We start from the raw sequence: 59,170 nt of genomic DNA on the forward strand, positions 1-59,170 counted from the left end.
ATGAGCTTTGGTACATCAAGCAGTACAGTCAGTTTCGCATGTCCTCGCTGTGTAGCCATGTTGTGTTCCGATAGATAATGACAAGAAAGAACTAAAATAACTAAATACTCTCCTTGAAGTTTAAGAGGGGTAAAACCTGGAATCTTAACATTTATCTTTGGTGGCGATTTGTAAAATTCCCCCGACTTTATCTCATAAGACAGAGAATTTGAAACTTCATTTGACTGTAGAATTTCCTCAATTTCAGACAAAGATTGTTCGACATGAAAAGTCAATTTTTCATTTATATTTAAATGTTTCAACAGAGTATCTCTGTGTTTGTTTCTCATTTCCCGAATTTCGTCCGTTGTTTTTCTGATGAAAACGTTAATTGCTCTGTACCATTTTTCTCCATGAGTTGTAACATCTTTTATGAGTTTTTCGTAATTTTTATCTATGCTCATTAACTGCTCATTAACTGGGATTTAAAATCAAAAACAGTTGCTTCTTCACATGTTGAGATAACTGTTTCTTGTAATTGTATTTTCTCCTTCTCCAAACTTTTTTTTCTTAGAGTTTTAGTCTTACTTTAGAGTAAAGTCTTCTAAACTTGTAAAGAAGGTGCCTCATGTTTCTCAGAAGTAACACATTTTAGACATACTGGAATGTTACAGTCTTCACATTGTATTTCACACGGCTCTTTAAAATGGTTTTTACATTGATGGTACACAAGCTTGGATTTCCTCAGATTAAGGGGTACCACATCATGCTTTCTAGAGATATCAGAAATGTGTTCTCCTACACGAACTTTACAAAGATTCACTGGACAAAAACTACAGTTTATCTGCCACATTATCTTCACAAAGATTACATAAGAGGATGTCCTGGCAACTTATTCGGGGATTCATTTTGTAGTCTTGTTATATTTTTTGCAATACAGTATAAGTTGTTTAACATATGTTAATTAAATAAGTCATTGTCTTTCTTTACTCCTCACTAAAATATCATATTTGGATATTTTCCTAGAAAAATATGGTAATCTAACAACCAAGCTTTATGATAAACGTGATGACTTTAACTTTTCAATCGTCGACTTCCCTTACTTATGCAGCAATATACCTTCATCACCTGCATATGGGGTGTATATATCTCAGTTGATTCGATACGCAAGAGCATGCTCTACGTATGAACAATTTCTAAAACGAGGTAAGTTAGTGTTGGTCAAAGTTCAAATTTAAAGGTCAAGAGGTCTTTATTTCTGCGATTTATTAAAGCTTTTTTTTTTCAATACATGTTCATGCAATTGCGTACCGAATCAACTCCAAATGCATGTGTTAATAGTTTACTGGTACATAAATAAGGGAAGTTGACAATATAAAATTTCGAGTCATCACATTTATTATAAACGTTAATAGTTATTTGCAATTAATGTCCTTCTCTAGTTAAATACATGTATCTAAATATATCCAAAGATGACTATGAAGAAGATACATATATTCAACAGTTGAATATTCTTTATTTGAAACATTAATTTACAATTTAAATCCGGAAAAGGATGACCAGTTTTCGTAAGCAAACTTTCCATTGTCACCATATGTTCTTATCCAGACTTCATCTTTCTTCTTCATTTTAATTATAGCTGATGAAGATCCGGAAGAATGGTGAGAACTGCCTGTGGCGCCGTCCACAAAATTATAACCAATTATGTTACCATTGAGGACAATTTCTGTGTTAAAATATTTTCCAGGTGCTGTAAGCATGGTCCACGTGAATGAGTAGATACCATCCTCAGGTGCTGTGAATTTACCAGTCATGCCGTCATAGGCATTTCCAGTGTTCAGTATAATTTTTCCAAATACAACAACAACACTCTTTCCAAGATTTTCTTGTCGTTTAGACAAACGTGTATGAAAAGCAATGATGTCTGTTCAAAACAAATGCAATATGTTACGCTTTATATTCAACAGCAGAAAAAATAACACACTTTTATCAAATTCCGTACACAGAGTAGATGATTTGGAAATATTAATTTAAAAAAATAATCTTACCTACATTCAATTTTACATTTGTTAGTATAATGTTACGTTTCAAAAAAGCATGATATAAAATTTCTGATATGAACAAAAGCATTCAATGTATATTTAATATAATATTTTAACATTTTGATATGCTAAACATTCTAGAAAGAGAGCAGTTAAATTTCTAAGTAATTGAGTACTTTTATCTCCTTCAGAACAATTCATTGTTTTATATCCCATTCCTTGACATACGTTGTTGTACTTGTTGAATTTACTGATGAAGTCTTGAGGAGTTTCTTTTGTACACACTTCAAGCAGTATGCATAAAAAGGGGAGAGTCGTCTTTAGCAGATTTAACCTATTTGAAGATATTTGCATAAAATATTTTCTTATTTAAAAATTGTTAATAATATTGTGATAAAAGATTTCTAAAAATTCTACAAAATACTTACATTTTTGGAATATGATTTAAATATTTTTTTATCGTTATTCACTGTACAGTCTTTCTCATCAAATGCTCCTCTATATATATACTATTAACACAGTAATTAGAATGTAATATGAGAAGATTGATATGTTAACTGTTTCCTTTGCAAATTAAGGCATCGAACATAAAGTGAACGTCCTCAGAAGCAAACTGAATATTTTGGTAGCAGGCAGCGATGCTCTAAATCTTTTTATGTTCTAATTCTGATTAATAAAGGGTTTGGTCTCAGTGAAATGCAGAACTCTCCGCTGAGAACCTAACAATTTCGTGGAACATTGCTAATTTCTATTCAGGTGACACAATTCCTTTTCATATCTCTTTATCTGAAGTGAATCCTTAAAAGTTATGAATTTATTTTGGAAATATGAATCCTTCATGTAAAATTAAATCAATTTATGATTAAGCATTTATTTGACGGAAATAAAAAAAAAAGAAAGTGGGTACAGTTCACTAATACATTTCCCATAGGTGACAATGTTAACGTTTTCTCACACAGCTCCTCTCCTAATTTTCGTCAAATTCTCTCTCACTGGTAAAAAATGTCGAGGTGGCATGTCAGATTTGTTTCCGGCAAAATGCACATGCTTGCAAAACATCTGAAAATGAAAGTAAAAGTAGGGTAATTCCCAAAGTCAGAGTATGCACATATCAAACAATTCAATTCCTTTCCTTTCAAAGGTGACACAAAAATGAAAATGGTTGTGAATGCGGAATTTTCTTTCATATATATCAAGCATCTTTAGTTCAGATGACCTACTTATTTTATATACTGCTTGAAAGTTAAGGAACTATTTCGTTTTAGTGAACTACTTTCTTCCTCTACCGATTCTAAAAATAATTAGAGGTATGCATCCAAGTAAATTCAAATAAGTTTAATAGTCCAAGGACTCTAAAATGTTTGCTCATCATAGAAAAAATATTCATTGAGCCTTTCTGGTTTATTGTATAAAAATAGACTATTTACTGAACAGCTGTTCGTGACTGAAGGTCAATGGGTCATTATTAAAAATAACATATGTAAAGTACATATAGATTTCTCAAATATCACAATATTTGTCGTAAGAGAACACCGTCTTTATGACAGATTAGTATTCAGATACATTTGAAATAGAAAATATTTAACAACAAAAAAATGCTTTCTTTGATTATTAGTACGGGAAAAAATGTTTCAGAAAAAATGCATAATCCGCGTTTATATTTATATCTGTAAACATAAACATATAAAGTAGAATTAAGTATGTTAAAAATTATATTATTAAAATGTACATCATTGTATGTTTCATCGATGGAACAGCCGCTACTCAAGGAATCTATACAGGTCATTTCCTTAGCGGAGTTTACTGATTGATTGACAACCGAAGTTTTCATATTAAGAAATAAATGGAATATTGAATTTGTTGTAAAAAGTTAACGATACAAGATTTGTGAGTAATTTTTTTTTCAAGTGCACTTATAAGTCCCTTAGTGATTTACATTGTTCAGCTGGCTATCTGAAACAACTGTTGTTTTTTTTTCATGTTATGTACCCTGAATTGGCCCTTTTATCAAAGAATGAATGCATTAACAAAATTACTTTGTAAAAATGCATATTGATTTAACACATAAATACTCATATAAAAAGGATGATAGTTATTAATTAAAAACATCTATGTGCATGTAGTCCTTGGTGACCGGGTCCTCCAATAAACTGCAATTGTTCAAATTCAATGGGGCGCTAATTAATTTTTTTTTTATATTAGCTGGTCTATTTCTTTATTCCAATGAAACAGATGTTATTTAAGAAATTCTATATCAGAAGTATAAAAAGCTTGCTGTGGACTTCAGCTAGACGTTCAGATATCGAAGATGTTTTATCAATTAACAATTGGTATTTACATTCATATGACGACTCGATATAATCCAGTGAACTCAAAAATTTTGCTAAATAAAAACACCACCGAGTTTGTCATATATGCTTCATATTTGTATATTTTACTGACTATAGAAGATAAGGCCAAAAAAATAATAGTCTTGTTTCCTGCTACCCTACCTACCCTATTTTTTTGCACCCGACCCTAAAGTTTTTTTTTTTTAAGTTTTGGAAAAAAAAATCGAGAATTTCCGGATTTTCATCGTTCTGTCACTGTAATCGGTTTCTGTGTTAGCACAAAACAAGCATTTCATGAAATTCTTGTTTTAAATATGGACTTTCATAAAATACCACTTGAGTTGTGCATAAAAAGACATGAAATTCAATTTTAAAAGACAATATTGACCTGTGACATGTTTAATTTTATCTTGTATTAGTTCATATCCAAAAAATGCTGTCAGAAAAAAAAATAAAATAAAAATATAAAATAAAATATTTTTCCTACCTACCTACCCTATTTTTTTTTTCAGGCTGGTAGCAGGAAACAAGACTATTATTTTTTTTTGGCCTAAGGGCCAACTAACAAAGAAATTGTTTGACAAACTAGATGCATTCAGCTTTTCCAGCGTCAACGTTCCTCATCTATGAGATGATATTTCGTTTTCTGTCTCCCAACTTATTCGATACTGAAGAGTATGTTTTAGGTACTCTCAATTTTTAAAACGAAACAGCCTACTACAAAATTTGATGTTGTAGGGCTTCAAAAAACTTAGTTTAAACTCAGTATTTCGTAAGTTCTATGGTCGTTGTAAAGTTCTTGTTAGCAAAGTCAATGTGTCATTGGTTCGTATTTTGAATTCTTGAGCTGTAAAATAAACATAATATAAAGTGATATGTCTGGTGTTTGTCTGAAGTAGTAGAATTTGGACATAATGGACAGTTAAAGTATTACAATATTTTCACAATACTCTTGGAATGAATTTCAAACCTGGGATACACAAACGCGGATTTCCTTAAATTAAGAGTTGCAACATCATGCTCTTTGGAAGCTTCAGAAATGTTTTCCCATTATAAAGCTAACACAGATTAATTGAACATAAACAACAGTCCACGTGAGTCAAGTTATCTGTACAGGGATCACATCGTATCTTAGAAACTGTACCATTCCATTTTTGTCTCGCCTGAAGAGCTGTCTGTCTGTCCTGTCATATCTTATATTTCGAGAACCGAAAGAGATATGGATGAATAGATGAAGACAACGGACACTGATCGAGCTCGGAAAAAAACTGCAAAAAATATATATCTATGAACAAGCATATAACACCGACCCCGGAAAGTCCAGAGTGGGAATCTCTCATGCCTAGGAAGTCCTCAAAGACCGTGAGTCATTTGTATTGATTTTCAAACAAATCGCAGCACAGTTAAGGCTGCAATAAGGAGGCCGGGTCTAATTTTTAAGGGACATGCTTACTATGACATCACACAAAATTAGATGTTCTTCAAATTACCACAAAATGAAATGATTTCCTATTTTAAACTGTTGGATAGCTTTAAACTACATCAATACTTACTATTGCATGTATTTTTGTCATTGGTGAAATCCCAAACAGTAATATATAAACAGTTCATTGATCGCAATGCACTTGTCAATGTGACGTCATATCGTAGAGTTTGACGCAGTTTGTGTGCAGTGTGAGGCGGATCACGTTATATTTTATACAATAAAAAATGTATTTTGTAACTAAATAAAATATATTTGCAGATATATAAAAGGCCATTAACTTGGATGCGATGTCTATTTTATGATTTTATTCATATAATTCCCGTAAATTTCCTAGACAAGCGATACTGATGAAAATTTGTATGCAGATACATTGAAGGGTAATAGAACGGTCGTAATAAATCGATATATTGCAAGGGCATACCCTCAGTGAACTATGACAAGCTTTTACACATAAACTCAAGAGGTTTGAAGATATTTGAAAAGTGCTGCGAACCTGAAATCTTGCAAATGAATTAATTATATCTATAATATTTATTGTACTTGACCAGCAAAATATTCAACATAGTCTAACAAACATAATTTTAGCAATTATATAGTAGAATCTATATAGGTTCGCAGCACTTTTCACAAACTACAAAGAGTGTGTGTTGAAAATAATTATAAAACAAACTTAGATTTTTAACTTGGTTATGCCCTTGCAATATTGGAATTTATAGATGACCTCAATACTGCAGGTATATTTGCTAAAAACATGTGACTGCCACATTACGTCACAAGTCTAGCTAAGAAATCTAATCGTCCCCAATATGTACACATTACATTACATTTGTCCAATAATAGTAAAGTCCTAAAAAGAATCGCCCATCCTTGTAAAGAATGTATTTTCTATATAAGAAATTCGCCGATATTTCCATTTGTCACCTTAACTGTACTGCGATATGCAAGGCACAATGGCTTTTTGAAAATATCATGGCGATTGACCTTGTGAGCCTTGATATTGGCCTTTCACCTATTTTCAAAATTGTTCCTAGTGCCGATATACAGCATACTTCTGAACATTATTAGGTTAATTTATGCTATTTTGCATGCTTGTCATAAAACAATGTAAAAAGTACTATCGTTGAAGTTTTTTTGACCTTGGCCTTTTATTTACTTCGCATAAATACTCAGGATGATTAATTTAAAATATTTAGAATTTTGTGAGGCGGGGTTTTGATTATTTATTAGTTGTATGACTTTTCTTTTTTTTTTTTTTTTTTTAGAGCTGATGGCACTGTACATTGAAACAGCATGATATATTTCATCTCAAAAACTGAAATTTAAAATCTTATAAAATACATCGGGATCGGTACAGTTATCCCTCTGTCTGGAAGTCATCATATGTTCAATAAAAGTGAAACGTGTTACAGTACCCTTTTGTAAGCGAGCTAGAAACTCAAGTAAGTTTTTCTTATTAATTTTTCCTATTTCTTTAATGCCTTTCAATTCTGTGCATTTTCAACATCTTCAAAAGCAATGAACCAAACTTAACCAAACATTGCAAAAAAATATTGCACAAAGATTAATTACTTTGCTCAATTCTAGGGAAAATCCTTGTTTCATAGAAAATAAATTCAAATACAATAAATTGTGGGCTCGTTCATTTGAAAATACATTTATTTGAACATATGTATTAGAACTTTATATAATCATTAAGACACAAGTATTACTTAATTATGTTGAAATGATTGATTTATTTTATGTTGGTCAATGTCCCATTCGAGAATTTTTTTACTCATGTTGAGATTTCACCTGCTTTAGATAAAGTGCCACAAATTTTGACATGCATATCGCATGACCCTTTAGTGAGGGATCTTTATCGTATAAGGATTTTAAGGACTTTATTATCATTACTATGATATTTCACATGTTTTGAACCTTGCAAATGGGAGGCAATATACTCACATAAGAAATATCCTCTTTAGAATGAACCCTTCAGATCTTTATTTCAAGATTTGCCTATAACAATTAAGAGAAGCGTTGTGTAATTTATTCATCATAGTGGTACCATATATATAGTTATAAAAACAATGCACTTATTATGTACCATGAACATGATTGATATATATACAACTCAATCCATTTCTTACTACATATGTTTAATTTTGATCACATATCCTCCTAATTCAGCCACAAAAAGGTTGTCATTCGTGTCCAAACATAAACCCTAGGGAAGGATAAAATCACAGTTATTAATATAAACGGAGAAACTGGACATCCTGGATACAGTTGTTATTTTTGGTTGCTTTCATATTGTTTATTCTGTCCATCTTTTAGATAAAACTTTAAAAGATCTGTTTTCTTACAGTATCTGTTAGATAAGGATTTTCATCCTCATACACTTATTTTGTCAACGTGTTTTATTTCCCATTTTATCTTTATTTAAACAAGATGAGAGGTGGCTAAGTTTCCATAAACGATATACTTGTAAGATGTTTGACCTTGATTAATTTCATTGGATCTATAAATGGACTATTTGTTTGTTAATCCTTTCGTATAAGTGTAATACTTTGATTAAATTGATACCCTTTTATTTAATCTACAGCCAAATGCACAACAACCCCATACCTTTCTATTAATTATATATTTTTTATATAATAATATAATAATATATATATATAAGTGTGGTCCAGGTAAGGTAGTATACAACAGGAAGGCTGATGTGTTAATTGTACTGTGCAAGATAATTACGTTCCTACCACTTATCATTCAAAGTACTCTTTCAACAAATATGTTTGTTGTTTAACGTCTCTCTCGAGAATTTTTCACTCATATGGAGACCCCACTACTTGCCGGTGGAGGGCTGCAAATTTTTATCTATACTCGGCACTCAGAGCCATTGAGCAGTGAGGGATCTTTTTCGTGCCAATACCTAATGCGACACAGGACCTCGGTCTATACTGTCTCATCCGAAGGACCGGTCTCCACGTCCCACAGTGAGTTCGAACCCGCGACGTAAGGATCAGCCCCTTACTCTGCAACTCTCGACCAGATGCTCTAACCACTTAGCCACACCAAAGGTAATATTGCCTGTTAACCTTCCCTTAAAAATTATCTATGTGTCTTTTTCTGGTGTTTATATTTTCGAAAAATGATTTGGTAATGTGTATTCTATTGATTTTGTGTTCAATGGATTAGAGGAAATTCTGAATGAAGGAATTTCCTCTGACCTGGAATTTACAAGCAGCCATATTAGGTTGACCTTGAAAACCATTCCAGTTAGTCTATTCTAATCAATAAAATTATGATGCTTCCCTGTCCAAATTCTTAACGGTGTATATGTAACTTCATGTAAATATTTTAAATATTTCTTTCATACATTTTTGTTTATGTATAATTTTGAATTATAAGAGTAAAAGTTATACTGTTTTTTTCAGGGTACATGATGTTATCTTTTTATCATGCCGATTTTAATCATCTGCTCAAATCATTTGAAAAGTATTTCATATGATTAAAATCAACTTACAGTTTCAATATTCACATTAAGTTGTAAAAAAAAATATAATATATCATATATTGATAATAACAATGATATGATGAATACATTATATGACAACAAAAGGGTCGTTTATTTATAAAGGTATTCAATGTATAATGAAGGGATATTGAACAATTTTGAATCATTTAAAACTAGTTAAATATCTATTGCTAGATAACGATGAAAGTGAAATGAACCAAATTTACATGACTGATTACATATAAGAAGCTGGCCATTTTGCAACTTAAACGTTTTTGAAGAGTTATCTGCCCTTGATGAAAAAAAGAATTTTTTTATTTTGTCAAAATATATGTGGTAAATGATTCTTTTTATTTCATATTTTAATAAAAAGAAAGTTTGTGCATATTTTCACCAAGAGATTTGTATGAATTTCAAATTACTTTTTACAATATCTTAATGTCATATGCGCTGCCCATAGACTTCAATGTAAAATTGAAGGTGCAATTAATTGGACAATAATCAAAATTTTATAATTTCCTTTGGTGGAGTATTTTTATTTGATAACACCTTCAATATGCTACCATGATTAAAAATATCAGACCAGTCATTTATTAGGTACAAAATATGGTCGTTATACATTGAATACAGACCCTGAAACGTGCTATTACCCCACACGCTCGCTGCACGAACGGTACACGCTCGCTACACGGTTTGCACGAAACGCTGCACGGTTTACACGAAACGCTACACGGTTTGCACGAAACGCTACACGGTTTACACGAAACGCTTTACACGAAAGGCTGCACGGTTTACACGAAAGGCTGCACGGTTTACACGAAAGCCTGCACGAAACGCTTTGTACACGTTTCTCACACGCTTTGTACAAGATTCTCGCACGCTTTGGCCTCGATCTGGATTTTCTATTCGGAATCTCTCGGACTTTATTTAAATTATTACGGATTAATCAAAGATTAGTTAAGAATTGCAATCATTCTGATTAAATTAAGATTAAACCTCGCTTCACCAGTACTATATTAACAGATAAAATACTCAATGTTCAGTTGTAATTAATTAATAGTTGTCATTGAGTATGTGACCCGCCCGGTGAAATGCCTATCATCGTCTATGTACAAACCTTTTTCATTAGACTCTAAATTACGCACTGAAAAAAGAAAAATATTTGTAATTCATAATCTTTTATAGCATTCAATGTTTTGATAGTAAAAAGTCGTTTTTATTACTGACAAATAAACTCAGTTATTGATTTGAAAAACAAATGAATAAATTGCGTATGATTTCTGTAAACGGATTGATTTTCTTTTCCTTTCTTTTTAATTATTGATTAATTCATTTTTTAATTTAGTAAATAAATAATTTCATTTGATTAAATTAGGTTCTGCTTATAATTTGCAAAGGTAATAAGTACATGTACACTGCATCAAACAAGAATATTTTGCGTGAAAAGGGGGGGGGGTTAGATTACCGAGATCTTACTTCTATACCTGGATAAATATAACGGGCACTTGTTTCAGTAAGCATACCATTGGAAAAAAAATTATTATAGAAACAAATGCTCGTTCTAAGAAAAAAAAAGATATCCATATCTCCAGCGGGACCCGATACATGTACATTTAACTCGTTAAATGCATTTTATTCAGAATGGTAAATATATCGTTTCATAACAGAGTTGAACTTTAATTTATCATAAAATTTTATATGGTAGAGAAGCCGGGGGATAGGTATTGTAATTCTTTAGTTCTCTTTTGAGGCATTGTGTTTATCAAATAAAAACAATATATCCATCACCTTGTAAAATTCTTGATTTCAAACCCCGTCTAGCCAAAATAAAAAAATGTAATCAATAGTCGCGGCTCTTAACAATACATTCAGTATACATGTATACATGTCCAATGACCAAAAACTAAAAAAAAAAAAAATATGCTCTAGAACTGCGTGATTAATAAATCAACTAATACATAATTATTCAGGATTTATTTCTTTATAATTTTTTGTTCACGAATACACTGGCAAATTAATTCACTGTTTACAGACAATCGGTTAAATTTAAGAAATAAAATCCATGGGTATTTATTTCTACCCATTAAATACTAATAAAACAATTTAATTCATGAATTATTGTCGGTTGTCATCTTAGCCATGATTGACAAGAGGTAATATATGTAGCAGAACACGTTTTCAGTTCCCGGCACGCGGAGTCCGTGACCGCTGTTGTAAATGACCTTGATCACAGTCGTAAGAAGAGTGTTGGAAGTGTAAAGAAGATTTCAATGTATTTTTAAGGGGTGCATCGGGCATCTTTAAAAAGAAAATTATTTATAAAAACGTGTTAACAAAAACTCAAAGTTTGTGTTTTCATTTGACCCCCCCCCCCCCCCGGAAATATTTAACCCTATATTTGCCGATGCATGCATATGTGAATTATGATTCCTTTATATGACAACTTTTTTGCATAAAAAGACTATAAATGACTCATCATTTCAAAATTATTTGTATCACAATCTTGTAATATAAGAAAATTTTGTTCGTTTATAAAGAAAAAAAATTAATTGTGTTCCCCGACCTAGAATTCCTATACTTCACATGTATAGCAACGCACTAAATTTTGTGTTTTATTTTTCACGCCTGCCTTATCTGTCTATTATTTTATATTAATTACCCATATGTTCTTGTAATCTCTATATACCATAATTGTAAAATGATGAAGAGATTCTAATAAATGAATGAAAAGGACAAGACCGGATTCCTGATGAATTTTCTTTAAAAAAAATGTTCAGCATTGCTCCCTTTAAAAAATGTATTAAATCAAATACCTTAACATTGGTGTGCATATAATTAATTACTTTTAACACATTTTCTTTCCATCTTTATTTAAATAAAAAAAGAAAGAAAATCAAACAAATGTGAAATACATTACCGAGTAATTTTATTTTGTTGTTTTCGTATTTTTTTTTTCTTAAAATACCACCGGTATGATATATCCGAATAATATTAGTAACAAACAACACAAAATGACATGTTAATCCATCAATAGCCATATCTAAAATAAAATGACTTCCGAATGAATCCTACACGTTTCTCACACGATTCTTGCACGAAAGTCGCACGTTTCTCACATGGTTCTTACACGAAAGTCGCACGTTTCTCACACGCTTCTCGCACGCTCGCTACACGGTTTGCACGAAACGCTTTGGAGCTTACACGAAACGCTGCACGGTTTACACGAAACGCTACACGGTTTGCACGAAACGCTGCACGGTTTACACGAAACGCTATACGGTTTGCACGAAACGAAAAGCGCACGAAAGTTACACGCTTTTTTGGGGTAGTAGCACGTTTCAGGGTCTGTACCTTAAACCACACTGACACTGTTTAGTAAAAAGAAGACTGGTAAACGCGTTTAACATGACGGTGAGCTTTGGAGAAAATTAGAATCATCTGTGAAGCTCTTTTTTTCACATACCTTAAAATATAATTGAAAAATGAATTTTTATAATTAGGTAAATAAATGAAATAAAGAAATCAAATGTGTAAGAGTTAACAACACATTTTTTGAAAAGTTAAAAAAAATGAACTTTTTGAATTAAAAATATTAATATATAGTATAAGCGGAAAGGGAGGTTGCCCTCCCTTGTACGCCTCAATTCTTTCAGTTTGAGTGGTTCATGCACTGAAAATCGTTTGAACGGATGTCTCATTGCATGGGTTATATAAATATCTACTTACTAACACTAGTTACCAAAGCCTTACGTCTCAAAATTTATAAAACAAGAGATAAGTAGTTTTTATAAAAAAAAAAAAAGTCCAAGGAGAAGGTCACATTGAAAATAATGCGGAATATGTGTATTTTTGTACTAAGGTGCGTAGTATAAGATCAAAATTAAATAACACGACATTCAAGCGGTTGGTATCGCTACTACTTTATGAATTTTTTTCTTTCAAGCAATATATGTATATACACTTGAGTATCGAATCAACTCCAAATCCAGAAAGAAGATACATATATTCAACTGTTGAAATATCTTTATTTGAAATGTTAATTTACAATTTAAATCCGGAAAAGGATGACCAGTTTTCGAAAGCAAACTTTCCATGGTCACCATGTGTTCTTATCCAGACTTGATCGTTCTTCTTCATTTTTATTATAGCTGACGAAGATCCAGAAGTAAAGATCGAACTGCCCGAGGCGCCCTCTGCATGGTTATAACCAATAATATTACCATTGTGAACAATTTCTGTGTTAAAATATTTTCCACGATGTGTAAGAATGGTCCACGTGAATGAGTATATACCATCATCAGGTGCTGTGAATTTATCTGTCGTACCGTCATAGGCATTCCCAGTGTTCAGTATTATATTTCCAAATACAACAACAGCACTCTTTCCAAGATTTTCTTGTCGTTTAGACAAAAGCGTATGAAAAGCAGTGATGTCTGTTCAAAACAAATTCTATATATGGTACGCTTTATATTCAACAATAGAAAATAACATAATTTTAGGAAATTTCTTAGGCATGACAGACTTTTTTGAAGTATTTATAAATAGATATAACCTTACCTACATTCCATTTACACTTGTTAATAGGATATTATGGTTCAAAAAATGTGATATAAAATTTCTGATAAGAACAAAAAAACCCAGTCTTGTATATTTGATATAATATTAACATTTTATGTTTAACATTCTAGAAAGAGAGTTACTGTAAATAAATTTCTAAGTAACTACTTTTTTCTGTTCCAGAACAGTTCATTGTTTTATATCCCATTCCTTGACATACTGAGTTGTACTTGCTGAATTTTCTGATGAAGTCTTGTACACACTTCAACCAATATGCATAAAAGGAGGAGTGTCGTCTTTAGCATATTTAACCTATTTAAAGATATTTGCATAAAATATTTTCTTATTTAAAAACTGTTAATGATAAAATAATAAAATGTCTAGAAATTCTAGAAAATACTTACATATGGGAATACTAGTATGATTTAAATATTTTTTATCGTTATTCACAATACAGTGTTTTACATCAAATGCTCCACTATATATACTATGAACGCAGTAATTAGAATGTAATATGAGAAGATTGATATGTAAACTGTAAAATGCAAATTAAAAGTTCGAATATAAGGCTTACGTCCTCACAAGCAATTTGAATATTTTGGTAGCTCTAGATCTTTTTATGTTCTAATTCTGATTTAATAAAGGGTTTGTTCTTAGTAAAATGCTTAGCTCTCCGCTGAGAACCTAACAATTTCGTGGAATATTGCTAATTTCAATTTAGGCGACACAATTCGTATTCATATCTCTTTATCTGAAGCGAAAGCCTAAAGTTTTGAATTTATTTTGGAAATATGAATCTTTCATTAAATTTATATCAATTTATGATTAAGCATTTATTGACATGGTATTAGAAGAACGGGAGCAAAGTGTAACGCAGCAACAATATTAAAGTTATGTACAAATAAATGGATTTTTACATCTCTGCTCCAGTGGTACAATATTGCATGTGCTTGTAACACGTTTTTCAAATAAATATAATATACTTTCAGATTCGGACTGCACGCACAGTTCACTGTTATTAACAAACTTGATATAAAAATTGTTCATACAATCGAGGTTTATCTGATATAGTGATAGTTATTTCCATTGACTAGTATATGTCGACTCGATATAATCCAGTGAACTTACAAATTTGCGAGCTAAAACAACACAAAGTTTGCCACATCTGCTTCATATCTGGATATTTTACTGACTTTAGACGATAAGGGCCAACTAACAAACAAATTGTATGACAAACGAAATGAATTCAGGTTTTTCAGCGTCAATTTTCCTTATCTATGAAGTCATACTCCGCTATCAGGCCATCTTTAAAAAAAAATTGCCCTCTCCCAACTCAGGGTAAAAAGAATTGGGTCGGTGAGTAGGTGGGAAATTTTTTTTTCCTCAGAAAATTTCAACATACATGTTGAGGGATCAGAAAATTTAGGAATAAAAAATTTCTTTTCGCTTAGGTTAAAAAAAAAGTTTTGAGTAGGACCATTTCTAGCCAGTCGGTCGGGAGAGGGCAAACAAACATTTTTTTAAAGATGGCCTTACCTGCATATGGTGTTTTTGTCTCTCAACTTATTCAATACTCAAGTATGTTTTGGGTAACATCAATTTTTATACCGAGACAGGCTACCGTCAAATTTGATGTTGGAGGGCTTTTAACAACTTTGTTTAAAGTCAGCATTTCGTAAGTTTTATGGTCGTTGTAATGTTTTTTGTTAGCAAAGATAACGTATCATTGTGTCGTATGTCGAATTCTATGTAAAGTTAACATAATGTTCCCTACAAAAATTAAAAAAATTTCAATATAAATTTGTATATGACAATTATTTGCACATTTTTTTTATTTCGCCCAATCAACGCTCAGGTCGTGTTAAAATAAGACCCTGAAGAAACTATGAACGACTTATTGCTCGCTTGAAGAACTTCTCTTGAGTTCCCTGACGATGCCACTCACGGATCCTGTGAGCCACGATTTGCGTTCTTTTCTATCTATGAGTCTTATTAAACAGATTTGAGACAAACTCCTACCGGCTCTTTAACCTTTAATAGGGAACGGAAAAATTTTGGTACAGGTCGGTGTACTCGGGACGGCTTTCCGATTCCCACTGATCATCCAAATCAAATTCAACAGGATATATAACAATGTGGCATGTGTAAAAATGACCTTTGGAGATAAATAGATAAAGGTTTTGACACTTGAGTAAACCCTTAAAATAATCGAGGGCCAGATAATCGTCCTTTTGATGTTATTTAACTGAAGATAATTTAGCAATATCAAACGATGACAGGTGTTTAACCCAATTAGCTTGGATTATCTGAAATCGCCGATATTTCAATTCAATAAAGATTAAGAGTAGTAAATTCATCAAAGAAAAATAATCTGAAAAGCTTAAGAATTTAGAAAGAGTTGTTCTAAAATCACAAAAGAGTAAATCAATTTTAGAAACTAGAAAAATCTCTTATAACAGTTAACTTTTCATCGTGATAATCTGCCCTCTACAAAAAATTAGAATTTTTCAATTTGAATTTGTATATGACAATTATATGAAATGATATCTCTGGTGTTTGTCTGAAGCAATACAATAAGTGCAATAACGGTAACTCTAACTTTACAAATGTTCTGCATTAAAAAAATCCAGGCTTTGTAATAACAATATTGTGAAGTTTGGTTGTCTAGGTCGTATGATAAAAATTAATCTTCATTCATCAGAATCTGCTAGTTACAGTTATCTTGTTATACACAAGAACTTACCGTTCCATGTAATATGAAGAGAAAATTCGGGATTTATTCCCTCTCGCATTTAATGTTCCGAATGACATTACACGTAACGATGACGCCCAAAAATACCGAGCACTTCCGTCCCAGCTGCTGCACATCAACAAAATTTACCCTAGATTGGGGTAATTTAATCAAAATATTTACAAATCGGGGGCACATAAAAATTAAATGGAAATATGAAAAGGAAGAAGATTGTGTAACAAATTTATTGAAGTATGCATATTCCATGTGTTCTTATACTTTAGATAAATAATCAGGCGAAGTTTAAGCGAGGCGAGGCAGACGACGAGAAAAGAGTTGCAAGCCTTGTTTCTTTTTATGTATCAGTCGAAAACGATATATTTAAAAACAGCTTATAGAGACAAAAAAGTTACATTATTGATAACATAAAGTGCATATTAGAATACAAAAATAGGAAAAAGGTGATTCGACCCCAGATTTAAAAAGAAAAAATGGAAAGGGGGGGGGGTTCCATACCCCAAGTGCCTGTGTATTAACGCAGTAATTAGAATGTAATATAAGAAGATTGATATGTAAACTGTAAGTTGCAAATTAAGAGTTCGAATATAAAATTAACGTCATCACAAGCAAACTGAATATTTTGGTAGTACGCAGCGATGCTGTAATGTTTTATGTTCTAATTCTGATTAATAAAGAGTTTGATCTTAGTAAAATGCAAGGATTTATGCTGAAAACATAACAATTTCGTGGCATAATGCTAATTTCTATTCAGGCGACACAATTTCTATTCATATCTCTTTATCTGAAGTGAATGCTTAAAGTTATGAATTTATTTTGGAAATATGAATCATTCATATAAATTTGAATCAATTCATGATGAAGCATTTGTTGACAATGGTATTTGAAGAGCGGGGCAAATCGTAAAACAGCAAGGAAATTTGGGAACCGATCTGAGTTATGTCAGTTCCATTTACAAATAAATCGATTTATACATGTACGTTTTTGCTCCAGTGGCAAAACATTGCATTTGATGGAAATATATGATTTCAAATAAATATAAAATACTTTCAAAATCCCAGTGCACGCAGAGTTCAAAATTGATATAAAAATTGTGCATACAATTGAGGTTTATCATATAGTAATGTGTAAGATTTATTTTCGAGGTAAACAATATGTCCATAAAATTTTTACTAAATCGACATAAACAATAAAATGGGAAGTACATTCAAATACATTTAATAGTGCAAGGATTCGAAAATGTTTGCTCATCTTGGATAAAAATATTTATTGAGCCTTCCTGGTGTGTTGTATATAGATTATTTACTGGACAGCTGTTCATGACTAAAGGTCTATGAATCGATAATATTCATTGGATGTAAATATACAGCTATGCACCTCTAATATGTTATTCACACTGTGTCTTACAATATGCAGATTGAAGGGCGTTATTCAATCATTTTTAAGCTAGAGCTCACCCGGCACGGGTAGGAAAAGTGTAGATATTGATTAAATAAAATGTTAACCGAGGCACCCCCTGAAATTTAAGATGGCAAATGTCATCCCTTCACTCCTTTTATATGCAGTAATTAGATATTTTCAAAACATGCTAATTTCATCGATTTTTGATTTTTATTTTATTGAGTGTATTCAGACACACCTAGAAAAACACAAAACCCAACCATCCTGAAACCAAACACTTTTGCTGCTACTTCGACAAAGTCGACCAAGAAAAAATTCTGAAAAACAGTTTGTAAAAGCGAATTTTCTGACCAAAATTCAGCTAGGAATTAATAAAATTGTTAGATGATGAAGAAACGGGAGGTCGGCGACACCCACACAGGGCTCGCAAAGGTGCTCCTGGACAGGTTTGTTGATACATGTTATCATTTCTCATTTCTCCATCGCTTTCAAAGAAAAAAAATTTAGTGTAAACTCAACAAAGATAAACCTATGATATATAAATATTATTGCCATTTAAAGCGAGTGCAATTTTTAGTGTAACTGTTTAGAAAATATTTTGTTTGACGTTTTGCCGCGATGATTAGGTGGTTTTCTCTTTTCGGCCCCCAATACACAAAACGTCAACATTTACACTTTTAATTCTGTAAAATTCCCCTACAAAAAATACTATAGTTAACTATAGTTTACTATAGTTAACTATAGTGAATCAAAGTGTCAAAGTTATAACTATAGTTAATCACTGTTTTCAAAGTGATCACTATAGTGTCATAGTGATCACTATAGTAAATCAAAGTTTTCAAAGCGATCACTATAGTGTCACAGTTATCACTATAGTAAATCAAAGTTTTCACCATAGTAAATCAAAGTTTTCATAGTGATCACTAAATTAAATCAATGTTTTCATAGTTATAACTTTAGTTAATCAAAGTGTCAAAGTTATCACTATAGCAATTCAAAGTGTCAAAGTTATCACTATAGTAAATCAAAGTTTTCATAGTGTCAAAGTTATCACTATAGTTAACTATAGTTAACTATCGTAAACTATAGAAAACTATAGTATTTTTCTGTTAGTGTCGTCTTAAAGCAGACCACAATGTCCATGATTAATAATTTATCGGAAGAAATATATTTTGCTTTTGAGAATTGCATTTACCCCATATTTCATTACGATTGTAAACTCTACAGGTAGGCACGTGCCAATTAGAATTCACGTGGTACAAATAAACAGATTCTTAGATTGTTCCAATTTGTACGACCCTAAAGTTTCCAGCAGATTTTAAATATTTTAATTTTGTATCAGGGGAGAATATTTGCGTTTATCAAATTGTTGGCATCAACTTGCAAAAAGCACATGATGTGCAGCTGTACTGTCGCTTTTAGAATGCAAAGTTAGAACTGATCCTTCAAACTTCTGCTTCAAATTAATCATAGAAGTATTACAAATAACCATTATTCAATGTAATACACTCATATTTTTTGATAAATGTGCTTTAAAACATTATGTTTTCAATTTCAGAAAACTCAGCAACAAAGAAATTGTCTCTGCTGTCTACACATAAACCCAATGGAATGGCAAAATCGATGGTATTAATATAAGAAAGGAACTGTGCATCCTTGTATAGGATGTGAATGGAATATGGAGATAACGAACAGTATTCGAGCTCAAATAAGTTTATTTGTACAGTCTGCTATCAGAATTTGAGCCTTACTGACCGTAGTGATGTTCACTGGATTAAAAGTGTCTTTGGTAGTAGAAGGATGACCGGTGTATCTAAATTGGACTTTCCCTGTGTGATTAACCACCACTATAGCTTTGGCTCCATGATCAAATACACAGATGTCCAGATTTTTGTTCTTACATATGAACTTAAGACATACATTTGAATACAAAGGCTTTCCCTGATCATTAAAAATTGAAAGCTTTATTTTTTCTGCAAGATCATAGTAACGGACTATTTGTGTTTGTTCTTTTTCCTCATTGAGCATAGTAACCAGGAGGTCTTCAGAGGAGGTACTGCAGACATGATAAGGTATCCATCCCTGTAGTCTGATCCCTTTATTTATCTCTTTATTCCTTACAACATTTAAAGTTCTTGCTTTAGGATCAGTATAAGCAAGATCTCGACTCCTTGTCACTGCTGTTCCGCATGATGTGTCCCCTGACTTTTAGTAGTTTGCCCTGGAGGTTGTACAATTTCACGATTTTGCCATTCCCAAGTGTGAGTAGATTTTCATCGCTAACACAAGTGACAGAGAATAGTTTATCATACTCAGTTTTGAAAGTAATGATCAGCTTTGGTGCATCAAGCAGTGATTTTACTGGAGAGGAGGCAGTTTCGCATATCCTTGCTTTGTAGCCATGTTCTGTTCTGAAAGATAACGGTTTTAAGAACCAACACAATTGTAAAAATTCTCCTTCAAGTTTTAGAGGGGTAAAACCTGGAACCTTGACATTCATCTTTTGTAGCGTTTTTAAAATTCCCCCGACTTTATCTCATAAGACAGAGAATTTGATTCTTCATTTGACTGTAGAATTTTCTCAATTTCAATGATTGTTTGAGATGAAAAGTCAATTTCTCTTTTATATTTAAATGTTTTAACAGTGTCTCTATGTTTGTTTCTCATTTCCCGAATTTTATTCTTTGTTTCATGATAGAAATGCCAATTTCTCTGTACCATTCTTCTCCATGGGTTGCACGATTTTTTATTGAGTTTTTCGTAATTTCATTCTATGCTCACTGACAGCTGGGATTTTAAATCAGAAACAGTTTCCTTACATGTTGAGATAACTATTTTTGTAATCATATTTTCTCCTTTTCCAATTTTTTTTCTTAGAGTTCACTTAGTCTTTTAAACTTGTAAAGAGATTCCTCTTATGTTTCTCAGATGTAACACTTTTAATTTAGACATACCGGAATGTTACAGTCTTCACAGTGTGCTTCACACGGCTCTTTAAAATGGGTTTTACAATGAGGGTACACAATCTTGGATTTCTTTAGATACAGGGGCATCACATCATGTTTTCTAGAGATATCAGAAATGTGTTCTCCTACACAAAGTTTACACAGATTCACTAGACAAAAACTACAGGACATCTGTGCCACATTATCTTCACAAAGATCACATCGGAGGATGTCCTGGCAACTTGATCGGGGATTCATTTTGGAGTTGTAGTCTTGCTTTATTTTTTGTAATACAGTATAATTTGTTTACCATATGTTAAGTAAGTTATTGTTTTTATATAAACACATAAATCCTAAGAAAAAAATACTTTCACTTTCCTTTATATTCTTTCAATATTTAAGATAAAACGTTAAAAATCTTCCTGTTTTATTATCTGTTTTATAAGAATTTTCACATGTATCCTCATGCAACTTTTTTTATGAATATGTTTTATTTCCCCTTTTATCTTTATTATTATTCTTTATGCAATAGAAAACAGGTGACTAAGTTTAAATCCATGTCTGTTATACTTGTAAGATGTTTGACCTTGATTAATTTCAATGGATTAATTAAAATTTACTATTTGTATGTTAATCCTTTAGTATAAGTGTAATAGTTTGATTAAATTCATAGTCTTTTATTTAATCCACAGACGGGGCGGCTCCAAATATACACCCCCCATACCCTTCAATTAATAATATATTTTGTAATATGTTAGATGCAAGTGTGGATTAGGTAAGGCAGTGTACAATAGGTAGGCTAATGTTTGAATTGTACTGTGCAAGATTATTTCGTTCTTACCACTTATCATGGAAAGTACTCTTTCAAAATATATGAAGAATATTCGAAAATCACAAGCTTTTAGATATATAGCTCTTTTACAGAATATAGAACTGTTTCAGTACTTGATGTTTTTATATACTTTAATATGCTTTTAGATAAAGTGCTTTTTTTCTTGAAAACAATATTCATGCAGGTTGTTAGGTGTATCACAGAACATGCGAATGAGGAAAATCGTAAATAAATATTTTTATTCGAACTGTACAGGAACCTTTCAGTCTGTTCGGGTGATCCAGGCACTCTTTGAATGCTTTGGAGGTCACTCCAAGGTCAACCTTAATGTTAACCTTCCCTTAAAAACATTATCTAAGTGTCTTCTTTCTGGTGTTTATTTTTTTGAAAAATGATTTGGTCATATGTATTCTGTTGATTTTGTGTGCAATTGATTGGAGAAAATTCTGGATGAAAGAATGTCCTCTGACCTGGAAGTTACAAGCTGACATATTAGGTTAACCTTAAAAACCATTTCAGATTGTTAGTCTATTTTAGTCAATTAACATGCTATTAGCTTTTTATCATGTTGATTTTTACCATCTGCTTAAATCATGTGAAAAGTATTTCTTGTGATTGAAATCAAACTGAAACTTTCAATATTTACATAAAGTTGAATAGAGTTTATTATATATTATATAATGATAATGTCAATGATATGATAAATACATTATATTAAAAACAAACTCGTTTATCTAAATTACACACTGTTGGGTGATAAAAAGACTTTTAGTGTAGTGGTTGACGCGTTTAATCTATCATCTGTGAAGCTCAAATTTTTCTCTTTTTTTTCTTTTTTTACTTACCTTAAAACATAACTGAAAATAATTTTTTATCATTAAGTAAATAAATAAAATGATTAAATCAAATGTGTAAGAGACGGTATTGACAAGAAGTTTTTGAAAAAATTTATTAAAAAAACATTATGAACTTTTGAATTGAAAATTACTTTTTCTCTAAGCTGTAAGGGGGGTTGTCCTCCTTTGTACGTATCCATTCGTTCAGTTTGCTTGGTTCATGTGATGAAAATCTTTTGAATGGAGGTCTTGTTTCGTTAATATAAATAAAGGCTAGTTCCCAAAGCCTTATGTCTCAAAATTTATAAAACATAAAATAATTAGTCTTGAAAAAAGGTCAAAGATCAAGGTCGAATTGAAAATAACGCTGATGTGTATCAACATGCCTGAAGACAAGCAGTTTGCTTGCCAAATAGCAAGAATTTACCTATCAAAGGTCAAAGAAAATATGTATATTTGTACTATAGTGTATAGTATAGGTCAAAGTTCAAATTTAAAGGTCACGAGATCGGTATCTCTGCTAGTTTGTAAAAGCTTTTCTTTCAAGCAATAAATGTACATGCACTTGCGTATCGAAAACTCCAAATGCAGGTGTTAATGGGAATTGAACACACAGATTTGAAGTTAATTTTTTCTAAAATTTACATTAATTATTATGACTTGTATCTTGCTAGAGTATTTCATGCTAAAATATAATAAAAGCGTGTTTAAATACTTTTTATCTAGCGATTATTAAAGCTAAGAATTTCGGGACGCATTTGATTGACACATAGTACCTTGGTACTTTATCCTTAATACTTAAGAAAAGTAGAAATTTTACTGTGTATTAATAAAAAAAGATATTAGAAGTATAAGGCATGCAGAAAACTTAGAGCAGAAAGTTGAGAAAGCAAAACCAGCTCACTAGTATTGTTAGATAGCGCTCAGTGATGTGTACAGAGAAAAAAATGATCACATCCGGCCCAAAGACCATAAACTGAGAATAGACGTAAGTCAAAATTTTGATTTTTAATATCTTGATTTTTATTTAATGTATTTGCTTAAAAATTTGCAATTCTATATAACATTTAAATTGAAATATATGATAAATATTTTGTTTCATTATCAAAATAATTTCAAAGTTATATTGGTTTGAAATTTTGACTTATAAGTCTACTCTCAGTTTATAGTCTTGGGGCCCGGTAAAATGTTAACATTACCAATAACAATATCATGCCTTATTTACAAACACAGATGTTGTTGTCACTGAATTCTAAGAATATTCATGTAAGTTCAATTCATTAAACTGAAATTATTTTTTAAATAAACATACAGAAATTTAAAATGTAAAGAATGCAATTGTGTCCAGGTCCCCTTAAAAGTATACTGGTGCATAAATAATGATACTTTAGAAAAGAAAATTTGAAGTTATCACATTTATCATAGTAGTTAGTTTCCTATTAATGTCCTTCTCTAATGAAATATCCAAATATATCCAAAGGTAAAAATGACTATGAAGAAGATACATATAATCAACTGTTGAAGTATCTTTATTTGAAACATTAATTTACAATTTAAATCCGGAAAAGGACGACCAGTTTTCGTAAGCAAACTTTCCATGGTCACCATGTGTTCTTATCCAGACTTTATCATTCTTCTTCATTTTTATTATAGCTGATGAAGATCCGGAAGAATAGTGAGAACTGCCTGTGGTACCGTCCACATGATTATAACCAATAATGTTACCATTGAGGACAATTTCTGTGTGAAAATACTTTCCAGTTGTTGTAAGAATGGTCCACGAGAATGAGTAGATACCATGCTCAGGTGCTGTAAATTTACCTGTGATACCGTCATAGGCATTTCCAGTGTTTAGTATTATGTTTCCAAATACAACAACGGAACTCTTTCCAAGATTCTCTTGTCGTTTAGACAAAAGTGTATTAAAAGCAATGATATCTGTTCAAAGAAAATGTAATATGTTACGTTTTATACTCAAAACTAAAAATTAACGTACATTTTTTTTAAATTTCGTACGCATGGCAAATTTTTTGGAATTATTGATCAGATATCAGATATAATCTTACCTACATTCCGTTTTACACTTGTTAATATAATATTATAGATCAAAAAGTTTCTGATATGAACGAAAACACTAAATGAATATTTAATATAAGATTCATACATTTTTTTATGTTAAACATTCTAGGAAGAGAATAGTAAAATTTATAAGTAATTAACTACTTTTTTCTGTTCCAGAACAGTTCATTGTTTTATATCCTATTCCTTGACATACGGAGTTGTACTTGTTGAATTTACTGATGAAGTCTTGATGGGTTCCTTTTGTACACACTTCAACCAATATGCATAAAAGGAGAAGCGTTGTTTTCAACATATTTAACCTATTGAAAAATATTTGCATAAAATATTCTCTTATTTAAAAACTGATAATAATATTTTCATATAAGATTTCTAAATATTCTAGAAAATACTTACATATTTGGAATATGATTTAATTTTTTATCGTTATTCACAGTATTGTCTTTTTCATCAAATGTTCCGCTATATATACTATTAACACAGTAATTAGAATGTAATATGAGAAGATTGATATGTAAACTATTTTCTTTGCAAATTGAAGGCTCGAATATAAAGCGAACATCCTCAGAAGCAAACTGAATATTCTGGTAGCACGAGTCGAAGCTTTTAGATAGTTTTATGTTCTAATTCTGATCAATAAAGTGCTTGATCTTAGTAAAATGCATAACTCTAACAATTTCGTGGAATATTGATGATTTCTATTCAGGCGACAAAATTCCTATTCTTACCTTTTTATCTGATGTTAATGCTTAAAGTAATGAACTTATTTTTGAAATATGAATCTTTGATATCAATCTTAATTAATTTATGATTAAGCATTTATTGACAATGGTATTTGAAGATAAGGGGCAAAGTATAACACAGCAAGAAAATTAGAGAACCAATTTGAGTTATGTCATTTGAATCAGAAATGTACAATTAAATCGATTTATACATTTCTGCTCCACTGGTACAACATTGTATGTGCTGGGAACATATGTTTTCAAATAAATATAATATGCTTTCAAATTCCCACTACATGCACAGTTCAATGTTATTAACAAAACTGATATAAAAGTTGTGCATACAATTGAGGTTTATCATATAGTGATGTGTAAGATTTATTTTCGAGGTAAACAATACGTTCATAACATTTAAACTATATCTGACGTAAATGATAAAATGAGAGGTAAAATCAAATATATTTAACAGCGCAAGGATTCGAAAATGTTTGCTCATCTGACATAAAAATATTTATTGAGATTTCCAGGTGTGTTGTATATAAATAGACTATTTACTGAACAGCTATTCATGATTGAAAGTCAATGGGCCATTATTCAAAATAGCATTTGTACAGTACATGTACATTTCTCAAATATCATATTTGTCATACGATAACATTGTCTTTAAGGCCGATTAGTATTTAGATACATTTGCAGTAGAGAATATGTAACAACAATAAAATGCTTTCTTTAGTTATTAGTACGGGAATAAATGTTGCAGAAAAAATGCATAATCCGCGTTTATATTTATATCTGTAAAAATAAACATGTAAAGTAGAATTGAGTATGTTAAAAATTATATCATTAAAATGTACATCATTGTATGTTTCATCGATAGAACAGCTACTGCTCAAGAAATCTATACAGGTCGTTTTTTTTTTTTGGCGGCTTTTACTGATCGATTGCTTTATATAAGAAATAAAGGAGATAATATTCATTGGATGTTAATATATAAGTATACATACCCTCAAATGTTATTAAGACTGTGTCCTTACAGTGCGAGTAAATATTAAAGATATATAAATTTATGACTGTTAAACCCATTCTTGTATCCAATGCGGTATCCAATGCAATCATCTACATGTAATAATAAATGATATTCATCATCATTTTTATCTTGTGGTTGGTCATGAACAAAATAACTCTGTAAAAATACATTCTGATTTAACACATAAATACTCATATAAAAAGGATGATGGAGTTGTTCATTGAAAACATCTATGTGCATATAATCTTTGGTGACCAGGTCCTCTATAAAATGGTGCACTATTTAAATTTTGTTCTACTCGACAGGTTTATTAATACATATTATCATTTCTCATTTCTCCATCGTTTTTAAGGAAAAAAATCACTGTAAACTCAACATAAAAATACACCTGTAACATATAAATATTATTGCCATTTTAAGAACAAATTTTAGTGAAACTGTCCTGAAAATATATATTTTGTTTGACGTTTTGCTGTAATAACGTATGATTTGGTGGTTTTCCCTTCTCGGGCCCCAATGCACAAAAACGTCACCATCTGCACTTTTAATTCTGAATTCGTCTGAAAGCAAATTAAAATGTTCATGATTAATAATTTATCGGAAAAATTCTGCTATTTTGCTTTTGAGAATTGCATTTACCCCGTATTCCATTATAATTGTAAACTGTAGGCACGTGCCATTTAGGATTCAGGTGGTACAAATAAACTGATTCTAAGATTGCTACAATTTTTACGACCTAGAATTTCCGGCAGTTCTAATTATGTTAATTTTGTGTGAGGAGAAAATATTTGTGTTGACATCAACTTTATACCTTATTTCCTTATGACAAATTGGGTGAATATGAATGAAAAAAAAAAACAACACACGTTTTGCAGCCGTACTCTCGCTTTTAGAATGCAAAGTTAGAACTGATCCTTCAAACTTCTGTTTCAAATTAATCATAGAAGTATAACAAATAACATTATACAGTGTAATACACTCATAGCTACTTATAAATCTGCTTCAAAACATCATGTATTTAATTATTTTTCTCTTGACCAAAAAACTCAGCAACAAAGATATTGTCTCTGCTGTCTACAAATAAACCCAATGGAATGGCAAAATCACAGGTATCAATAAAAGAAAGGAACTGTCCATCTTTGTCCAGGATGTGGATAAGACTATTTGTATAGTCTGCTATTAGAATCTGTGCTTGACTATCTGTAGTGATGGCCATTGGATTGAATGCTGCTTTGGTAGAAGGATGACCAGTGTATCTAAATCAGAGTTTTCCTTCCTGATTACCCACGACTATAGCTTTGGTTCCATGGTCAGACACACAGATGTCCAGGTTTTTGTTCTCACATATGAACTTAAGGCCTTTATTTGAATACAAAGGCTTTCCCTGATCATCAAACTGAATGCTTTGTTTTTCTGCAAAATTACAGTAACGGACTACTTTTGTTTGATCTTTTTCCTCATCGTTTATCTCTACATTCTTTACAACATTTAAAGTTCTTGCTTAGGATCAGTATAAACTACATCTCCACTCCTTGTCACTGCTATGCCACATGGTGTGTTTCCTGACTTTGCTTGGATTGACTTTAGTAGTTTGCCCTGGAGGTTGTACAGTTTTATGATTTTGCCATTCCCAAGTGTGAGGAGATTTTCATCGCTAGCACAAGTGACTAAGTATACATGTAGTTGATCATACTCAGTTTCTAAGGTAGCGGTGCATCGTGCCGTGATTTGACTGGAGAGGAGACAATTTCGGATGCCTTCGCTGTGTAGCCATGTCTTGTACTGATAGATTACGGTGATAAAACTTCATTTAACTGTAGAATTTCTTCAATTTCAGGCAAAGATTGTCTGACATGAGAAGCCAATCTCTCAATTATGTTTAAATGTTTCAGCAGGGTATCTCTGTGTTTGTTTCTCATTTCCCGAATTTCACCCGTTGTTTCTATGATAAAAATGTCAATTTCTCTGTGCCATTCTTCTCCATGATTTGTAACATCTTTTATGAGTTTTTCGTATTTTCCATCTATCTTCAGTAACTGGGATTTTAAATCAGAAATAGTTTCTTCACATGTTGAGATAATCGTTTCTTGTATTCGTATTTTCTCTTTCTCCAATCTTTTTTTCTTAGAGTTGACTAAGTTGTTTAACATATGTTAAGTCATTGTCGTTCTTTACTCCTCACTAAAATATTAACAGTAGTAAAGAAGAAACTTCAGGAGTAATGTGCAACAATATATTCGAAAAGTGGTGTAAATCAGATGTGGATACTTAAAAATTCCAAGGAACTTTTGGAAAATTTGAAATCACAAAATTTAACCAAAATCAACAATGTAAAAACTTACGACTTTTCAACTTTATATACAACCATTCCCAACGATCAATTAAAGTCCAGGCTTTTTGATATCACTAACAGCTGCTTTTTCAATAAAAATGGAACTCGTAAATTTACTTACCTTGTCATTGGTCATTTGCAAAATTATTTTGTTAAAAAACATCGCAGGTATGTTAAGGCAGTACCCAGATCATATTTCGGCGAATTTAGACTTTTTTCGTAAAATGTAAGATAAATAAATCATAAAAGCCATGGATTAAACATTTACTATTATTATCTATTGTATAGACGTCATTGAGTCTTAGGCTAAAAGAAGCACTCCACTACGACGTCATCACGTGACGTCTATAAATAGAAAAATTGCCTTAATGAAAAAGTGAAAAGTTCAACAAGCTTTCGATAGAAAAAAAATTATGTCTCAAAGTATACGGCTTAGTGTTGAACTTTTGCAACTTTGTTGTTATAGAACGACAGAGGAAAGGCTGATCGGGATTTCAAAGCACTGCCTGTGTTCATTATCAGAAACCATGATAAGAATATATCAGCATACCTGATTCTTAATCTTTAATTCCTTATGAATCACACATGACATTCATGGTATATGCTTTAAAACTCCCATTTTATATATTTGTTTACATGAATTCTCGTCACGTTTAATTTTCACTCGGCAAATATTTGATCAATTGTTATGACGCCATGGGTTTTGTATTGAACCCCCGTGATAAATACTTAGGTATTTATACCAACCAAAAACGACAAGATTTGGTTTATATTATGTTTTTGAATGATTCTATTCATTTCTTGGACCTGAAGTTAAACTTTAAATATAAATATTAAGAAATCGTTATTTCTAAACTTCACGTCATACAGCTTACTATGACGTCATATTGTAGAGGCAAGTAGGATATCTCTGGGTGTAGCCTTAACATACCCGCGATCCTGATTGTACACACAAGTACTCTGAAGTTGATATCAAAAGATGCTTGAGTTTCTGATTGAAAATATGTATGTGGTTTTTGGAGACCAGGTCTTCCAACAATCTATTGGAATTTCTAAGGGTACCAATTGCGCCCCGTTATTAGTAGACCTTTTTTGTATTCATATGAAGCAGAATTTGTTCAAAATCTTATACGTGAAAAGAAGTAAACACTTGCTGTGGCCTTCAACTCGGCATTTAGATATATCGACGACGTATTGTCAATTAATAATGGTTATTTCCATTCTTATGTCGATACGACATATCCCGGTGAGTTTGAAAGAAAAGATACCACTGATTCCGACACATCTGTTTCATATTTGGATATTTTATTAGAAAAAGACGGTAATGGTAATCTAAGAACCAAGCTTTATGATAAAAGTGATGACTAAAACTTTTCAATCGTCAGCTTCCCTTACTTATGCAGCAATATACAATGTACCTTCATCACCTGCTAACGGGTTTTATATCTCTCAGTTGATTCGACATGCAAAAGTATGCTCTACGTATGAACAATTTCTAAAACGAGATGAGTTATTGACAAACAAGTTAATGAAACAAAAATATCAGCAGTCGCGTTTAAAGTCGTCATTTCGTAAGTTCTATGGTCGATATAATTGATTTTATGAACAATATAAAATAATCTATGACAACAAGATTATATATAAGTTTTTTTTATTGTATTTTTGTCATATTGTTTATTCAACTTAAGCATCTAGAGTTTACGCGCACTTAATTACCGGAAATAAAACATGACTCAATGCGAGTAAATTTTAGCTGTCAGCCGCAGTTAACTCTGAATCATTCTGCATACCTAGGAATGCGCGCTTTTAATTGTTTTTTTTTTGTGGATGTCGCCCTGGGTTTTTCCAGGGGTCTGCGTCGTTCGCGGCATTCCTTGATTTGGCTGCTCGCTGCAAGGACGATTTAAAATGTATAGGCGAACCATAATTCTTTTACATTTGTTCTTTAATCTTGATACTTATTTTGCATTCATTATGACCTGTCGGGTATTAGTTTTTGGTCATTCCTTCATTCGTCGTCTTGACGAATTTATCATATCTCACAGAGAATGGAAAAATTTATCACCAGATGCTGGGCAATTTCATATTTGTTTTAAAGGAATTGGGGGTGGAACTGTCCGGCCGGGTCAAAGATGTCTGCAAAAACCTTGTTATATTTAAAATATCTTAGAGACGTTTCGACCTCAGGTGCTTTTTTTGCAGGTCGGAGGCAATGATATAGGAGTTGACTCGGATCCTGCAAAATTAGCGCGCGATATATTTTCTTTCGCCTGTTTTATCGTTCAAGCTTACAACGTTAAGCATATCATTCTTGGTCAGTTGTTGCGAAGGTTTTCTCGCCGTTGTGGGAAACTCTTCAACAACATTGTTTACCAAATTAATCAACATATTGAACAGTTATGTCGAAACAATCCAAATATTACCTTTTGGCACCATCGCGGTTTTTGGCAAAATAGCAGATCACTTATGCTCAGTAATGGTGTGCATTTAAATCCATTAGGAATGCTGAAATATACAAAGAGCATTAGATCTGCCATTGGTATTTGCCATAGACGTGGATGTTTTTAAGTTGTTAGCAATATTGATACAGGGTATGAACACCCTAGCAGGATTATGTAACATTGTGCAACATTAATGATGTTGCTCATATATGGTACAGTATTCAGAACAATTGTCTGACCCTAGACTTGTGTGCTGCTTGGTTATATGTCACAACGATTGTTGTGTGTTCACACCTTAACTGTAATTATTAGCAATTGTGTGTGTGTGTGTTATTTTTTTTTTCCATTGGTTTCTCACGTTACTATGCATAAATATCCTGATATAGGTGAGCCTTGTTTTGTGGTTGCTCACAGGTATACACAACAGGAGAAGCATACGTGAGTGTGGTTGCACAATTGCATTGTGCTTTTGTCCATCATAATTAGTTAGATGTATTAAGTATAATGCATCTATGGTTGCTCACATTCCCACAATGTTTTATATTTTGTGTCGTGAGCCTTTTATAACCTTGTAGCACACTGTTCTCGGGTCTTTTATTCTCTGAATATTACCTATAATCTTGTTATTGTTATAGGTAATGGATGCTTAAGAATTGAACAAAACTTTATTTGATTGTGCCTACACTTTGTTTAATTTAGGTAACCATGCCTAGAGGGAAAAAACGCGTGCAGGTGGCGCGGCAAGACCAAGATGTCACAAACAGTTCAAAACGAGTGCGTTCTTCGAAAAAGACAGTTCCACCCAATGAACCTAACCAACGTTTTCCGGAACAACAAGCATCCAATCCCTGACAATCTGTACAGTTACCCTCTGCAGACGAGATTGCAGCAGCCCTTCTTAAGAAAATTCAAAACCCTTCTGATATTAATCAGCCTGTCACTTCCACCCAGTCTGTTTTTACAACTCCTCGCATCGACCATCCAACGGCACAAACTGTCACTAGCCAACCACCCACTAATTCGCCAGATCTGGTATCCTTACGATGAGCCAATCTGTACCATCAACATCATCAGTGACATCCACTGCTGGCAATAGTTTACCATCTGTTAGTTCCGTCGAAGGTAGTACAACAATGCCTGTAAATTTTAGCAACATTTCTATTGTAAAAAATGCTTTATCTTTGGCGTATCATGTCAGTGACAAACTTAGGAATGCTGTTTTTGATGACGTATACGTAGATTTCGCTGCCTTGTTACCACATGTCAAGCAACCTGACGAAGTGCATGAAATTTCGTCGGGCGTAAAGCTTCTAACTAACTGCCATTCTACCCCTATAAAAACATCATTTAACGTCCATCAGTGGAATAATGCCTTCGATATTTACATGTCTTTGTACATCACAAAATATCCATTTCTTGCTTTAGACCTCATTAAGTACGGAAACAACATTAGAAAAATATCACTAGACTATGGTTTCCAGGCAGCGAAATTCTACGATGAAGAATTTAGAAAACTTCGTCAAGTTCATAAGTTTGAGTGGTCGGTTATACATGATGAGTTGTGGCGGGTGGCAACAAGCCAGAACAAATCTGGAATTTACAGCCTCTCCTCAAATTCAAAGCGCGTCAAAACCCCCTTTCAGGATAAGATCCAGCAGCGACCAAACAATAGCTACCCAAAAGGTTTCTGCTGGAGATTCTGCAGTACAGGGCAGTGTAGTTTCAAAGAGTGCAAACTCAAACATCTGTGCGTGCACTGTGGCAAAAAACACGCGACCGACACCTGCGGCTCTGCGAAAAAATCACAGAATTCCCCAAAATCTCAGAACACCAGTGAAGTGTGATAGACTGGCGTATCACCTTAACAGGTACAATCAGATTGACAGAGATTTTTTAGTTTCCGGTTGTAGCAATGGCTTTTGTATTGGTGCAGCACCTTCTGTACAGTCAGTTTTTAAATGTAGAAATCATAAAAGTGCTATTGACAACCCTGAAATTGTCTGTGATAAAATAAATAAGGAACTAAGATTAGGACGATACAAAGATCCCTATGATCAACCTCCATTTCCAAATTTTGTCTGTTCGCCATTAGGTTTGGTTCCTAAAAAAGAGATAGGAAAATATCGTGTCATACATGACTTGTCCTTTCCTAAAGGAGAGTCAGTTAATGATTCAATTCCATGTGAGTTTTGTTCCGTTTTTTACGAAAATATAGAGACTGTTATAGGTTTAGTACAATCACATGGTTTTAATTCGCTTATGGCGAAAGCAGACATTGAGGATGCTTTTCGTTTACTCCCTATTCACCCTGATGATTATCATTTACTTGGCTTTGTTTGGGAAGGTAAATATTACTATGACACATGTTTACCTATGGGTTGCTCATCTTCCTGTCAGCTCTTTGAGAAATTCTCATCAGCACTCCATTGGGCTTTATCACAGAACTTCGGGGTAGTAGGCATATCACATCTTTTGGACGACTTCTTCTTCGTGGGTAAACAAAATACTAGTGTTTGTGCACACTCGTTAGATCAATTTTTGAAATTATGTAACGATATTGGTGTACCTATTAAGGATGAAAAAACTCAGTTACCAACGTCTGCACGTTTGCCAGAGGATAAAATTGCTAAAATATCTTGTCTTTTGCATACTTTTAAGAGGAAACGCAGTATTTCTTTGCAAGAGCTCCAGTCATTGATTGGTTTATTAAATTTTGCCTGTAGTGTTATTATTCCAGGCAGGGCTTTCCTACGTAGATTGATAGATCTAACAATCGGTCATTCTTGTCCTTCATATATACCGCATTACGCTCAATGCTGAAGCTATGTCAGACTTGCATGCCTGGTCTACATTCATTGATAATTTCAACGGGAAGTCCTGTTTTTTATTTGATAGATGGGTTTCATCAGATACAATTAAATTATATTCTGATGCTGCAGGTGTGCATGGAGGATATGCAGCTGTGTTTGGTAGCAAATGGTTAACTGGCGAGTGGTCAAACGATATGATGTCTTGTCATATTACTGCCAAAGAATTGTTTCCTTTAGTGTTAGCTTTAGAATTGTGGGGACATTATTTAAAAAACCATAGAATATTATTGTTTACGGATAATGCTGCGGTTGTCGATATCATCAATAAAACTTCATCAAAGAATAAAATAGTCATGAAATTGGTAAGGCGTTTTGTCCTAGCCGCGTTAAAATATAACATCTTTTTCCGAGCTAAACATATCAAAGGCAAATATAACATAATTTGTGATATGCTTTCTCGCTTTCTTTTTCAGAAAGCTCACAAATTGGTACCATGGTTGGCCCCTTGTCCAACCAATATTCCAGATCACTTCTTGATAGTTTAGTTACATCCCTGTTAAATGCATCATTGTCATCTGCCACAGTTGCATCGTATAACAGATTTATTCAAAACTATATGCAGTTTTGTAACATTTATTTTCCTGGGTGTCAGGCGTTTCCATCTTCCCATGTTATGTTGACTCAATATATAGCCTATTTGTTTTTGAAAGGTTATAGCCCATCCACAATTTCAACACACATGTCGGCTATTAGTTTTGTCCACAAGGCTAACAGTCTTATCGACCCTACTAACAATTTTTTGATAAAGAAGATTTTGAAAGGTGCGCACAATATTAGGGGTTCCGTGGATTGCAGACTACCAATAACAAAAGATATTTTAACAAGATTGATTTCATCAATTCCATATGTCGTGTCAAACTGCGATAACCAATTGCTAATAACTGCAATGTTTCTGTTGGCTTTTTACGCATTTTTAAGAGTAGGCGAGATTACTGTCAAGTCGTCGTCGTCGGAGTCCTCAGCCGTTTTACAATTTGAAAATCTGTCCTTTGAATGGGACAACTCATCATTATTGGGAATGTCAATAATACTTGTTCACTATAAACATAGTGACCTTCACCCTAGAACTATTTTTATCCCAAGGCAAAGCAATAACCAGGCTTGCCCAGTTTTTGCACTTTACAAATACGTGGAAGCATTCAATCACACTAAAGGTCCCCTGTTTCAATTTAAATGCGGATCTCCTATTTCACGTTCGTTCTTCAACTCGGTTCTTGGATCAGCTGTTTCATTTATAGGTCTGGATAATAGATTTTATAAAGGTCATAGTTTTCGTGTAGGAGCAGCCACGTCTGCGGCAGCAAGGGGAGTCCCGTTAAGTGTCATTCAGAATATGGGAAGATGGAAATCAGATGCATTTCTAAAGTACATTTGCATGCATAATTTTTGAAATACAACAGAGCCATTTTTTGAATTTCTGATTATCCTTTTCCCTAGGATATGGGTTAGCATTGCCCACCAGCGGGGACCATAAATTAGCTTGCTGGGTCAGCACTGCCTGCCATTTTTAACACTAGTACTACGTATTTAATATGTTTATGTTGGTTTTAAGGCTGGGTCAGCACTGCCTGCCAGCAGAGAAACTTGTAGATGTACCTGTACTCTTCTTTGGTCAATATCGGTTTACATCAGCAATTTTGAACATGTGGAGAAATGTTTATCTTTGTAATCTGGGACAGCATTGCCTGCCAGCAGTGAAATACTTAAATGTATTTCCTTGTGTGTGTACCTATTAAGTGGCATTCAAAATTGCCTCTAAATGATTATTACGATGTTTTACTTGTAGATGTACATTTATCACAGGTTGGCTCAGTTTAAAACTCGTAAATGCTTTTTGAGCTTTAGTTATGAAAATGTTTACTTAGTTATGAAAGGTATTTTCGCTTGAATTATTCTGCATATCGCTTTTTCTGTACAATTCCTTTTTAGCTACATTATTATTTTATTCTATTCTAGTTTTTATTTTATTTGACTCGTCATGTCTGCCAGAGTCCTTGGGTGGGGGATCCCCTCTTGCAGAGGTGATGGGTGGCAACATTATTTATCCCCACCTTTGCGAATCTATGTCATTTATTCAATCATATCAAATGATGCATTTTCTAAATGCTAATTATATAATATTCAATAATTTGAGTAATGTACTTTTGTGAATAAATGACCTTTTCACACAATATGGGTCTTATGTCTATTTTACGCAAAACAAGCTCGGACTCTGGCTGTTTATAATGTAGAAGTACATTGGTTGGCATAAAATGACCTTGTCAGCAAATACAATTTATCTTAAGTCAAATGCTGACTGACGTCTTTCATACTAATTGTGAGGCCATTATTTACACACTTATTTACACACTTAATTGTAGACGGATTTTTCCGTTATCTCCCGATCATAACAAGGAGCACACAGCGGGTGTGGCCGGTCGGCAGGATATGCTCATTCCTCCATGGCACCTGATCCCACCTCTAATGTTTTTGCTCTGCTCTGCTCCATAATTTGTATTGTTTAAAGTACTTTTGAGCTTGAATACTGTTCGTTATCTCCATATATTTCATTCACAGACACTGTTCAATAAAAAGACTAGTTAAGACGTTTAGAATGACGCTTTACTTTGAGCTTTGAGGAGAATTAGAATCATCTGTGAAGCTCGTTTTTTTCACATACCCTAAAATATAAGTAAAAATAATTTTTTATAATTAAGTATATAAATAAAATAAAGAAATCAAGTATGTAAGAGTGGATAAAACATTTTTTGAAAACTTAAAAAAAGAGAACTTTTTGAATTAAAAAATAGTTTATCTCTAAGCGGGGAGGGAGATTATCTTTCCTTGTACACCTCCATTCTTTCAGTTTGAGTGGTTTATGCAATGAAAATCGTTTGAACGGAGGTCTCGTTTGGTTATAAATATCTATTTTAAACGCTAATTACCGAAGTCTTACGTCTCAAAATTTATAGAACATAAGATAAGTAGTCTTGAAAAAAGGGTCGAAGGTCAAGGTCAAATAGAAAATAACGTTGATGTTTATTAACACGTCTGAAAACAAGCAGTTTGCTTGCCAAATAACAAGAATTTACCTATCAATGGTTATGGATATGTATACATCTGTAATATAGTGTGTAGTGTTGGTCAAAGTATAAATTTAAAGGTCAGGAGGTCTTTATTTCTGCTTTTTGATTAAAGCTTTCTTTTAAGCAATACATGTACATGCAATTGCGTATCGAATCAACTTCAAATGCATGTGTTGATAGTTTACTGCTACATAAATAAGGGTAGTTGACGATAGAAAATTTTGAGTCATCACATTTATTAAAGATATTAGTAGTTATTTTGCCATTAATGCCCTTCTCTAGTAAAATACATGTATCAAAATATATCCAAAGATGACGATGACTATGAAGAAGATATATATATTCAACTGTTGAAATATCTTTATTTGAAACATAAATTCTGTTACAATTTAAATCCGGAAAAGGAGGACCAGTTTTTGTAAGCAAACTTTCCATGGTCACCATGTGTTCTTATCCAGACTTGATCATTCTTCTTCATTTTTATTATAGCTGATGAAGATCCAGAAGAAAAGATCGAACTGCCTGATTCGCCGTTTGCATGATTATAACCAATGACATTACTATTTTTAACAATTTCTGTGTTAAAATATTTTCCAGGCTGTGTAAGAATGGTCCACATGAATGAGTAGATACCATCTTTAGGTGCTGTGAATTTACCAGTTGTACCGTCATAGGCATCTCCAGTGTTCAGTATTATGTTTCCAAATACAACAACAACATTCGTTCCAAGATTCTCTTGTCGTTTAGACAAAAGTGAATGAAAAGCAATGATATCTGTTCAAAACAAATGCAATATGTTACGCTTTATATTCAACAACAGAAAAAACAGGCATTCTGAGAGTATTGCATTAGGAATACAAGTCCCCAACTGGCAAGTGTAATCTGGTTCCGTTAAAAATTGAAAATGCCATAACTCCGTCAAAAATCAATGGAGCGGAACGAAATGCAAACTTGATCTATAACTTATCAAGGTAAAGTCACATACAAAAAATCAGCTCAATATCTGCAAGCGTTTAGAAAAAAATTGCAGAAAACCCTGGAAAAATTGAAAAGGTCTAAATCCCGTCAAAATCGATGAAGCGGAACGAAATGCAAACTTGATATGCAACTCATCAAGACACACTCATATACCAAAATCAACTCAATATCTGCAAGCGGTAAGAAAAAAGTGCGGAAAACCAAATGGGACAGACGGACAGACAGTCAGATAGCTAGACGGACGGACAGACACAGAGGGAACCTATAGACCCCTCCGGTTTCACCGGTAGGGGACTAATAACATACTTTTCTCAAATTTCGACGCATGGTAGATGATTTGAAAATATTAATTTTAAAAAATCAACTTACCTACATTCTATTTTGCGCTTGTTAGTATAATATTATGTTTCTAAAAAGCTTGATATAAAATTTCTGATATGAACAAAAGCATTCAATTTATATTTAATATAACATTTAAACATTTTGATATGTGAAACATTCTAAAAAGAGAGTAGTAAAATTTCTAAGTGATTAAGTACTCTTATCTTCTTCAGAACAATTCACTGCTTTATATCCCATTCCTTGACATACGGAGTTGTACTGGTTGAATTTACTGATGAAGTCTTGATGGGTTTCTTTTGTAAACACTTCAAGCAATATGCATAAGAAAAGGAGCGTTGTCTTCAGCATATCTAACCTATCTAAAGATATTTGCAGAAAATATTTTCTTATTAAAAAATTGTTAATAATATTGTCATATAAGATTTCTAAAAATTCTAGAAAATACTTACTTATTTGGAATATGATTTAAATATTTTTATTGTACAGTCTTTCTCATCAAATGTTCCTCTATATATACTATTTACACAGTAATTAGAATGTAAAATGAGAAGATTGATATGCAAACTATTTTCTTTGCAAATTGATAGTTCGAATATAAAGCGAACGTCCTCAGAAGCAAACTAAATATTTTGGTAGCAAGGCAGCGATGCTCTTCTTTGTTTTTATGTTCTAATTCTGATCAATAAAGTGTTTGGTCTTAGTAAAATGCAGAACTCTCCGCTGAGAACCTAACAATTTCGTGGAATATTGCTAATTTCTATTCAGGTGACACAAATCCTATTCATATCTCTTTATCTGAAGTGAATCCTTAAAGTTATGAATTTATTTTGGAAATATGAATCTTTCGAATCTTTCCTATAAAATTAAATCAATTTATGATTAAGCATTTATTGACAATGGTATTTGAAGAACGGGGGCAAAGTGTAACAAATCAAGGAAGTTAGAGAACCGATTTGAGTTATGTCAGTTATGTACAAATTAATCGATTAATACATTTCTGCTCCAGTGGTACAATATTGCATGTGCTTGTAACATATGTTTTTCAAATAGATACAATATGCTTTTAAAAATCCCACTGCACGCAAAGTTAGATGTTATTAACAAAATCGATATAAAATTGTGCAATCGAGGTTTATCATATGGTAATGTTTCAGATTTATTTTCGAGATGTACATTTTCACCAAATTTGAGGTAAATAAAAAAAAGGGATGTAAATTCGAATACATTTAAAAGTTCAAGGATTCGAAAATGTTTGTTCATCTTAGAAAAAATATTCATTGAGCCTTTCTGGTGTGTTATAGATAAATAGAATATTTACTGAACAGCTGTTTGTGACTGAAGGTCAATTGGTCATTATTCAAAATAGCATATGTAAAGTACATGTATATTTCTCAAATATCACAATATTTTGTCATAAGATAACACTGTTTTTACGGCAGATTAGTATTCAGATACATTTGCAGTAGAAAATATTTAGCAACAATAAAATGCTTTCTTTGGTTGTTAGTACGGAAATAAATGTTGCAGAAAAATGCATAATCCGCATTCATTTTAATATCTATATAAATAATCATATAAAGAAGAATTAGGTATGTTAAAAATTATATTATTGAAATGTGCATCATTGTATGTTTCATCGATGGAACAGCCGCTGCTCAAGAAATCTATGGCTCTAAAATCACTCTTGAGTACATCTGGGAGGACAAATAAAGAATTTTGTAGACACTTTTTTTCTTAGATTTCTTTATGTGTATTTGAAGTTTTGACTCTAAATAGGACAAAAAATGTTTGGATAGATAATTAAGTCAAAAATAAATATTCTATTAATGTTTGAAATGTGTCTCACGTAACACATGACAGACATATAACGTAACATGACAGACGTGTAATAAAACGTGATATGATTAAACTACATTTCTGATGCTTAGCAATACAAATAATCTGTAAAAAATAAAATTAAACAATTCCTTAAACAATGCAATTTTTTTTCACTCTTACGTAGAAGAAAAAAGATTTTTAGGCTACTTTTGATGCACAAACTGATGATCGTAACGCTGACAGACTCCTCTACTTAGCCAGCCAAATCAACCATAAACTTTCATTATTTTATCAAAAAGATAATGTTGCCGTAAGAAATGGACATTATTCAAATTTTGATTTCTTATAGATTTTAAATTTGATTTTTAAAAAAATAAATCTCTGCTATACGCTTTGTAAATACAAATTTTCCCCATGTCTGTCATGTTACGATATTTCTTGAGCAATACCTGTTTGAAATGAGCCATTAAAACTTATCATTCAAAGCTTATCTTTTATTCTTGGAAATTATAATACACAAGATATTATTATTTATGAAAATACTAATGAAATTTAAAAAAAAAATAAATTATCTTATATAGATCAAACCTAAATCGTAACATGTACGGATGCACGTAGCCCTGACAGACTCGTTTTAAAAACCGCAAGAAAACAACTACAAAATTGTATTGTTTAAGTTATATAGACAAATTCTGCTTATGATATATTAACATTCTTAAATAAAAATACTTTCTGGTTTAATTCATTGAACGTATAAATCTGAATGCACCCGTTTGATTCACGTAACATGAACAGACATTCGTTTTGTCCGTCACCGTTACGATAGTATTCAGGCAATGTCTGTCAATTGGTACGTTAAAAATGTCAAATTTTAGGTGTTTATGTAGTGATGCAGAGTGTGCAAATTTATAATTCAAAAAAAAAATCCAAAATACACCTACTAGTTGGCAATATTTGATGATATGTGTTTAAAATCTAGGATAAAGACAACTTATATTTTTATGTACGTAACATACTTTGTGTAACGTAACACTTGACAGACAAACGTTCGTGGCCTCTCGGGCTCTCTCGGTAGCTCTTCCTATCGAAATGTAAACACATTTGTATAGAACACTGGAGAAAATTTAAATATTTAAAACCTTTAAGTCAAATGTATAAGAAGAAGCATCTCCGAGCTCCATTCTTAAAATAGAACGTAATGCCCACTTGCCATGACAGACACAGGAAGCATCCTACAGATTTGTTAATTTCTAAGCACACGTGCTTTTCTGTTGAATCTGCGATCACTTAATTGATAAATACGTAAATTTTCTATCTGTAGACAAGAAAGATAAAATAGTTTGCATAAACAATGGCCTATTTTATGACAATGTACCCGGTGTATTGAGACTGACAGACGTTACGTTCAAAATATGAGAAGAAATAAATTCCAAGTTTTCTCTTATTTGAGACATTTAAGTGCATTAAAATACTTTTACATGTTAATTTTATTCTTCCTAAATAGTCGCTGTAGTGAATGAAGATATTCTGTGTACAAGGTATTATGGCCGTATATTTGTCTTTTATTTTGACATTATTAGTCCCCTACCGGTGAAACCGGAGGGGACTATAGGTTTCCTCTGAGTCTGTCCGTCCGTCTGTCTGTCTGTCTGTCCGTCTGTCCGTCTGTCCCTCTGTCTGTCTGTCAGTCTGTCCCACTTGGTTTTCCGCACTTTTTTCCTAAACGCTTGCAGATATTGAGCTGATTTTTGATATGTGATTGTATCTTGATGAGTTACAGATCAAGTTTGCATTTCGTTCCGCTTCATTGATTTTTGACGGAATTACGGCCTTTTCAATTTTTACGGGTTTTCCGCAATTTTTTTCTAAACGCTTGTAGATATTGAGCTGATTTTTGGTATGTGGCTTTACCTTGATTAGTTATAGATCAAGTTTGCATTTCATCCCGCTTCATTAATTTTTGACGGAATTATGGCATTTTCAATTCTTAACGGGAACCAGATTACACTTGCCGGTAGGGGACTAGTATTGCTAATGCAATACTCTCAGAATGCTTGTTGAAAATGTCCCCCTTCACATGCGTAATTTTAGTAGAATTATCAAATTCATTTAAAAAAAAAAGTAAGTTGATGAAAAAATCTGCTTATTATATCTTTTTTATATATTTGCAATATACTTTTCAATGAAAAACATTTCTTATTTCAATTTTTTAAATAATTTATTTTTTATTCCTCTTGTTAAAATCATAGGTCAAGATGTACTCAAGAGCGAATTTAGAGCCCTATACAGGTGGTTTCCTTAGCGGCGTTTACTGATTGATTGGTTTCAGAAGAAATAAAGGAGATAATATTCATGGGATGTAAATATATAAGTATACACACCCTCAAATGTTATTCACACTGAATCCTTACAGTGTGAAAATGCGAAATGATTGATTTATTTTATGTTGGTTAATGCCCCATTCGAGAATTTTTAACTCATGTTGAGACGTTACCTGCTTTAGATGAATTGCCACAAATTTGAACATGCATATCGCAGGGCCCTTACTACCGTTTCAGTGAGGGATCTTTATCCTATAGAGATTTAAAGGACTTTATTAGTACTATGATGTTTCACATTTTTTTAAAACCTTTCAAATAGGAGGCAATATATTCACATATGAAATATGCTCTTTAGAATGAACCTTTCACATCTTTATTTCAAGACTTGTTTATAAAAGCTAGGAGAAGAGTTGTGTAATTTATTTATCATAGTGGTATCACATGTATAGTTATAAAAAGCAATGCACTTAATATGTACCATGAACATGATTGATTTAATGCATTCCAATTCATTTCTTACTACATATATTTAATTTTCTTCACACATCCTCCTAAATCAGCCAGAAAAAATTGTCACTTGTCTCTACAAATAAACCCCAGCTAAGATCCCAGTTATCAATATAACGGAGGAATTAACCATCCTGGTCTAGGATGTGGATACAGTTGTTGTTATTGTTTGCTATTAGAATCTGAGCTTGACTGCTTCATTGAATGTCCCTTTGGTGGTTAGGGGAGGACAAGTGTACCTAAATCGGAGTTTTCCCTTCTGATTAACCACCACTACAGCTTGTGCCCCAAAGTCAGACACACATATGTTCAGGTTACTGTTCTCACATATGTACTGAGTATTTTATGTAAGTATATGAGTACAGCGGTCTGCCTTTGTCATCAGACCTAATGATTTGTTTGTCTGGGAAATCAGAATAACGGACAACATTTGATTGTTCTGTATTTATACTAAGCATTGTAACCGAAAGGTCGTCAGTGGAGGTATTGCAGACAGAGTAAGGTTCCCATCCTTGTAATTTGATTATTTCCTGTATCTTTTAATTCTAGACTATGTTTTAAAATTGTTCTAGCCTCAGGATCAGTATACATAGATCTCAACTTTTTATTACTTCTATTCATATGGTTTGTGTCCTGACTTTTTTTTTAAATTAAATTTGCTCTGGGTATTGTAAAGTTTCATGATTTTGTCAATCCCACGTGTCTAAATGTCTTCATCGGTGAGAAAAGTAACAATGTAAACTTGATCATACAGAGCTGTTATGGAGGTGATAAACTAAGGGTCATCAAGCAGTTGTTTTAAATGAAGGAAAAACGCAACTCTGATCGTCTTTAATGTGTAGTCATGTTCTTCCGTTTTGATCGATGGTGCCAATAAAGAACCAAATCAATAATTCAAAACTCTCTCTTGAAATTTTTTGAGTGGTAAAATTGGAAGCTTTACTATGAGTTTAGTTGGTAGTTTGATAAATTCATCGCTCCTTATCTTGTAAGACAGTGATTAAAAAACTTCATTTGTTTGTAGAATATCTTGAATTTCGGATAAAGATTCTTTTACGTCAGAATTCAGTTTCTCAATGACATTTACTTGTTTCGTAAGAGTATCTTTTTGTTTTTCCCGAAGTTCTCTTCATATTTTGATATCTTGATAGCCATGGCATTTTCCCTGTGCCATTCTTCTCTATGTTTTGTAACATCTGATGCAAGTTTTCCTTATTTTTCATCTAAGCCTTCTTACTGCGATTTTCAATCAAAAACCAATTTTTAAATGTTGTGATAACTTTAATCGCATGTTATCTTTCTTCGCTTTTTTTGAGTTAACTATGTCTTGTAAACTTATGAAATGATGCTTCTTGTGTTTGTTTAGGAATTAGAGTCATTCCTTATAATTTAATTTTAAAATCATTAAATCATTAAAATTTCGTTGCTTTTTATTAGTTTAAAACATATAAGCAACATATGTTAAACATATGATCAACATATGTTCAATACAACCGTAGTAACGGAAGTAACGGAAGTGATGGGAAGCGAGGGGAGGTAAAAACTGATGCATAGGCCTAGCGGCAGCCTTGTTGTTTGTTTACATGTGATAAGATCGAATTATTGTTAAGTTAAAGGTACATTTATTAAATCTGGAATTTTCCATGAATCCCGAGGACTGGAAATGAGAAGATTGTATGGATACAGATGATTCAGCTGGTTGTCGGGGGGGGGGGGGTCCCCATATCAAACCAGGTTATACAGAAATAATTTGTGTTCCTTTTTGGATATTAACCAATCAGAGGCTAGAATACAAACAAAATTAAATTATTCAGAAATAACACAATTTGAATATCCTCGAACGTCACAATCTTTTAATGTTTCACAGTGCTCTTCAGAATGGATTTTACAATAAGGTTATGCACAATCCTGGATTTTCTCGAATTCAGGATACCACATCATGCTTTCTAGACTTAACAAAAATATGTTTCCTTTACATAGATTACACTGAATACAAACTGCTACACTGTCTTCACAGATACCACATCGGACGATGTCCTAGGCATTAATTTTGCTTGAGCACTAAATATGGAGATAACGAACAGTAATTAAGCTAAAAAGGTTATTGAAACAATCTAAACTAAGAGCAGAGAAAAACGGACCTCTAAAACATCAGAGGTTATATCAGATGCCATGAGGGAGTAAATATCAACGGACGATTGGTCACACCCGCTATGTGCTCCTTGTCATAATCGGCAAAACGGAAAAATTCGTAGAACGTGCAATGTGTAAATAATGGCCTAGCAATAAGTATGAAAAACGTCAATCAGAATTCGACTTAATGATAGATTGTAGATGCTGACAAGGTTATTATATTCGACCATAGAACTTGCAAATGATGACTTAAATGGAGACTGTTTATAATCTTGTTTCATCAAAGGAGCATACAGTGTGTAGATACATATTTAAATGGGACATGATTGTGGTTAACATTTTTCCAAGAAATTGTACACCTGCAAATGTCAAGGCTAGAAACTGAAAACACATGACCTCAAGCCTTAATAAATTGAAAATTGTTTGTTTTGTTTTGTATAACGTCCCTTCGAAAACTTTTCACTCATATTGAGACGTCACCTCTTGTCGGTGGAGGGCTGCAAATTTTAGACCTATGCCCAGGACTCAACGCCCATTGAGCAGTGAGGTCTCAGTCTGGACGCCGGCAGTCCATATCTCAGGTGTCACACTCAGGTAAGCTCAGATGAGAAAAACAATTACATTGAAATGAATTATCATCAGCTCTAGTATCCATTTGCAATAGACTGTGAGATCTAAAATAACTTATCGTTATATGAAATACTTTATTATTTCACAAAAATTCCCTGGAACTATATATGTATGTGAAATGACATGAAAATTCCTAAATGTGGAGTTTCCAACATCTGTACACTTCATGAGTGCCTCGTATGAAGTCCAGTTTGGTCATTTTCAGAAAACCAATCAGACATATAAAAATATATCCTTGTGATTGGGTACAATTCGAGGTCAGTAGTCATAAGGTGGTTATTCTTTATGAAAATAATATAACTTATAACCCACTTATTTATGTGCTTTTTAGGCTTCAATTTGAGGTATCATTGCTCGTTCTGAATTACAAGACGGTTAATTCGATACATTTCACTCAGATCATGTTACGCTGTTTCAGGTCTTTGGACATAAATGGGATTCCATTTCAGAGCACAACTTCGGAGTAGTCATTTTGAATGACAGCAAATATGGTTATTCCATAAAAGATGGAGTGATGAGACTGTCATTGTAACATACTTTCACTGTTAGTCAATATTTTTCTTCTACCTAATAAAGAAGTTGAGCAGCATTTGCCTTTTAATTCTGTGTGAAAATAACAGACATGATAGCAGAGTTTTCTTTTTGATGATTATTTTAACTTAAGTGTAACATGACATGTGATTTAATCAAAATAAAGATTTTAAAATGGTGAGGAGAGATTATGGAATAGGCCATATACTTTCAGAATCGTTTATTTGTTGACATCGACTTTTCTTTTGGTTGAGATCTCCAAAATCACCAGATACGGATGTTGGTGTGGGCATCCATATATTCACACACGCTGTCATGCCTTTCCAAGGTAACGTATGTAGAGACACACGGGCTCAGATTAGGGATTTTCCACTGCAATATTGAAACCTTTGTAGCCCAGCTGTTGACGACTTTAAAATACTTATTGAAAATAATGTTTAGTTGATCAGAACTTTATTAAATTGGACATGACAAGGTTATTAATATCTAAATTATTGTCATTAATCATGGAAAGTGACATATTGTATGACGTGAACCTAAAAAGTGCAACCAAAATTTTTAAAGCCTAATATGCATTTATGAATAAATTAAATGCACACTTTGGAAAGAAATATGTAAAATTTTAAATGTGTATATGCAAAATCATTTTGTTACCATAGACGTATTTATATATGCACATGTGTATACGTCAACATTAATTGTTTTAAGGATATGCTGAATAAATAGTCCAGATGAATAAATAAATGAAAATTAAGTAAGTAAAAGATAGTCTTGACAATTTATTGATGAAATGAATTATATACATATTATTATGCAATATAATCTATCAAAACATTCATATATTATTCATATATTACCGGTATCGTAAAATTCAATATCCCGTTTATAATTTTAAAAAAATATTAGCTTTATTTCCTATAATGAAAATATTCGGTCAATTTCAAAATAAATATTTTATTTGCGAATGGTCTCAATTTCGTTTTTAAGGCGTTGTTAATGATACCCTGAATTGCTATACAAATACTGAACTTTGCTTAATCCTGTTAATTGTTGATCACGCTGATCTTGCAGTCAAAACAAAACAAGGTAAATTTCAGCATTTAATAAAAAAAATCAATACATTTTAAATATTTCAAATCTAACTATAACAAATATCTAAAATTAAAGTGAAGATTACAACAGAGAGGTAATTCATTCATATGAAATATAAATGGTATTGCCCATGACAGCCAAAAGAGATTGCACATTTTTCTATATAGCAGTTTTAAATGTTGGTGGTGTTCAACTTAGTAATCTTAACATCGCCAATTATGCCAATTTTGATCCTTGCTAATAAATGGTGAACAAACGAACAAATTTTATCAAAGAAATACGGAGTACAAGGCGAGGACAATCCCCCGCTCTGAGACAAGATACTTCTAATTTTTTCTAATTTCATGGAAAATTTATATTCTTTCAAAAATGCTGTCAGAAATGTCATCTTTTAATTATTTGATAATTTATTTTATTCTATTTTATTCGTAATGTTATTTAATTCGTAATGTTACCCTCAGCATTAGCAACACACTTTACAACGGGTAACACAAGGATAATGTCATATGTGTGTAAATTACGTGCGTACAGTTCGCCGTAGAATTCTCAAAACCCCAGTTCTTGCAAAATTTCAATTTAAGTCCTTGCCCTAGATATTCAAGATGAACAGCAACCTTATACACAATGCACCCATGTATAGTGCTGAACATCCAAAGGTGCATATCTTACTAAGGCCAAAGTTTTTATTTTTTTTTTGGTTTACGATTTTCTGTCTCAAAAAAATGCATTGGGTGGTCGAAAAATAAAAATAAAAATAATTTAGGATTCAACAATTTCATTTTAAAATACCAGCAATGTTTATTTTAATAAAAATAATACACATCAATACACGTAGTACTTTTAAGTTTTATTGTCTAGATCACATAACTCTTTTTATTTAATTTTAATTCATTTCTAACTTTAGACTGAATGTCATTTTCATTTAGTTCTGATTTTTGTATGTCAATCAGTGCTTGGTTCATAATGTTCAACTTCTTTATATGCTCTTCAGTGATATGTGATGTGTTATAAACCTCAGTTCCCCCACAAACTAAAAATATGGATCCAAATTTAAGTTTAATTTAGATTGAAGAAAAATACAATTTAATTGTTTAACAATATTAAAAGTAATTGACGTTGAAATAAAGGTTATAATAATTTGATCATGCATGGATTTATTTCCCTATTTTGGGAAATGCCATTTTTGGGGAATGGGTAAACAAATTATTGTCTATTTGATGAAATTGGAAAAAAAATTTAAAATGTTGCTAAATCATGTATTCAGGGGTAATTCATTTAACATTTCAGCATGAACTCTAATTTGGGCAACCAAACGACAATTAAATATGATCCATCTTCATCATACAAGATTAATTATGAATAATAGACTAATAAAAGTAAAATGGACTTCAATGAGTATAAAGTATTTATAAAACTTATGGTAGTACATGTACATGTGTGTATGAGATTTCAATTTAGGTCATTATAGTGAATCTGTTTCTGGAGATTATAAACCTCCTGCAAAAATTATACTAAGTACACATTTTCTAAAAGTCCTCTTTTAATATGTATTAATGCATTGAAAATATATTTTTCTATCTGAAATAATGCCTAAAGTCCTTACCATTCACTCGCAGATCAATTGAGTAGGTGGAAATAACTTAATAAATCTATATAATTACACAATATCATCATTTTTAGAAAAACGGAGGAAATTCGGATTAAAAGTTGGCGATGTTTTTACAGTGTTTTTAAACATGTGTTATGACTGTAGCTTTAATAAATGAGTTAAATAGATGAAAATTAAAGACAATCTGACAATTTTACTTTGTTTTTTTTCCAAGATAATTAAAAATAAAAGCATTGTTCAGTGTTCACCAACTGGGAAAAATACTGCCAAATTGGGAAAAACTGAACTCATTTTCAATTGGGAATGGGGCCGAATTTCGGCCCCTGAGAAGGCACTGATAAATCCCTGTTATCTATAGGTGTATGTCTGTTAGGTCGATCAGGGTTGGGCATACACTTCTCAATATTACTGTATGAATTTAGCCAATTGAGACATTGCAATTGGAGAAAGGGATCATGCATCCAAGATTTTATTCACTTTTCCATGCAGAAAAAGTTCTTTAAGTGTGTGTCATTGCTTTCAGTGAGGAATTACCTTGTTACATGACAGAACCGCCATTTTTGGTTTGCACATGTGTTTATTTACGGTCACCTAAATGTTTGTAAAGTTCTATATAATTTATAAACGCTTATTTGACTAAGATGCATTCTAAAATTTAAAACCCACCAGCTCAGCTGAGAAAAATCCGGAAAAATATGTCGGAAAAAGACATTATTTTTATTTTCATGATTGGTGAAAATTAGGGTCGGCGGAATCGTAAACCAAGTGAAAAAAAACTTTGGCCTAAATATATTTAATCTTCTTCACTTTACCACTTGACTCAGCGACAAAAAGGTTGTCTCCTTTGTCAACACATACACCCCAGGGATAGAGCAGATCACAGTTATCAATGTAACGGAGGAACTTTCCATCCCTATCTAGGACGAGAATACAGTTGTTATCACACTCCGCAATCAGGATCTGTGCTTGACTGTCTGTAGAGATGCCCACTGGATCAAATGATTTCTTAGCTCGAGACGGATGGCCAGTGTATCTAAATCGGAGTTTCCCTGTTTGGTTGACCACTACTACCGCTTTTGCACCATTGTCAGCCACACAGATGTCTAGGTTCCTGTTTTCACTTATATGTTTAAGGTTACCGATTGAGTACAAAGGCTTACCCTGATCATCAACCTGAAAGCTTTGTTTCTCTTTGAAATCAGAGTACCGGACTACTTTTGATTTTTGTTTATCCTCAGTGGACATGAAAACAAGAAGGTCACCACAGGAAATACTGCAGATATTGTGGGGTATCCAGTCATAAAGTCTTATCACTTCATCTATTTTTCTATTCTTCACAATGTTTACAGTTCTTGTACCGGCATCAGAATATACAACGTCTCCTCTTCTTATCACTGTTATATCAGCTGGTTCGTTCTCTGACTTTGTTTGGATTGACTTCAGCAGCTTTCCCTCGATGTTGTACAGTCTAATGGTTTTATCATCCCCGTGCGTGAAAAATTCTTCATCACTAAAACAGGTAATATGATATACATCACCATATCCAGTTTCTATGGTAATGATGACCTTTGGTATATCAAGTAGTGGTTTGACTGGAGGAGAAGAAAGATTTCTAGGTGTTTTTATTGTATAGCCATGTTCTTCTGAAGTGATAGATAACGGTGATAAAATACTAAATAACTGTAAACACTGTCCTTGAATATTTTGTGGGGTAAATCCTGGAAGTTTCACATTCAGTTTAGGTGGAAATTTAATAGATTCATCTGATCCAATTTCAAAAGACAACGATTCTAAAAGTTCATTTGAGTGAAGAACTTTTTCAATTTTAGATATAGATTCTTTGACATCAGAAATCAGTTTCTCAATTACATTTAATTGCTTTGTCAGAGTATCTTTGTGTTTATCTCTCATCTCCTGAATTTCAGTCTGCCTTTTTATTATAGCCATGTCAATTTCTCTGTGCCAATCTTCTCCATGTTTTGTAACATCTGATGTAAGTTTTTCATATTTTCCATCTATGCCCCCTAACTCGGATTTTAAATCGGAAACAATTTCTTTTAATGATGAGATAATCGTTTCTTGCAATTGCATTTTCTCCTTCTCCATGCATTTTTTCTTGAAGTTCACTAAGGCTTTTAAACATACAAACTGATGCCTTTCATGCCTGATAGATGCGACACATTTGGAACATACTGGAATGTTACAGTCTTCACAAAGAGTTTCACAGTGCTCTTCAGAATGGATTTTACAATGAGGGTACAGAAGCGTAGATTTTCTCATATTTAGGGGTACCACATTATGCTTACTATAGACATCAGAAATGTGTTCTCCGACACATAGCTTACATAGATTCGTAGGACAAAAACTACAGTACATCTGTGCAACATTTTCTTCACAAAGATCACATCGGGGGACCTTCTGGTCAGCATTTTGGGGATCCATTCTTAGCTCTATTCTCTGATCTGCAATAAAATGTTATTTATTTGTTAAATATAAATCAGTTTTATATAAGCTATCAAAAGGAAAAGTATGTAAAGATGGCACAATGGCTACCTGTTAAGCTGTGGCAAATATTACACTGAACAAGACCCATATGTTAGTGTTTGTTCTACGTTAGATATAAAATAATCAATTGTTCTGATTTATTATCAGTTATACAAGATTGTACACTAAGTACCCACCTTCACCAGATCTAGATTTGTTCAAATATATATGCTAGGAATGTCAATTTTACTCAGACAGCTCAGTCGAATATTGCGATCGGATGCTTAAATCGAACGATAGTCGAGAACTCATTAAAATATTTTATGTGGTATATCAGGTTTCGCCGTTTACAGACTGCAACACGCTACAATCATAAACTTCGAATCAATAAATACAAATATTTATTTCAAATCAATTGACAATGTATTTGACTTCAAATTAATTGTTGAACCTCATAATATTGGTAACTAAATACGTTTTTCAAATGCTCTCTTTGTACTCTATCATTAGAAATAATTTTCTATAGATACTTGTTTATTACACATGTTAGATTATATTAGAAGTAATACCTCTAAAGGGCTTTTTACAGGCTTAATAATGTTAGATTTACAAAAGGCTTTTGACACTCTTACACTAGCTTATCTCTGTGACCATTTTCTACTAATTTATTATTTCAGTAGAAATTTAATACCTAAGATAAAAGGTAAAGAGTCTTCATGTTTTTTCTACAATTCTATTAAAGACTGGAATGTATTTTTATAATTAGAGATCAAGGATGTAGATTCTAAGCAAAAATTTTAAAAAAAAATATTAAGATCGATCCTTTTTAGCCACAAATACAAGAGTAACTATATGATGACTTGATCAACTTAATTTTTCAAAGTGATTATAGTAATCGTTTTTTAAAGTTATGAATGAATAACCTAAGAAACATTTTTTTCAAAGCATTAATTATGCAATTCGAAGTACCCTGCCTGAATTCTATTATGTAATTTTTTCCATGTAAATTTTTCTGTAAGTTACTTACCTATTTATAATTTAAGGACCCGATTGGAAGAAAGCTATTATGGATTATCCTTAAGTAATATTTATCATCGTATGCCATGTTGCTCATATAAAAATATTTTCCTAAATAGACCTTTCTCAAGTTGCATTATGCCTATTTTTTATCTGCTATGTTTTATATGTGTGTAATCATGGTATTCTCTGATATTTTTACCTGAATAACATGAAAAAATAATAATTATGAAATTTTGCTGAAAGAGTTATAATTATCAAGAAAATAATTTTTATGAACCTGATAAAAATAACACAAACATTTCATGTATTCACGTAGGATGATACTCTCTTGTGAGTCGGAAATTTATGTTACATGTAATTTGAATTCAAATAATTCTTTAAAGTCCTCCCTATTCCCAGAATCCAGAGGTAGATTTCCTACCATCATATTTGTGGTAGTTTGAACAATTTTTCAGGTCCTGCACTTTGCAGAGAACTACGAGAAAAGTATAATGAGATTACCATCCAGCGGACATTTTCATACTTGAACAAGTATTAGCAATATCGCTTCCAACTAAATATTATCAAAATGGAGTTCATCATGTAATAAGCGATTAAAATATGAATTATTGACACATTATGCTATTTATTGAGAAAATATCACTAAAAACGATTTTAGTTTGAGCCAGATTTTCACCATGGATAGACAATACTCACCATGCATCGCAAAGACGTGCTACCTTTATCGCAATGACCTTTGAAATATCCAAAATGCTTATAAATTTATGCTTCATTTAAAATTAAACTTTCTTTTCTAATTTGATTGACTAAATCGATCTACAAATATGGATAGATTATCTCTTTAGATAGGCCTAACAATGCTTCATATTATGGCAACTTGCGTCTTGGTCTCAGGCGTCTGTGCATGATAACTCACCCTAAAGATTTCGACGAATTTGATGGATGTCGGCCTTAAATAAAATACATGTACGTATTGAAAATATGATGTTAAGACACACCATGATAGTTCAGCTCTACGTAATTTTTCATTTATATCAGTGTGTTTTAATTGTATATAAGGTATTTAATGCAATATTTGAATTAAAATTGAAATGAATTTACTCTAAAAGCAGATTTTATAACTTTTTACAAAACTCAGCTCCATCCATTTATTCAGTAAGTAGTAGTTGTAGTTGAACAAAAGAGTTCAAAGGTAATATTCTGTAATTTTATCAGTTGAAAGTTTTGGTCGTTTTGAGTTGTTCTCAGTCTACTCCTGTTGGCTGTGTTAAAATTTGGGGGAAAAATATTTGACAAAGGCAAAGCGTATCTTTCTAATACGCCTATTAAACTAAGAAAAACACTGTTTGAAGGAAGATTGAAGAGTTTTCTCTTCAAGAAGAGTGATCGATCTCAAAAAGTCTTAAACAGGGCGTAAAACACGAACCCGTAAAAATTCTTAAGATGGGATCAGGTGCCGAAGAGGAGGAATTATGCATCCCCTGTTGACCAGTCACACCCGCCGTAGGCACTTTGCATTAATCAGATACATTCCGTAATCATATTCAGTATAAAAACAAAGGGCTAACAATTGGTATGCAATACGTAAGTCAAAGTACGGCCCAATAAAAAGTTAAATTTTTTACGAAATGCTTACGCTTAACGAGGATGTTGAAATCCCTGCAACATCAGCTTATCTGTCAATAGCTTGTCATTGTTTAAGTTTTGATCGTACTCATATCATACTCCTGAATACCGAATAGGTTTGGAGAGGTAAACACCCTATGTAGGCGATAACTGAATATTTACACATAAAACGGAGAATTGAGGAAGGAAAAGCTGAAATCATCTTGTTTACCATACAATTAAATTATTTAGAAATATACATGTATCAAAGAATCTTGTAAGAAATTTAAAAGGCAGAATGCTACTCGTCTAGCATTTATCAATTACACTCTGCAATTGTACTGTTCATAGATTTTTTTTAAAAAAATGATCGCTGTTCATTATCTTCGTCTTTTTTTATATACATATAGTTTTTCCAGTCTGAAAAAGTGTTCAGGGCTTCCTTTTTATATTTATCCCAACGTCTGACATAATCTTTGATAGAATTCATAATAGAAATAAAGTTCTATTGCCAATTGAAAAATTGAGGTTCCCTGTATTTAGGACCTTCTAAGATCATCGCTTGAAAGAAGTAGAAGAGGAAAAACATTCCAGAGGATTCAGTTTTAGACGTTTAATATCTAGGATTCTAGGTATTGTAAGGTTAGGAATATCTGTAGAAAAGGGAGGTTGTAAGCTTTAATTTGGAATATGGAATATATAAAGAATGTTACTCATTTCTACAGCATCTATTCCTTTGTTGGCAAATTTAAGTTTAAAAAACCCAAAGGTAGATTCAGAATTATCTTTCAAACACGTGGTGGCTAAGAGAGCCTTTGCTGGGCAAAATCCATAATCACAAATCTTGCTCGTATTCTAAGCATGGAATTGTTTTAGCTTCTTCAAATAGCTCATTCAAAATTTTTTTGGGAACTGAGTAGAGTTTAGTGCGAATGTGTATGTGTATTTGTTTATTGACGCAAGGCAAAAGTGAATCAAAACATCGTGTTTATTTGGACTATTGTATGATCGATGTCCATGACTACGCCTACGTCTAGGTGTATCGTTAAAGAGACTCATTCGCACAAAGTGCATGGGCTTGAGAGGTTGCCATTTATTGATGTGGTCACTGCAACCATACGGAAATATCGTGCCTATTTTCCTGACTCAGTATTCTTCTGTTATTTTGGGTATTTATTCTTTAACTCTAACCCGCATTGAATATGAATAAAAGCATATCAATTAAAAGTTATTACATCTAAGAATATAATTGTGTTTTCTACGTCAAGACTGCAGATTATGTAGGTAATTTTGACGATCAATAGTCAACGCACAAATTATTTTCTTACTAAGAACAATGATTTTTACAGTCTTGCCCTTTCACAAGTATTACTCACGAAAAACATTTTCGGAAAACTTTACGAAAACACTGATAAGGTTAGGGATTAATAAATTGAAAAACTAAATGTCATGGTCTAGAGGTTAAATTAAAATATATTTCTAAACATAAATTCCATTTCAAGCTGGTTATTCTTGCTTGTGTTAATACTCACCAGAGTATTTTAATCTATAACTTTCCCTGTCAGCCACTGGTATATTCTTGTGCAAGGCCGTTGTATCTTTTTGTAATTTTTGTCCTGTATAAAAATAAGATTTATAATCCTGTTTTAAAGGTAGCCAAAAACTGCTTTGGAAACCTGTTTTGAAAGGTAGCCAGAAACCGTCCTTCAAATCAGCTCAATAAACAAACCTGCAAGCATGAAGAAAATAACTGTATAGAATATGTTTTTTTTGTGATTTCATAAATCGATGTCACCTCATATCTACCACTTCAACTTTGAAGAGAAACAATTGTTGAATAACACACCAAGTCTGAGAAGCATGAAATAGTTATATATAGTTAGAATAATCTAACTGTGTCTCGGGACAAGCTCTCACCACAGTTAGAATACGTCCCATATACTTGCAATGTAGCAAATCGGAGTGGATCCACTCCGAAATGATTTTGAAGAATACAAAAGGAGTTGCACTGAAAATAACTACCAAATTAATCATAACAAACCTTTTTGAGACTGTATATGCCTTTTAACCTAAAAAATAATCCATATAAATACGAAAATTCAACTCATTTTCTCAACGTTTTTTCCTCGCTTCAAATTTAACGCCATGTTGACATTCGGAACTCTCTGGATTGTTCATAGAAAATGCACAGAGTTCGAGTTATCGCCCGTGTTTATTTTGCTACATTGCGAATACACGGAACGAATTCTATCGTTAAACCGGGTCCGTAGGACAATATCATTTTAACGATAGAACATTCTATCTAAGTTATATAGTGACTCACCTGCTTTTCCAAGATGGCCTTCCTAGCTAGTGTATAGAAACTAACTGGTATTGGTTCTAGATTTTGACCTACTTTCAGGTCTATACTTAAAAATTAATAAATTTTGCCAAAATATTCCGAAACGGGTGCACCAGCTTTCTTACTAACTCCTCTGCGAATACACCAGATACAAGATGCTGTCCGTAAACTATATTTAGATTTCACTCGCATAGTAAGTATCGTACATTAAATTAATAGTCTACTTTCATTTTCTATAAACAGCCATGAAATAGCAAAAATGGGAGTACAGTGGCAGTTCCAGTTTGCGGATCTAAGATACTGGCAATTTCCGATGAAACTGATAACCGATTAAAAAGGGAAATGTGCAAATTATTTTCGTCATTCACCGGTCTTAAAATCGACGGAAACTTCTAGAACATCATATAGCATCAAGTCCGATGTTAAAAAGAAAAACGAGGCGTATTATAGCTGCATGAACATATAAAAAAGCTTTTGTGTGAATGGTCATTGAAATAATGGTACATCAGTGATAACACTATAAGTTGTGAATATATTTATACAATGTATATCGAAAGACTATTAACAGGTTTTCCTAATAAATTTATGGGTAAAATTTGTATATTTCTCACTGAGAGCACAGTGACAACGAACCCGAAGTACAATTTAATTTGCTTACATGAAAAGAGATTGATTGATTGAATGTTGTTTTACGTCCCACTCGAGAATTTTTCACTCGTATAGAGGCGTCACCATATACCGGTGAAGGACTTCAAATTTTGACCTTTACTCAGCACTCAGGGCCATAGAGCAGTGAGGGATCTTTAACGTGCCAACGCCTGCCGTACCATGGGGACCTCGGTTTTTAAGATCTCATCCGAAGAACCCGCAACATTCACTTCAAAGTGCCGAGCGTATGGCGAAGGAACAGTTGCTAGCCATTTTTTTTATCGATTTAGGTCAGTCGCGACCGAGATTCAAACTAACGACCTCCCGATCACGGAGCGAGCGCTCTACCGACTGAGCTACCTTGAACGGTCATGAAAAGAGAAAATTAATGAATAAGTTATAAAATTGTTCAAATCCAATTAAAGCTGTTAAAATTTTGTGCTTTAATCAATACATTCATTTTTTTTTCTGAATACGGTCTTTTGTATCAAATACTCGGCCTATTCATAGGGCGTTAAAAGCTAATGCCCCCCCCCCCCCGAAAAAAAATCAATTTATCATTAAAATGTGCATATTCGCTGCTTTTATTCTTGACGGAAATGAAATAAGAGCACCTGAAGTACAATATCCATAGCATAGTATATTACCAGGTTTCACAATAAACGTCAATTACTGGTAATGAAATTGTTATTTTCGAGTATATACAAATGGAGGGGGGGGGTGATGTACATCTTCTGCTCCAAAGCCAAATGCGGGATTTTGAACAACATATTCCTTTCTGCTATAAGTCTTTAGGCTGTCAGTAGAAACTACAATATATATTATTGGAATTTTTCTGTCGGTAGTGGTATACATTCAATTTCCCGCGTTTGTTTAATATGTTCTAATTCAACCGAACATAAATTAATTATGAAATAAAACTCAAAACACTTATAAACAGGATGAGCTCGCATGCGCGAGTGCAACAGATTTAAACGATTTGTATACAGTATACAAAACGAGTTCGACTTCCTCTGCAAATATCCATAGCATTCTACGAAAGAAAAGGGCTCATAATCAACAAATCAAAACTAACAAAACATGAGCAAAATAACAAGACAGGGAGGGTTGGGTGGGAGAATAGTCTGTCGTATTGTACTATCATTACAATAATAGCGTGTCACTTTCTCGATCAACATTTGAAACTTTAGCACGCCCCATAAATTAAAGTGACACGCTATTATTGGAATGATAGTATATCAGCGAACTTCGAATGACTTAAAACGGGGTGCCGAGCATAGGTACAAATTTGCAGCCCTCCACCGGCAAGTGGTGGCGTCTCCATATGAATAACTAATTCAAATACAGGTGTCGGAGACATTTTATTCATCAAAATGTTTTCTTTGATATTATATTCTAAATTTATTCCAAATGGAATCTCACTCAGTTGGCCATGGGTTTGTAAGGATTGGGATGAATCAGTGTATTATGGAAAAAACCAATATAGCTTTAACAGAACGATATCGAAGAACAGTTAGTTTGCCAATTAAGTGGTCCCTCTCTCAATACGCAAGAAACCACTTAATTTCCCAATCCTTACAGAACCCCGATAATACTAAAATGAAAATACAAATTTAATAAAATGCACCATCTTTATTTCAAAATATATCGGAACAATTTATTGTATGTCTGCTGCACTGTACAGTCCACATTTACAATCTTTATAAATTCACACATTAAAATAAAACTGCAATTTAATAGCAGGGAAGAAATAACACATAGACCCTAACTATACATATATATTATTTAACTAAATGCTTTAGGGAGTGTATCATAATCACCACAACTTTGATAAACATTTTTATGCCTTGAATACTTGGAACCTGTGCATACAGATTTGAAACAGAACCTACATCAAACAAGTTCTTCATTTCACTATATCT

The 59,170-nt window shown here is 32.6% G+C and overlaps 4 protein-coding genes across 6 annotated transcripts; all 4 read right to left on the minus strand.

Annotated features, from left to right (window-relative positions):
• Nucleotides 1-1,511: 1,511 nt before the first annotated feature.
• Nucleotides 1,512-14,106, minus strand: LOC133186158 (complement C1q tumor necrosis factor-related protein 3-like). Of its 2 annotated transcripts, none has more exons than XM_061321429.1 (2): nucleotides 14,059-14,106; nucleotides 1,512-1,903 (listed from the first exon to the last, which is right to left on the minus strand). In XM_061321429.1, the coding sequence occupies exons 1-2, from the start codon at nucleotides 14,096-14,098 to the stop codon at nucleotides 1,512-1,514; spliced, it is 432 nt and encodes a 143-aa protein (XP_061177413.1). In that variant the 5' UTR covers nucleotides 14,099-14,106. The 2 variants fall into 2 exon arrangements, with proteins under 2 accessions (XP_061177413.1, XP_061177412.1); XM_061321428.1 differs by lacking the exon at nucleotides 14,059-14,106 and adding an exon at nucleotides 2,198-2,358.
• A 10,093-nt stretch (nucleotides 14,107-24,199) lies between these two features.
• LOC133186159 (heavy metal-binding protein HIP-like) lies at nucleotides 24,200-25,136 on the minus strand. 2 transcript variants are annotated; one of them, XM_061321431.1, is made up of 3 exons: nucleotides 25,129-25,136; nucleotides 24,877-25,034; nucleotides 24,200-24,591 (listed from the first exon to the last, which is right to left on the minus strand). In XM_061321431.1, coding segments are annotated over exons 1-3 (552 nt in total). In that variant the 5' UTR covers nucleotides 25,131-25,136. The 2 variants fall into 2 exon arrangements, with proteins under 2 accessions (XP_061177415.1, XP_061177414.1); XM_061321430.1 differs by having other exon boundaries at nucleotides 24,874-25,034.
• Nucleotides 25,137-37,571: 12,435 nt separating this feature from the next.
• Nucleotides 37,572-38,827, minus strand: LOC133185635 (heavy metal-binding protein HIP-like). Its single transcript, XM_061320946.1, has 2 exons — nucleotides 38,707-38,827; nucleotides 37,572-37,963 (listed from the first exon to the last, which is right to left on the minus strand). The coding sequence occupies exons 1-2, from the start codon at nucleotides 38,744-38,746 to the stop codon at nucleotides 37,572-37,574; spliced, it is 432 nt and encodes a 143-aa protein (XP_061176930.1). The 5' UTR covers nucleotides 38,747-38,827.
• Nucleotides 38,828-47,268: 8,441 nt separating this feature from the next.
• Nucleotides 47,269-51,592, minus strand: LOC133185636 (tripartite motif-containing protein 2-like). The gene is made up of 2 exons (XM_061320947.1): nucleotides 49,934-51,592; nucleotides 47,269-48,209 (listed from the first exon to the last, which is right to left on the minus strand). The coding sequence occupies exon 1, from the start codon at nucleotides 51,590-51,592 to the stop codon at nucleotides 49,934-49,936; it is 1,659 nt and encodes a 552-aa protein (XP_061176931.1). The 3' UTR covers nucleotides 47,269-48,209.
• Nucleotides 51,593-59,170: the final 7,578 nt, after the last annotated feature.

This window comes from Saccostrea echinata, unplaced genomic scaffold (genome assembly GCF_033153115.1).
Source record: "Saccostrea echinata isolate AGI-Se365-2 ecotype Australia unplaced genomic scaffold, CSIRO_AGI_Sech_v1 ptg000012l, whole genome shotgun sequence".
Lineage (NCBI taxonomy): Eukaryota > Metazoa > Mollusca > Bivalvia > Ostreida > Ostreidae > Saccostrea > Saccostrea echinata.

Excerpts from the sequence above, each read along its gene's own strand:
- LOC133186158 (XM_061321429.1), bottom strand. The coding sequence starts at position 14,098 with ATGGGATATAAAACAATGAACTGTTCTGGAACAGAAAAAA. Across the intron at positions 1,904-14,058 it reads CTGTTCTGGAACAGAAAAAA|ACATCATTGCTTTTCATACA; the intron begins GTAGTTACTTAG and ends TGTTTTGAACAG.
- LOC133185636 (XM_061320947.1), bottom strand. The coding sequence starts at position 51,592 with ATGGATCCCCAAAATGCTGACCAGAAGGTCCCCCGATGTGATCTTTGT.
- LOC133186159 (XM_061321430.1), bottom strand. Across the intron at positions 24,592-24,873 it reads TTCTGGAACAGAAAAAAGTA|ATATCATTGCTTTTAATACA; the intron begins GTTAATTACTTA and ends TTCTTTGAACAG.
- LOC133185635 (XM_061320946.1), bottom strand. The coding sequence starts at position 38,746 with ATGGGATATAAAGCAGTGAATTGTTCTGAAGAAGATAAGA. Across the intron at positions 37,964-38,706 it reads TTGTTCTGAAGAAGATAAGA|ATATCATTGCTTTTCATTCA; the intron begins GTACTTAATCAC and ends TGTTTTGAACAG.